The sequence below is a fragment of the Heterodontus francisci genome, chromosome 41 (genome assembly GCF_036365525.1).
Source record: "Heterodontus francisci isolate sHetFra1 chromosome 41, sHetFra1.hap1, whole genome shotgun sequence".
NCBI classification, from domain to species: domain Eukaryota; kingdom Metazoa; phylum Chordata; class Chondrichthyes; order Heterodontiformes; family Heterodontidae; genus Heterodontus; species Heterodontus francisci.
This window is the reverse complement of record NC_090411.1, coordinates 38,087,730-38,159,818: the sequence shown is the minus strand read 5'-3', so window position 1 is coordinate 38,159,818 and position 72,089 is coordinate 38,087,730. Positions and strand designations below refer to the sequence as shown.

Below are 72,089 nucleotides of genomic sequence, written 5' to 3'. Positions count from 1 at the left end.
AGATTGAAATTTCACCTCATTGGTTTGAACACTTCTGAAAATATCATGTTCTGCAGCTTTGGGTAATTTGCTTCACCAGCAGAACTGCATGCTTCCAGTAAAACTTCACCAGCAGAACTGTGAGGTCCATTGAAATCTTACCAGCAGAACAGACAGTTAACAGTTGAACTGCATTAGTGGCAACAAGAGCTGAGAGCAAAATTACTCCACCAGAACCTTGTGATGCTATTAGAATCCCATCAGCAATCTCACCATGAACCCTCACCAGTAGAAGAATTAAGGAGATGCTGGTAATCCGCAGCCTCACAGCTCCAGGGACCCGGGTTCAATTCTGGGTACTGCCTGTGCAGAGTTTGCAAGTTCTCCCCGTGACCGCGTGGGTTTTCGCCGGGTGCTCCGGTTTCCTCCCACAGCCAAAGACTTGCAGGTTGATAGGTAAATTGGCCGTTGTAAATTGCCCCTAGTGTAGGTAGGTGGTAGGAAATATGGGATTACTGTAGGGTTAGTATAAATGGGTGGTTGATGGTCGGCACAGACTCGGTGGGCCAAAGGGCCTGTTTCAGTGCTGTATCACTAAATAAAATAAATAAATAAATAAATAAAATAAAGCAGAGAAGTTTAAGGGAGCACCTAATAGAGATTTACAAAATAATCAGATTAAGTAGGGAGAAAGTTTTTTCCCCCTAGCAAGTAGATTGGTAACTAAAGGTCATAGATATAAAATAGTTGGCAAAAGAACTAGAGGGGAAATGAGGAGAAATTTCTTCGCACAGAGGAGGCCGTATTTTATGCTCTCCCCCGTGTCAAGTTTGTTGGGAGAAGGAGGGCATTTAATTGGGTGGGATGGAGGCGGGTGGGGACCCCACTAGCTTCCCGACTTCACCCCGATTCAGCCTGTGATGGGAAGGCCCATGGACGGCCTTCCCACCACCATTCCCCCACCCCCCCCCTCCGGCCCCCACTAATTCAGACCCTTAAGGGACAATTAATGCCCAATTAAGGGCCTCTTCCCAAAGCCACTGATATAAACCCAGCAGCAGGCAGGCCTGTCACCACACAGGGAGCACAACATACAAATCTGTGCAGGGTTGTTTGTGGTCTTCCAGGGGTGGGGTGGGGGCTGGGGGTTGTGGGGGGAGGCCCTCATTCAAAGGCACTGAGTGCCTGATTGAGGGACCCGACATTGGGAAGGGAGGGGTCACGTTGAGAGCCACACCCCTGCCGTGCGACCCCCCCCACCCCACCCCATGAGATCCCTCCCACCATCACTTACCTCTGGCCTGGGTTGCTCAGTGATCCTGGGCCTCCAGCTGCCAAGCAAAAGAACTGCTGGACTCTGATTGGTTTCTGATTGACTGGCAGCTCTTGGCAGGCGGGACTTCATGTCCCCCAGGTCCTGATCCCAGGAAAGGCCCGCCGGTGGCCTCTCAAGTGCCTGCGTGCTTCATCATATAGCGGACCTTCTCCAAAGGAGGCGGGTCTCTCTCTGGCTCTCCAGCCGGTGGCCAAATCCCCTGTCACCATCATAAAGTTCCCCCCCCCCACCCACCGGCTGTTAAATTCTGGAACTTACTACATGAAAGGGCAGTGGAAGCAGATTTCATAGGAACTTTCAAAAAGCAATTGGACATGTACTTGGAGTGGACTAATTTGCAGGTTTATGGGGGGAAAAGCTGGGGTGTGGAATTAAATTGGACACAAAAGGCCAGATTTTTAGGTCCCTCCAGTGGTGGAATTGGAAGCGAGCCGGGTGATGAAAATACTGGCGCTGGCCGACTTGCTGGTTTCCTGTCACCACAGATGCCATCAAATCAGCAAAGGTTGCAGGCGGAGTAGTCAGTATGCACTCAGGTAGTGCAGGGGACATCGTGGGGGCATAGAAGGAGGGGGGGACAAGGCTTTCAGCATAACTGGGAGGCCACCTGAGTGCGAGAAAGGCAGCAGCTGGCAGTAGGAGCATGACTCAGATTTCAGGTCCAATGGCGAAGAGGAACCAGATCCTCCACAGGAAGTACAGAGCCCTGGGCAGAGGAGAGGGACAAAGGGCAGGAAGGCAATAGAGCCATACCTTCAGCATTGGCTGTACTGTCAAAGTCTTAAGATGACCAAGAACCAGTGCCAGAGGAGACTGCGACTCTCCAGGCAGATGGTCACAGAGATTTGTGCATTCTTGGCAGAAAACCTCACACCTCTTAGCACTGCTTGCTGTGCCCTGCTGGTAGCCATCAAAGTCACTGTGGTCTTGAACCTTTTCACCTCTGGCTCCTTCCAAGGATCAGCTGCGGACCTTAGTGCATCTTGCTGCACACCACTGCATCTCTAATGCCCTATTTGCGAATTCTGGAAAGTACATTCAAGTGTAGACAGATGGTACCTCACAAGCATTGGGTTTCGCCTCCATCGCTGGATTTCCCCCAGGTGCAGGGCATCATCGATTACACCCATGTGGCCATCAAGGCACCACCTGACCGGCCAGTGAGATTCATCAACAGGGAAGGGCTTCCACTCCCTCAACGTTCTACTGGTCTACGACCACAACAAGAGCTTCCTGCATCCTCTGTCCAGGGTGCCGCAGCTCTTCATTCCACCCCATCCCACCTCCGCCCCCCCCCCCCCCCACCAACTACATGGATGGATTTTAGGGGACAAGGGATATCCCTTGAAGAGATGGTTACTCATCCCTCTACAAGGACCCAAGTCAGAGGCACAGAGGTACTGAAGCCATCTGCTCACTAGGGCCACCATAGAGCAAGCCAGAGGGCTTCTGAAGATATCGTTCCATTGCCTGGACCGGTTGGGTGACACCCTGCAGTATAGTCCTGCAAGGGTATTGTGCATTGTGGTGGTTCGCTGTGCTTTGCATTACATGGCCCTCCAGAGAGGTGTGGACCATGAAGAGGGGAAGATGCTGGATGGACACAGCTGATCAGAAAAAGAGGAGGTGCAGGATGTGGAAGAGGAGGAGGACGATGCAGAACACAAAGGTCCCCTGGCTGCACAGGGAGGTGGCTGGGTCTGGCACAGGGCTTGAGGGTCTTGACAGGCTGACATCAATATCGGGGATCATCTGATTCAGGCTCATTTCAGCTGAACCCCTCTAACCCAGGAGCAATGGCATGGTATTGAACTCACTTTGATCTACCTGTGAGAACACTTTCATTGAAGACGCACCCCAGAGCAGATCACACTTAACGCCACTGAACACCTGCCCAGAGGTTTCACTGTTACTGTTCACAGACCCTTGCTCCCCTTCACCACTTCATCCATCATTTCTCATTCCACCATTAATAGAATGAAGCTCACCCATCTGGCTTCATGTGTCAATATATATGGTGCTCAGACGAACAAAAAAGTGCAGTTACAGTTGAAAGAAACAGCAATGGCCCACTCAGTGCTCTGCCCAACACGGTGTCCTCTACTCTCAGCTACTTCTATGTGGTGCTTTCCTCGTAGCTCTGGATGAAGTGGAAGCAGCCTAACAGGAGCGACCTCTGTCACTGGACCCTGCTGCACAGATGGTCCCATGGCCAGAGGGGCCGAGGAGCCACTGATGATGGCGCCTGGAGCACCATGAAAGGTGGCATCCTCATTCGCCTCATCGACTGCCTGAGCCCTTGGATGGCTCTCCAGATGGCTGGAGGGGACCACCAGTTGGGGTGCAACTAGTATCTGGTCCAAACATCTCTTGCACCACCAGCACCACTGCATAGTGTGGCATGTATTCTGTCAACGTCTGTGTGCAGCTCCTGCATGCACTTCGAGTGCTGCTGCATATGGCTCTCCATGAAGTTGGCCACTCTATCAATGAAGCAGCTTATGTGTTCAAAGCCCTGAGCCATAGTGGCCCATATGAACTGACTCCTCCAATCTCAGCCCTTGACCTCACACTGCCTCAGGGAACTCTGACATGTGGGAGCACATCTCTTGCTGCTGGTCTAGGTAGAGCCTCCTTTCCTGTGACTCCTGAGACCCTACATCTGTGCCCAGCTGACAAGGCTATGTCTGTCCTCCATCCTCCAATGGGGACTTCCCACAGCTGCCTTTGCCTCTGTCACCTCCTCCTGCACAGTCATGAAATGCTCATCACCCAGTGTTCTGATGAAACATAGGTATAATAGGCTTAATTAGATAGAATTTAGATATAATTAATACATTATATCTTTTAGAATTAAAGATTGAATAAATGGTCAGTTTTTAAGACTCACTGAAATTCCCTTTTAAAGGCAGAGTTAAAAATCCATAAACATCCCTGTTACAATAGAATGTGAACCAGAACCACTTTTTAAGTTTAAAAAATACATCCAAGGTCTCTATTACAATGGAATTAGAAGATGAAACACACTGAGACATGCTATACGAGGTCTATTCTGATAACTATAAACTTAATTAGTTGATAATGTTAGTGATATAGACAGACTGACTTAAGAGGATGGTACAAGGTACCATAAAAGGACAATCACAGATGATAAATCACAAAATGGAATGGTACTTACAAAAACAGATGTCAAGTAAACCCAATTACAACCATTTTGACCAGATAAAAGCTCACAACTTCAAGAAAAGGGAATTCTCAGCAAATAAATTAAGTGGGAATGGTAGTACCATATATGGATAACAAAGGTGGGAAAAACACACACAGAAAGGTAACGCCTACATTCCAAAAGCTGATATGATAGATTAGAAACAGTACAAATGTGAGAGTTTTGAATCGAAAAACGAGAAGTATTGAATTCCTCATCAATGCTTCTCAACCTATTGTAAGAACAGGCTGACTCCATGACATGAGAATTCTGCTCTTAACCGAGAGTGTTTTGTCTTGTTAAGCAGGAGGCTTACTCGGGGAATTTAAGGTAACAATTTACTTTGAATTTTGATGGATATTCTAAGGTATTTTGCTGTAGCATTGTCAAGGTTGAACTTTTGGATTCTATTTTGGAAATTAGATTATGTTTTACATCTCTTAGTAATCTTTGATATTGTAGTATACTTAGCCACTTAAAGTGTATTGCATGTTCAATTCTTTATTAAATATATAAAAATGAATAAATCGTCTCATGTAGCATTCTGTATACAACTACAAGAACCCCCTCTCTATGTCTCCTTAAGTGGGAGATACTTATTGAAGAAAGTATCCCAGACCCTTATAATATTTGGGATATTTAAGACTTAGTTATAATTATTAAAAATATGCTATCTGAAAGATAGTAATATTCTCTGTTAGTTTTCTTTCTTTGGGGGAAGACTAGTTTTGTTCTTCAGACCAAAACAAGTGTCTGTAGGAATCTGTCTAGTTTGAACTTAATTAAAGAAGACTCATAGGGATGTGTGCTTGATTTGGTTTAGTCCCTATATGGGGTTAAAGTCATAAATCACTTCAGTTGGTACCCAAAACGTGTCTTGTTAACAGAATCCTGTAATTATCTATTTGTCTTTAATGTTAATTTTAGATTTGTAAGTACAGAAGGAGTGTTTTACTGCCAGTGGTACTAAGACCCAGTTTTAAGTTTCTAGAGATGTCAAACTCTTGATCGCGGTTTGTGGATCTTAAATCAGAACTCCCTCATTCTACTTTTGAGGTTTGGAAATTTCCTTTAAAGTTCATTTTAAATCCTGACACATTTTAATTCCTAGTTCAGGTTCCGTTCAGACATAATGGCTAATGTTGAAGGGATTGGCTTAATTTTCCTGTTGGGTGATCCATCAATTTGTTTCAGTAGATTACAGAATCCTATTCCACTGCCTCAGGTAGATCAGGTAGTTGTCTTTGAGATGATTTTGATGCCAATAGTTCAGTTAGAGCTCATGGTACTATTGTGGCTGACCCCCCAGGTGGAAGGGATAGAACATATCCAGTGGGATAATCAGACTGATACCCAGACCCACAACATTCCTTAAGGATAAAGTGCACGCCTGCACAATTGGGTGGCCTAATGACTGGTGCATGACAGGGCGGGGGTATCCATGGTAGAATTATAGGTCCTGGGTCTCTCTACGTGCATGGTGGCCGTGGGTTTCAGATCAGATGGCTTCCTCACATGAGGTTCGTGATCAGAATTTGCAAGTGGAAATAGATTTCTTAGGCCTCTGTATAACTGGGAATGGTAGGGGATTAACTCAGTCCTATAAAGAGAAACTAGACACAATTCAATATCCTCGAACTTTGAAAAATCTGCAGGCAAGTTTAGGACTCCTGAACTTTGCTATATCTTTTATACCGACCTTTGTTGAGCTCTCAGCACCTCTGTATGCTAGAGTAGGCGAGACAGTAAAAGGCCCATTCATTTTTTCCCCGGATGATTACTTGAAATTGCAGCAACTGTGCCGTGGTGTACAAAAGGCTATAGATTTGGAGCAAAGGGACTTGCAGGTCCCATTTCATCTTCATGTTAAAACATCTCCTAAAGTAGCAGTTGCAGTGTTTTACAATGAAAATCGAATTGTGCCGATTCAGTTTCATTCTTATAATTTTTCCAATGTTGAAAGACGGAAGAACAAAAAGGAAAGAGTTATGACAATGATAGTTCAGTGCCTCATTAAAGTATGACCCCTTCAAGGGATACACCCCATTACAATTTATACTGAAATACCAGGCTTGAGAACAGTTTTGTGAATGGCCTCTGCTGAGAGAAGAGCCATTCAAATCCGATATGGCAAATGGGCCTCCTTTTTGAATGATCCTACACTCATTTTTAAATTTCTAACCTCAGACATTGACTTTGAACACCTCCCTGTATGGAAGATGATGATACCGAGGAGACGTATCACCAACTCAGGCCGAATTAAACCTGACCATTTCAAAGAGTTTTCAAATCGCATTTCATTCCCCTGGGTGTGGAGGAGTCATGCTAGACCCCATCTGCCGAGAATGAGGCATATTAATTTTGTGATATGAACATTGATTTGAAAACTGTTGCTGAAGTGAAGAAAGGATTTGTTTAAAAAATTACCAGGCCCTTGGCTGGAAAGACATTTGTTTATTAACAGACAGTGCTTGTGGAGACAAAGGGGTTACTTCCCTTATCCAATTTAACCCACAATGGACTTTGAGCACCAGGTATTGTGTGTAAGAAGGGACATTCCAGAGTTGGCTAAGACCAGGGAATCCACAAACAGACGTGGTCAGACCAGCTGGTCACGTGACTAGCCTGCTTGGCAACCTGGTTTTTCTGAATTGAACAAACAGTTTGAACTGAGGGACTGCAGAATGCTCCTGGACAGAAGAAAACCTCTCCTGTCTGTTCCCATCTCTTTCTCACGGAACTATGGAGGACTCGAGCAGTGAGGCAATATGGACAGAACTCAGAAATAGGAAGGGTGCGGTAACAATGTTGGGGCTGTACTACAGGCCTCCCAACAGCGAGCGTGAGATAGAGGTACAAATATGTAAACAGATTATGGAAAGATGTAGGAGCAACAGGGTGGTGGTGATAGGAGATTTTAATTTTCCCAACATTGACTGGGATTCGCTTAGTGTTAGAGGTCCAGATGGAGCAGAATTTGTAAGGAGCATCCAGGAGGGTTTTCTAGAGCAGTATGTAAATAGTCCAACTCGGGAAGGGGCCATACTGGACCTGGTGTTGGGGAATGAGCCCGGCCAGGTTGTTGAAGTTTCAGTAGGGGACTACTTTGGGAATAGTGATCACAATTCCGTAAGCTTTAAAATACTCATGGACAAAGACGAGAGTGGTCCAAAAGGGAGAGTGCTAAATTGGGGGAAGGCCAACTACACCAAAATTCGGCAGGAGCTGGGAAATGTAGATTGGGAGCAGCTGTTTGAAGGTAAATCCACATGTGATATGTGGGAGGCTTTTAAAGAGAGGTTGATTAGCGTGCAGGAGAGACATGTTCCTGTGAAAATGAGGGATAGAAATGGCAAGATTAGGGAACCATGGATGACAGGTGAAATTGTGAGACTAGCTAAGAGGAAAAAGGAAGCATACATAAGGTCTAGGCGGCTGATGAAAGACGAAGCTTTGAAAGAATATCGGGAATGTAGGACCAATCTGAAACGAGGAATTAAGAGGGCTAAAAGGGGTCATGAAATATCTTTAGCAAACAGGGTTAAGGAAAATCCCAAAGCCTTTTATTCATATATAAGGAGAAAGAGGGTAACTAGAGAAAGGATTGGCCCACTAAAGGACAAAGGAGGAATGTTATGCTTGGACTCAGAGAAAATGGGTGAGATTCTAAACGAGTACTTTGCATCGGTATTCACCGAGGAGAGGGACATGACTGATGTTGAGGTTAGGAACAGATGTTTGATTACTCTAGGTCAAGTCGGCATAAGGAGGGAGGAAGTGTTGGATATTCTAAAGGGCATTAAGGTGGACAAGTCCCCAGGTCCGGATGGGATCTATCCCAGGTTACTGAGGGAAGCGAGAGAGGAAATAGCTGGGGCCTTAACAGATATCTTTGCAGCATCCTTAAACACGGGTGAGGTCCCGGAGGACTGGAGAATTGCTAATGTTGTCCCCTTGTTTAAGAAGGGTAGCAGGGATAATCCAGGTAATTATAGACCGGTGAGCCTGACGTCAGTGGTAGGGAAGCTGCTGGAGAAGATACTGAGGGATAGGATCTATTCCCATTTGGAAGAAAATGGGCTCATCAGTGATAGGCAACATGGTTTTGTGCAGGGAAGGTCATGTCTTACCAACTTAATAGAATTCTTTGAGGAAGTGACAAAGTTGATTGATGAGGGAAGGGCTGTCGATGTCATATACATGGACTTCAGTAAGGCGTTTGATAAGGTTCCCCATGGCAGGCTGATGGAGAAAGTGAAGGTGCTTGGGGTCCAAGGTGTACTAGCTAGATGGATAAAGAACTGGCTGGGCAACAGGAGACAGAGAGTAGCAGTAGAAGGGAGTTTCTCAAAATGGAGACATGTGACCAGTGGTGTTCCACAGGGATCCGTGCTGGGACCACTGTTGTTTGTGATATACATTAATGATTTGGAGGAAAGTATAGGTGGACTGATTAGCAAATTTGCAGACGACACTAAGATTGGTGGAGTAGCAGATAGTGAAGGGGACTGTCAGAGAATACAGCAGAATATAGATAGATTGGAGAGTTGGGCAGAGAAATGGCAGATGGAGTTCAATCAGGGCAAATGCGAGGTGATGCATTTTGGAAGATCCAATTCAAGAGTGAACTATACAGTAAATGGAAAAGTCCTGGGGAAAATTGATGTCCAGAGAGATTTGGGTGTTCAGGTCCACTGTTCCCTGAAGGTGGCAACGCAGGTAAATAGAGTGGTCAAGAAGGCATACGGCATGCTTTCCTTCATCGGACGGGGCATTGAGTACAAGAGTTGGCAGGTCATGTTACAGTTGTATAGGACTTTGGTTCGGCCACATTTGGAATACTGCGTACAGTTCTGGTCGCCACATTATCAAAAGGATGTGGATGCTTTGGAGAGGGTGCAGAGGAGGTTCACCAGGATGTTGCCTGGTATGGAGGGCGCTAGCTATGAAGAGAGGTTGAGCAGATTAGGATTATTTTCATTAGAAAGACGGAGGTTGAGGGGGGACCTGATTGAGGTGTACAAAATCATGAGAGGTATAGACAGGGTGGATAGCAAGAGGCTTTTTCCCAGAGTGGGGGTTTCAATTACTAGAGGACACGAGTTCAAAGTGAAAGGGGAAAAGTTTAGGGGGGATATGCGTGGAAAGTTCTTTACGCAGAGGGTGGTGGGCACCTGGAACGCATTGCCAGCGGAGGTGGTAGATGCGGGCACGATGGAGTCTTTTAAGATGTATCTAGACAGATACATGAATGGGAGGAAGAAAAGAGATACAGAACCTTAGAAAATAGGCGACATGTTTAGAGAGAGGATCTGGATCGGCGCAGGCTTGGAGGGCCGAAGGGCCTGTTCCTGTGCTGTAATTATCTTTGTTCTTTGTTCTTTGTTCTTTAACTCCAAATCCACTGAAGACACATGAACCCCAAGAGAGAAAAGTCTCCTACAGTAAACAAGGTTTAACAAGAATACTAGGCCCTAAGAAAAGCAAGAGTTACCCATAATCAAGGACTCTGCAGTGAGCTTGAAGGTCCATAACAAAAACCCTCTTTAGAGATTGCCTCAAACTTTTCCACTTTATTTCTTCTGCTCTGTTCTGTCTCTATCTGCATGTGTGTATCGCGTCTGCATGCTCGCATGGCCGTGTCATGTATCTGTTGCATTAACTGAATTAGAGTTTAAGTTCAATAATTTTCAACCTTTCTTCTTTAAACCTTAGAAAACCTGTTTGTGTTGGTTTCTGTGTCTTATAATTGGAAAACAGTGAACAAGAATTCATCAAGGGAGAGCTAAAAACACGTATTTAAAATAAAACCCTGTTACAGTAAGACCAAGTGCAGGCTGAGAGGGAACCTTAGACCCCTTTCTCACCTGATCATAGCATAAGAAAAAAATTCTTCTTTTATACAGCACTGTTCACATCCTCAGAATGTTCAAAAGCACTTTACAGCTAATTAAGTACTTTTCAAGTTCAGTCACTGTTTTTACGTTGTCATACTCAAGCAACCATGATGTGCACAATATATATCAATGATTTGGATGTGGGGACCAATTGTCGTATTTCCAAGTTCGCGGATGACACAAAACTAGATGAGAATGTGTGTTATGAGGAAGATGCAAAACGGCTTCCGGGGGATTTAGACTTAGTGAGTGGGCAAAAACATGGCAGACGGAACATAATGTGGAAAAATGTGAGGTTATCCACTTTGGTAGGAGCAATAGATGTGCAGAGGTTTTCTCAAATGCTAAGTGATTAGAAAGTGTAGATGTACAAAGGGACCTGGGTAACCTTGTCAATAAATCACTGAAAGGTATGTGAAGAGAATAAGATTGGTGAAGACAAATGTAGGTCCCTTACAGTCAGAAACAGGGGAATTTATTATGGGGAATAAAGAAATGGCTGACCAACTAAATGCATACTTTGGTTCTGTCTTCACAAAGGAGGACACAAATATCTTACCAGAAATGTTGGGGAACACAGGGTTTAGTGAGAGAGAGGAACTGAAAGAAATCAGTATAAGTAGAGAAATGGTGTTGGGGAAATTGATGGGATTGAAGGCCAATAAATCCCCAGGGCCTGATGGTATGCATCCCAGAGTACTTAAGGAAGTGGCCATAGAAATAGTGGATGCATTTGTGGTCATCTTCCAAGATTCTATAGACTCTGGAACAGTTCCTACACATTGGAGGGTAGCTAATGTAACCCCACTATTTAAAAAGGGAGGTAGAGAGAAAGCTGGGAATCATAGACCAGTCAGCCTGACGTCGGTAATGGGGAATATTCTAGAGTCCATAGTACCTTGCTCTATGGCAGCAAGGCCTGGACAATGCATGTCAGCCAAGAGCGACGTCTCAATTCATTCCATCTTCGCTGCCTCCGGAGAATACTTGGCATCAGGTGGCAGGACCGTATCTCCAACACAGAAGTCCTTGAGGCAGCCAACATCCCCAGCTTATACACACTACTGAGTCAGCGGCGCTTGAGATGGCTTGGCCATGTGAGCCGCATGGAAGATGGCAGGATCCCCAAAGACACATTGTACAGCGAGCTCGCCACTGGTATTAGACCCACCGGCCGTCCATGTCTCCGCTTTAAAGACGTCTGCAAACGCGACATGAAGTCCTGTGACATTGATCACAAGTCGTGGGAGTCAGTTGCCAGTGATGGCCAGAGCTGGCGGGCAGCCATAAAGGCGGGGCTAAAGTGTGGCGAGTCGAAGAGACTTAGCAGTTGGCAGGAAAAAAGACAGAAGCGCAAGGGGAGAGCCAACTGTGAAACAGCCCCGACAAACAAATTTTTCTGCAGCACCTGTCACTCTAGAATTGGCCTTTATAGCCACTCCAGGCGCTGCTCCACACACCACTGACCACCTCCAGGCGCTTACCCATTGACTCTCGAGATAAGGAGGCCAAAGAGATTATCAAAGATTTTATAGCAGAACACTTGGAGAACAGTGGTAGAATCGGACAGAGTCAGCATGGATTTACGAAAGGGAAATCATGCTTGAAAAATCTACTAGAATTCTTCGAGGATGTAACCAGTAGAGTTGATGAGGGGGAGCCAGTGGATTTTTTTTTAAGAGATACAGCACTGAAACAGGCCCTTCGGCCCACCGAGTCTGTGCCAACCATCAAGCACCCATTTTGTTCTAATCCTACACTAATTCCATATTCCTGCCACATCCCCACCCTGTCCCTATATTTCCCTACCACCTACCTATACTAGGGGCAATTTATAATGGCCAATTAACCTATCAACCTGCAAGTCTTTGGCATGTGGGAGGAAACCGGAGCACCCGGGGGAAACCCACGCAGACACAGGGAGAACTTGCAAACTCCACACAGGCAGCACCCAGAATTGAACCCGGGTTGCTGGAGCTGTGAGGCTGCAGTGCTAACCACTGCGGCACTGTGTTTATTTGGATTTTCAGAAGGCTTTCGACAAAGTCCCACATAAGAGATTAGCGTGTAAAATTAAAGCGCATGGGATTGGGGGTAGTGTATTGCGATGGATAGAAAATTGGTTGGCGGACAGGAAACAAAGAGTAGGGATAAATAGGTCTTTTTCTGAAAGGCAGGCAGTGACTAGTGGGGTACCGCAGGGATCGGTGCTAGGACCCCAGCTAGTCACAATATATATTAATGATTTAGATGAGGGAACTAAATGTAATATCTCCAAATCTGCAGATGAGACAAAACTGGTTGGGAGGGTGAGTTGTGAGGAGGATGCAGAGAGGCTTTAGGGTGATTTGGACAAGTTGAGTGAATGGGCTAATGCATGGCAGATGCAGTATAATGTGGATAAATGTGAGGTTATCCAATTTGGTAGCAAAACAGGAAGGCAGATTATTATCTGAATGGCTATAAACTGAGAGAGGGGAATATGCAGTGATACCTGGGTGTTCTCGTACACCACCAGTCGCTGAAGGTAAGCATGCAGGTGCAACAGGCGGTAAAAAAGGCAAATGGTATGTTGGCCTTCATAATGAAAGAATTTGAATACAGGAGCAGGGATGTCTTGCTGCAATTATACAGGACCTTGGTGAGGCCACACCTGGAATATTGTCTGTAGTTTTGGTCTCCTTATCTGAGGAAGGATGTTCTTTCTATAGGAGGGAGTGCAGCGAAGCTTTAACAGACTGATTCCTGGGATGGCGGGACTGACATATGAGGAGAGATTGAGTTGGTTAGGATTATATTCGCTGGAGTTCAGAAGAGTGAGGGGGAATCTCATAGAAACCTATAAAATTCTAACAGGACTTGACAGGGTAGATGCAGGAAGGATGTTCCCGATGGTGGGGGAGTCCAAAACCAGGAGTCATAGTCTAAGGATACGGGGTAAACCTTTCAGGACTGAGATGAGGAGAAATTTCTTCACCCAGAGAGTAGTGAGTCTGTGGAATTCGCTACCACAGAAAGCAGTTGAGGCCAAAACATTGTATGTTTTCAAGAAGGAGTTAGATATAGCTCTTGGGTCTAAAGGGATCAAAGGGTATGGGGCGAAAGCTGGAACAGGCTACTGAGTTGGATGATCAGCCATGATCATAATGAATGGCCGAGCAGGCTCGAAGGGTCAAATGGCCTACTCCTGCTCCTATTTCTATGTTTCTATGAAAGCTATCATGCAGGTGCAGCAAGCAATTAAGAAGGCTAATGGTATGTTAGCTTTTATCGCAAAAGGATTTGAGTACAGGAGTAGTGAAGTCTTGCTTCAATTGTATGGAACCTTGGTTAGACTGCACCTGGAGTACTGTGTGCAGTTTTGGTCTCCTTACCTTAGGAAGGATATTATTTCCATAGAGGGAGTGCAATGGAAGATTCACCAGACTTGTTCCCGGGATGGTGGGACTGTCCTATGAAGAGAGATTGGGGAAACTGGGCTTGTATTCTCCAGAGTTTCGAAGAATGAGAGGTGATCTCATTGAAACCTACAAAATACTGAATGGGATGAACAGGGTAGATGCAGGTAAGATGTTTCCCCTGGTTGGGGAGTCTAGAACCAGGGACACAATTTCAAAATAAGGGGGAAGCCACTTAGGACCGAGATGAGGAGAAATTTCTTTACTCAGAGGGTTGTGAATCTTTGGAATTCTCTACCTCAGAGGGCTGTGGAAGCTCAGTCATTGACTATGTTTAAAGCAGAGATTGACAGATGTCTAAATACCAATGACAGAAAGGGATATGACGATAATGTGGGAAAAAGACATTGAAGTGGATGATCAGCCATGATCGTATTGAATTGCGGAGCAGGCTCGATGGGCTGAATGGCCTGCTCCTATTCCTATGTTCCTAGGAAACAAACAATGAACTGAAGAAATTATGAAATTTAAAAGAAAAATTAACTGTTGAACTGAACTACAAGAAAATGTGCACATTTGTACCACAGAGAAATGGAGGAAAGGTCAGGTGACCCTCTCCTGTACTGTCAACAAACAAGTCTGTCTACGAAGATGGAAAACCCATTGAAATTGAAAGGGTCCCATTACATGTTGATGACTCCTATCTCCTGGAATGAACGAACAAAGATTCTATAGACAGACTGACTCCACAGCCCAAACCAAGATGAATAGGTATTGTAACAGAATGGTCCCCAGACAGATGCCAACAGATAGCAATGGTTTCCATATCCTGGGCTATTATGTGGTCACACCAGGGAAGAGGCCCCTGTGTCACCTGACAGAGGCTCAATGTGATGGATTTTTACCTTAAATAGCCCTCTGGAGACAGAGGAGAGATCAAGCTAAGACCACAGGAAGCCAGTTCCAGCATAAGGAAGAAGACCTGCTGCTGATACTATACTTCAACTTGCTGCAGCAGTGAATTTAAAAGGTGACCACCGCCTCCGGACTGAAGTATTAACCACAGAAATCTACAATACCTCAGCAAGTTCACAACTGCAAACATTCAGACCTGTACCTTTGAAAAGACCTTCCTCTCAAGAAGATTCAACAGGTTTTTGTGAAACACAAACTCTTACATCAATTGGGACTTTAACTGCATCTTACCCTTTCCCTTCTATCTATCTATCTTTATGTGTGCATGGCTGGGAGTTAACCCTGGGCAGATGGGAGCCGGGCCACCAACTAAAAAGCCGGTGGTGAACCTGCTTCCACCTCGCCTGGGAATCTGACCCGTATTTTGTGGGTCGCCGGGCTTTAATTGATATGAGGCGGGCTTTCCACCCACTTGAGGGAGGAAGTCCCGCCTAATAGAGCTGCCGGCCAATCAGCAGGCTGGCAGCTAACTGTCCCAGCAGCACCACTGGGAGCAGTGGCAACTGCTGGGACTACACCCCAGCTTGAAAAAGAAGATGTTGGGGAGCCCAGAACAAAGCTAAGTTTTGGTTGCTTTGCTGGGGGTGACCAAGCAGGCCCCAGCAAAGCAAGGGTGGTCGACTGGGGGGACAGGAGTGTGTTGGGGGTGGTTGGGGCAGCGGGGGCAGCCCTCCATCAGGCCCAGTGAGTCAGATCATGAAGGCCACCCCCGGCTGTCAGAGAGCCGCCTGCTTTTGTCAGGTGGCTTCTCTTGGGCCTTAGCCGCACGACTAGCCACGGGTAAATCCCCGTGGGAGCGGGCAAAGGCCCTTAAGTGGCTGTTAAGTGGCCACTTAAGGGCCTTGATTGGCCTGGGGTGGGCGGGCCGTTTTTCGTCGCCGCAGCCCTGCGTAAAGTGGCAGCAGAGGCGGGAGCGGGTCGGGAAGGGCTCCCGGAGATCCCACTCCATTTTACGCCACCCCCTCACCACCATCCTGCTCTTTGATGGGCGTAAAATTCATCCCCATGTGTGTGAATGCGTGGGTGGGTGAAAGTTGGGAATAATTTGGGTTCTGCTGTTTAAATAAAAATGTAACCTTTTTTTTAAACCTGCTATTTGCTGTTTATTTGACCCAAAAAAACATTCAGGGACTGACAAACGATTTTTAACAAAACACCATCTGCAGTCAGTTGGGAGGGCGGCACAGTGGCGCAGTGGTTGGCACCGCAGCCTCACAGCTCCAGGGACCTGGGTTTGATTCCGGGTACTGTCTGTGTGGAGTTTGCAAGTTCTCCCTGTGACTGCGTGGGTTTTCTCCGGGTGCTCCGGTTTCCTCCCACAAGCCAAAAGACTTGCAGGTTGATAGGTAAATTGGCCTTTGTAAATTGCCCCTAGTGTAGGTAGGTGGTAGGGAAATATAGGGACAGGTGGGGATGTTTGGTAGAAATATGGGATTAGTGTAGGATTAGTATAAATGGGTGGTTGATGTTCGGCACAGACTCGGTGGGCCGAAGGGCCTGTTTCAGTGCTGTATCTCTAAAAAAAAAAGGTGTAAAGTGGAAGCCACCCACACCACTTACCACAATCCTTAATAATATAGTTAAATGTGGCAGCCAATTTTGTGCATAGAAAGGTTCCACGAACCGCAAAGAAAACAAATGACCAGTTCATCTACTTTGGTAGCACTCCCTCAGTACTGCCCCTTCAACAGTGCAGTACTCCCTCAGTACTGTCCCCTCATCAGTACAGCACTCAGTACTGCCCCTTCGTCAGTGCAGCACTCCCTCAGTACTGCCCCTTCAACAGTGCAGTACTCCCTCAGTACTGTCCCCTCATCAGTACAGCACTCAGTACTGCCCCTTCATCAGTGCAGCACTCCCTCAGTACTGCCCCTTCGACAGTGCAGTACTCCCTCAGTACTGTCCCCTCATCAGTACAGCACTCAGTACTGCCCCTTCGTCAGTGCAGCACTCCCTCAGTATTGCCCCTTCAACAGTGCAGTACTCCCTCAGTACTGTCCCCTCATCAGTACAGCACTCAGTACTGCCCCTTCGTCAGTGCAGCACTCCCTCAGTATTGCCCCTTCAACAGTGCAGCGCCCCCTCAGTACTGACCCTCCGACAGTGCAGTGCTCCCTCAGTATTGCCCCTTCAACAGTGCAGCGGTCCCTCAGTACTGACCCTCCGACAGTGCAGTTCTCCCTCAGTACTGCCCCTCTGACAGTGCAGCACTGCCTCAGTACTGCCCCTTCAACAGTGCAGCGGTCCCTCAGTACTGACCCTCTGACAGTGCAGTGCTCCCTCAGTACAGCCCCTTCAACAGTGCAGCGGTCCCTCAGTACTGACCCTCCGACAGTGCAGTGCTCCCTCAGTACAGCCCCTTCAACAGTGCAGCGCTCCCTCAGTACTGCCCCTCTGACAGTGCAGCACTGCCTCAGTACTGCCCCTTCGTCAGTGCAGCACTCAGTACTGTCCCTCCGACAGTGCAGATCTCCCTCTGTGCAGCCCCTCTGACAGTGCAGCGTTCCCTGAATACTGACCCTCTGACAGTGCAGCACTCCCTCACTACTGACCCTCCAACAGTGCAGTGCTCCCTCAGTGCTGACCCTGGAGTGTCAACTTAGATTGTGAGGCTCAGTTCCTAGAGCAGAGATTGAAAACACAACCCTCTCAGAGGCGAGAGTGCTACCACTGATAGAGTCATAGAGTTATACAGCACAGAAACAGGCCCTTCGGCCCATCGTGTCTGTGCCGCCATCAAGCACCTAACTATTCTAATCCCATTTTCCAGCACTTGGCCCGTAGCCTTGTATGCTATGGTGTTTCAAATGCTCATCTAAATACTTCTTAAATGTTGTGTGAGTCCCTGCCTCTACCACCCCTTCAGGCAGTGTGTTCCAGATTACAACCACCATCTGGGTGATAAACAATTTCCTCAAATCTCCTGCCCCTTACCTTAAATCTATGCCCCCTGGTTATTGACACCTACGCTAAGGGAAAAATTTTCTTCCTATCTACCCATTCTATGCCCCTCATAACTTTGTATACCTCAATCAGGTCCCCCCTCAGCCTTCTCTGCTCTAAGGAAAACAACCCTAGCCTTTCCAGTCTCTCTTCATAGCTGAAATGCTCCAGCCCAGGCAACATACTGGTGAATCTCCTCTGCACCCTCTTCAGGACAATCACATCCTTCCAAAAGAGTGGTGCCCAGAACTATACACAGTACTCCAGCTGTGGTCTAACTATACAGCTCCATCATAACCTCCCTGCTCTTATATCCTATGCCTCGGCTAATAAAGGCAGTATCCTATATGCCTTCCTAACCACCTTATCTACCAGTGCTGCTGCCTTCAGTGATCTATGGACAAGTACACCAAGGTTATTCTGACCCTCTGAACTTGCCACGGTCCTACCACCCATTGTATATTCCCTTGCCTTGTTAGTCCTCCCAAAATGAATTACCTCACACTTCTCAGCATTAAATTTCATTTGCCACTGTTCTGCCCAACTTACCAGCCCATCTATATTGTCCTGTAATCTAAGGCTTTCCTCCTCACTATTTACAACACCACCAATTTTCGTGTCATCTGCGAACTTACTGATCATACCTCCTATATTCATTTCTAAATCATTAATGTACACTTTGGAAGGTCGAATTTGAATGCGGAATACAGGCTTAAAGACAGGATTCTTGGTAGTGTGGAGGAACAGAGGGATCTTGGGGTCCATGTCCATGGATCGCTCAAAGTTGCCACCCAAGTTGATAGGGTTGTTAAGAAGGCGTATGGTGTGTTGGCTTTCATTAACAGGGGGATTGAGTTTAAGAGCCTCGAGGTTATGCTGCAGCTCTATAAGGCCCTGGTTCGACCACACTTGGAATATTGTGTTCAGTTCTGGTCGCCTCATTACAGGAAGGATGTGGAAGCTTTAGAGAGGGTGCAGAGGAGATTTACGAGGATGCAGCCTGGACTGGAGGGCATGTCCTCCGAAGAAAGATTGAGGGAGCTAGGGCTTTTCTCATTGGAGTAAAGAAGGATGAGAGGTGACTTGATAGAGGGGTACAAGATGATGAGAGGCATAGATAGAGTGGATAGTCAGAGACTTTTTCCCAGGGTGGAAAGGGCTATCACCAGGGGGCATAATTTTAAGGTGATTGGAGGAAGGTTTTGGGGAGATGTCAGAGGTAGGTTCTTTACACAGAGTGGTGGGTGCGTGGAATGCGCTGCCAGCGGTGGTAGTAGAAGCAGATACATTAGGGGCATTTAAGCGACTCTTGGATAGGTACATGGATGATAGTAGAATGAAGGGTAGGTAGTTAGTTTGATCTTAGAGTAGGTTAAAGGTTTGTCACAACATCGTGGGCCGAAGGGCCTGTACTGTGCTGTACTGTTCTATGTTCTATGTTCTAAATCGCAAGGGTCCCAGCACTGATCCCTGTGGTACACCACTGGTCACAGGCTTCCTATCGCAAAAACAATCCTCGACCATCACCCTCTGCCTTCTGCCACTAAGCCAATTTTGGATCCAAATTGCCAAATTGACCTGGATCCCATGGGCTCTTACATTCTTAACCAATCTCCCATGCAAGACCTTATCAAAAGCCTTACTGAAGTCCATGTAGACTACATCAACTGCTTTACCCTCATCTACACATCTCGTCACCTCCTCAAAAGGTCAATAAAGTTTGTTAGACACGATCTCCCCCTGACAAAGCCATGCTGACTATCCCTGATTAATCCCTGTCTCTCCAGTTAGAGATTAATCCTGTCCCTCAGAATTTTTTCTAATAGTTTCACTACTACTGATGTTAGACTCACTAGCCTGTAATTATCTGGTTTATCCCTACTACCTTTCTTGAATAATGGTACCACATTCACTGTCCTCCAGTCCTCTGGCAGCTCTCCTGTGGCCAGAGAGGATTTGAAAAATTGTGTCAGAGCCCCTGCTATCTCCTCCTTTGCCTCACATAACAGCCTGGGATACATCTCATCTGGGTCTGGGGATTTATCCACTTTTAAGCCCTCTAAAACCACTAATACCTCCTCCCTTTCAATGCTAATTTGTTCGAGTATAACACAATCCCCCTCCCTGATCTCTACACCTACATGGTCCTTCTCCATAGTGAATACATTGATGCATTTTATTGAATTGATAATCTGTTCTATATTGAATAATTCCATTGACCATTGCAGATTTTGCACGGTTTCTACTGTCAGGTTAATCTATTCAACCTTCACCAGTTCTACTTGGTTACCATCAGTGACAACAGCAACTGCTTGCAATTATACAGCATCTTTAATGTTGGAAAATTTCCAAAAGCGCTCAAAGAGGTGGAATGAAATGATGGACACTGAGCCAAAGACGATTATGTTAGAACTGATGACCAAAACCTTTGCCAAAGATGTTTTAAAGGAGAAAGGGGAGGTGAAGAGGTTGAGGGATTGAATTCCAGATCAGGGCCTAGGCAGCTGAAGAGAAAGCTGCCAATGGTTGGGCAGATGGTGGCACAATGCACTGGAAGGGTGGAGCTGGAGGAATGGGAGTAAAAGCAAAACACTGTAGATGCTGGAAATCTGAAATTAGAACAGAAGGTGCTGGAAATACTCTTTTGGTCTGGCAGCATCTATGGAGAGAGAAACAACTCCATAGATGCTACCAGACCTAAAAAGTATTTCCAGCACTTTCTGTTTTTATCCCAATAACTTCATGGTCACTTTTACCAAGTCTAGATTTTTATTTGCAGATTTTTAAAACCTGAATTCACATTCTTAAAGTTTACAAGCAATCAAATGGCGAAATGTCTCTCTTGCTTGGGTCCTTATTTTTATCTGTCGATGTGCCTGCATTTCCTGTTATCTTGTCTAGCAGCAGAATAACTATATTTGGTAGCAATTGATTCAATTAATCAAAAATAAATATGAAAGCATTTTTTAATATCCACGTTCCGTAAACATTTCTCAGGCAATACTGAAGACAGACCGTAAGGATCCTTCAAACGTTCCCCGGCAAAATCCCACCTACAGTGAAAGCTGATTGGTCAGATGCTGCAGAGTGCCGTGGTTCTATTGGTCTTCCAGGTTGTCAATCATTGGCCGGGCAGGTACTTCCTGTGCAGATTGTTACATTGTGGCTGGGCAGGGAAACTGGTTACAATGTAACTCAGCAGTGACTTTATTTGAGTTTGAAACAGACAGGCAGGTTCGTGTAAATAGATTTATTTTTAGCATCTATATATATCTTTGGGATTAAGAAATAGGGAAGGGACCAGGACTTTTTCCTTGTGTTTGAATGGTAAGTTTTACACACCCTGATCCTAGGATATCATTTCTGTTTTGCTGCAATTTCTCTGTTTTAGGTTTTTATTTTATATTTATAGCTTGCTTATCTCCGCAATTATCCTGTCGTCAAGTTGCAGCATCGTGTGAGTAGAGAACGATTTTAGGTGTGGTGCTATCTGTCACTCATAGCTATAGCTAGTGAAAGAAAATAACTTCTTGTTCCATTGTTGGCTCTGTCCAATTGTCTCGTATTTATAAGCTTTGTATAATTCGGGGAAACAAACTTGAATTTACAGTAATTTACTTGTAATTCTTCATATCTTGCACTCGCTGTTCATGATGTAATCTCTCCATTGGGGAGATCAAATGCAGATTGGGTGATTGCTTTGCTCAAACCAGCTTGTATTTGTATAGTAAATTTTAATGTTATCAAGTATCCTAAGATGCTTCAGAGAAACATGATAAAACAGAATTGACATTGAGTCACATAAGGAGATATTGTGACAGATGATGAAAAGCTTGGTCAAAAAGAGTTTAGATTTAGGGAACATCTGAAAGGAGGAGAGAGGTGTTGGGAGGGAATTCCAGAGCTTAGGGCCCAGGCAGCTAAAGGCATGGTCACTGTTAAAAATCGGGGATGTGGAAGAAGCCAGCATTGGAGGAGTGCAGAGATCTTGTAGGTCTGGAGGAGATTAGATAGGGAGGACTGAGGCCATAGAGGGATTTGAAAACTAGGATGAGAATGTTAAAATTGAGGTGTTGCTGGACCAGGAGCTAATGTAGGTTAGCGAGTATAGGAGCGATGGGTGAAAGGGACTTGATGTGAGTTAGAATGTGGGCGGCTGAGTTTTGGATGTGTTCAGGTTTATGGAGGATAGAAGATGGGAGGTTGGCCTGTAGAGTATTGCAATAGCCAAGTCCCGTGCAGCTTAGCAGGAACATTGATCATTGACCTGAAATGGTAACTTTTATTTTCTCCACAGTTGTTGCCTGACCTGCTGAATGTTTGTTTTTATTAAATTTGCAGCGCACTGTCTGACACTTCAACATCTGAGTAGTTTTGAATCCTGGTTGCATGCACTTTAAGCAGTTTTTAAAATTTTTTTGTGAGATGTGAGTGTCACCAGCTAGGCTGGCATTTGTTGTCCGTACCTAATTGCCCTTGAACTGAGTGGCTTGTTAGGTCATTTTAGAGGGCAGTTAAAAGTTAACCACGTTGCTGTGGGTCTGGAGTCTCGTGTCGGCCAGACCAGGTAAAGACGGCAGATCTCCTTCCCTAAAGGACATTAGTGAACCAGATGGGTTTTTACAAGTCAACAATGGTTTTGTGGTCAGCATTAGACTAACTTTTAATTCCAGAATTTTATTAATTGAATTCAAATTTCACTATCTACCACGGTAGGATTCGAACCCATGTCCCCAGTGCATTGGCCTAGGCCTCTGGATTACTCTCCCAGTGACAATACCCTCTGCCACCGCCTCCGCACGAGGTGTGGTGCAGGAGCTATGTTGGTTGACTGGAAAGGTTTTGTGCCATATTTTTGTGCGGTTTGATGCTTGTGAAATATATAGATTTAGTGACAGACTTACAACTGACTTGCACCATGCTAATATATTGATAACTTGGATGTGAATGTAAGGGGCATGATTAGTAAGTTTGCAGATGATGCCAAAATTGGTGGTATAGTGGACAGTGAAGAAGGTTGTCTAAGGTTACAACAGGATATAGATAAACTGGGAAAGTGGGCAAGGGAGTGGCAAATGGAATTTAATGCAGACAAGTGTGAAGTGATGCATTTTGGGAAGTTAAACCAGGGCAGGACATATACAGTGAATGGCAGGGCCCTGGGGAGTGTTGTTGAGCAGAGACCTTGGGTGCAAGTACATAGTTCCCTGAAAGTCGCAACACAGGTAGACAGGGTGGTGAAGAAGGCGTATGGCATGCTTGCCTTCATCGGCTGAGGCATTGAGTACAAGAGTTGGGACGTCATGTTGCATAACATGATATGTACATAACAGTTGTTGGTTAGGCCGCATTTGGAATACTGTGTGCAGTTCTGGTCGCCGCACTACAGAAAAGATGTGATTTAAACTAGAGAGGGTGCAGAAAAGAGTCACAAGGATGTTGCCTGGTTTGGAGGGCTTGGGTTATAAAGAGAGATTGGATAGGCTGGGTCTGTTTTCCCTGGAGCGAAGGAGGCTGAGAGGGGACATGATGGAGGTATATAAAATTGAGAGGCATAGACAGGGTAGATAGCCAGAGTCTGTTTCCCATGGTAGGGGTGACTAAAAGTAGAGGGCATAGATTTAAGGTGAGAGGGAGGAGGTTTAAAGGGGATCAAAGGGGTAAATTTTTCACACAATGAATAGTGGGTATCTGGAATGAGCTGCCAGAGGAGGTGGTGGAGGCAGGAACAGGAGCAACATTTACGAGGCATCTGGACAGGTACTTGAATGAGCAAGGCATAGAGGGATATGGAATTAATGCAGGCAGGTGGGATTAGTATAGATAGGCTTTATGGACGCGGTGGGCCGAAGCGCCTGTTTCTATGCTGTACAACTCTATGACTCTAATATAACTAGGAGCTACTGTTCCTTTTTAATAAGATGGTGTCATCATAGAATAGGAATCTGCAACATTTTGGACAAAAGGTGTTCAACTCTTGGGCTGTGCTGAGTTAGCCAGACTAGAGGTTGGGAAGCTACAATTAGCTTCCAGCTTGTAGAGGAGATAAGCCAGACTTTCTGCTCCAGTCACTATCTCACAGACTCTTGGACAAAGTGCTTGTCTGGGGACATTGGATGGAGATAAGATTGGGTCCTTCGGCTGCCGGAGCGATACTGTAACATTGGATCTGGAGGAGGCCATTCAATTAGATCATGGCTGATCTGCACCTTCACTCCATCTACCTGCCTTGCTTCCATTATCCCTTAATACCCTTACCCAACAAAAAATCTAGCAATCTCAGTTTTGCAATGTTCACTTGATCCCCAGCCTGAACAGCTTTCTGAGGAAGAGTGTTTGTGTGAAGATGTGCTTCCTGACATCAGCCTTGAATTGCCTAGGTCTAATACACAAGCAAGATACTACAATGCTGGAAATACTCAGTAGGTTTGGCAGCAAAGTGGAGAGAGAAAAAGTTAACATTTCAGGTTCGCTGGCCTTGATGTACCTGTCCCTAGGTGATGGCCTGAACAGATGAACAGCCTGCTCTGAGTCTGTATGACTCCGTACTGCTTCTGGTGCATTTTTAAAAAAAATTCATTCATGGAATGTGGACATTGCTGGCACTATTTATTGTCCATCCCTAATCCTTGAACTGGCTAGGCCATTTCAGAGGGTAACATGTCACATGTAGGCCAGACCAGCTAAGGACAGCAGATTTCAGGACATGAGTGAACCAGATGGGTCATTAGACTAATTCCAGATTTATTAATTGAATTCCAATTTCACTATCTGCCGTGGTGGGATACAAATCCATCTCCCAGAGCACTAGCCTGGGCCTCTACATTACTAGTCCAGTAACATCATCACTGCACCACCGCCTCCCTGCAGCTGTACCTGGTGAAATTTTTATCCTTATCAAGAGCCTTGGTCTTTAAGTGGGTTCTTAACCTGTATTACAGAAAAATGCTCTGTATTTATATAAGGGGTTCACTAGATAACATGGTTTTGTTCAAATTTAGGTAGAAAATATGGTTTACAAAATAAAACTTGAGATTGGAGTACTGCAATATTTTTATTATTGTAAAACCTTGGTGTTGAGCCAGGGCCCTTAGTGCAGAAAAAGAATAAAGGGTGATTCAGGAAGTCATAATTCTGGGAAAGAGTGAGTTGAAATAGGAGAGAGTACAATGACGTTCTGATTTCAACACTGGGAGGAAGGGTGACAGGAGCAGTGGCAAAATCTCCCAAGTCCAGTGCAAGGAAAGTGAGAATACAGTCATTATAATCTTCCAACTTTTACTGGATCTGGCGACAGTAACGGAGGTAATATTGACAAAATGAGGGGTAGCAAAATTATTGTAAACAGCACAGAATTGTTGCAACACAGAATTAGGCCATTTGGCCCATCTTGTCTGTGCCAGCTCTTCTAAAGGGCAATTCACCTGGTGCCATTCCCCTGTCTTCTCCCCATAACCCTGCATATTCTTCCTTTTCAGATAACAGTCTAATTCCCTTTTGAATTTCTCGCTTGAACCTGCCTCCACCATGTGGTCAGGCAGTGCATTCCAGATCCTAATCACTCTCTGTGTGAAAAAGGTTTTCCTCATGTCACTTTTTGCTTCTTTTGCCAATAGGTGTGAGTTTGTCTAATCTGCAGTCCTGTCCAGGACTGCAGAAGTGCTTGACGAGCCCTTCCATTATTGGAGCAGACTTGGATGAAATTGACCTTGAGAGATTTAAGAGTTGTTGAGAGGAAGAAATGTATTTCTCATGAAAGGGGAACCAGGTTTCTTGGAAGCAATTTTATCAACAGAAATCTGACACTTCCACTTGGGTCACAGGAGATAACAGTGATGTATAAAAAATCTACACTACTAAAAATTCCTAGCTTCAATTCATTTAAAATCTTTAATTCTTTTCCCTATCATGAGCAAATTTTGCCTTTAGATTTACACTGACAGCCAAGAGGAAATGTTAATCAAAACCAGAGATGTGGGCTCTTGGGTTAAGAAGGGGAAACATCTTCAGAGTTCCGTTTTTCCTGGTCAAATTTAGTAATTCCTGATGGAAAGGGCACATTTGTTGGATGAGGACACAATCAAACTTGGCAGTGATGCTCCACCTGGACTAATCAGAGTTTATCCTCTTAGTCATGTGGAGAAAGACCACTAGAGATACCTCAGGGGGACTTGGACCTATGTGCTAGCAAAAGTAAGCACCTCGAGGAAAAGAGAGAAAATCAGGTAGTGAGTGGTGAAGGGAAGATTGTCAAGTGGTGCTGGCCAGTATTGGGACAACACAAGTAGGCATTCACATATTGTTATGGGCTGCAATTCTAAGGAAAGAGGTGATGTGTGAAAGAGAATTTCCTTTATGAGGACTCAATGAATGCAGTTCAGCTGGGATATGCTCAGTTATCGAGCACAGGTGTCTACTGGAACTATCCCAATTAATTTAGAATCTGCCATTTGATTCCCTGATGCATGTGAATGGAGGAAAAACAGCTGTTGCAAGCATCTGACACGTAGTGCATATTTAAAATCTATCAGAAACAGAAGCAGTTCTATGCAACTGCTTCCTGCTGGATCTTATCTCGTGTTGAACAATGCCACCATGGTCCTTTTTTTTGGAACATAGCTACAAAGCTATATTTCATCACAAACATCTTGTATTACAGATTGTGAAAATGAAGTTTGAACAGTTTGTATTTTTATATAAAGCCTTAAGATTGAATTGCAGCCTTGTGTGCACTGCCAGCTATTGTATTTGAACATTTTATTCAAGTAACCCCCCAAACCTCTGGAATATGCATTTGAATATTTAGTTCCCATTCATAGAAAATATGATGTGGTGCCAGGGAATGAAGAGACTCTGGTTCTGTGCTGATTGAAGACTGTTATTCCATAAGAACAGTATTACTGGCAAGTTGACCAGCAGTTTTGAGGGAGGTTAGGAACAGAGTATTCACTGGTATAAGGAACTAGCAGGTTCAGAAAATAAAGTCTAGACATGTCCCATGTATACATTTCTTTCTCAAAAACAAATTAGTTAACCCTCAAAATGACATTACATGTGATTTAAAAACAAAAAAAATTTCCCCCCTTGGAGTAATGGTGATACCAGAAAGTGGGGTGACAACAAAGAGCAAAGAACAGTACAACACAGGAACAGGCCATTCAGCCCTCCAAGCCTGCGCCGATCTTGATGCCTGTCTAAACTAAAACCTTCTGCACTTCCGGGGACCGTATCCCTCTATTCCCATCCTATTCATGTATTTGTCAAGATGCCTCTTAAACGTCTCTATGGTGCCTGCTTCCACCACCTCCCCCGGCAGCAAGTTCCAGGCACTCACCACCCTCTGTGTAAAGAACTTGCCTCGCACATCCCCTCTAAACTTTGCCCCTCTCACCTTAAACCCATGTCCCCTAGTAACTGACTCTTCCACCCTGGGGAAAAAGCTTCTGACGATCCACTCTGTTCATGCCGCTCATAACTTTGTAAACCTCTATCATGTCGCCCCTCCACCTCCGTCGTTCCAGTGAAAACAATCCGAACCTCTCATAGCTAATGCCCTCCAGACCAGGCAGTTTTTCAGGACAACAGTTTGAAAATCTCAAAAACCACCTAAGAGTTGTTTTAAAAGAATCAACGAGACTGATTTTTCTGAAAAATACAAATAGTTTTTCTTCTAACAGCCAGTTATGAACTGTTAGGTAAGCATTGTGGGGTGAGGGCTGCACTGTTTTATTAATGGTATTGTTTACTTTATGGTTCCAGTTGCTACATTAACAGGAAGATGACAGAATACAAGTTGGTGGTGGTAGGAGCTGGTGGTGTTGGGAAAAGTGCTCTGACTATTCAGCTGATACAGAACCATTTTGTGGATGAATATGATCCAACTATAGAGGTAAGTGAGTAAAGGGGTCAAGGAAAGGCAGGAAAATAAAAAGTTGCTTTAGAGACTAGAGGTGCAAATGAAATCTAGGCAATGAATAATTGAGAGTTATCTTATTAAACACTGCTGATTCACCATTATTTGGCTCAATTTTAATTTAGGGATTTATTCTTGTTGCTCCAGTTGATACCAACAGGGAAAACTATAGTGTTCAGACTCCAGGCTGGGCTTTTCCTTTTTTTTAAAAAAAAAACACCTTTTGGAGTGATGCATAACTCATAGCCAATCAGTAATTATTTAAGACTTGGTTTAAAGCTTGATTAAAATGGGAAATGAAGGAAGTATGTAAGATGCTTTATTAACACCTCTAGCGGCTGAAGTTATTATAAAGTTAAATGGGAGAAGCAAAGATGAGTAATGCTTTAAAGGTTTTTTTGTAGTGTGATGTTAATACTGAAGAAATGTAATTTCAGTACCATTTATTGCTGTTCTAATAGGATTTGTTTCAGCTAAGCATTATCGTGTATGAACTGGAGATTACATTTAAAATCCAGTCTGTAAATGCTGGTGGCCTCGGGTTAATACGGAGTACAAGGGGTGCACTTGTCATTGTAGCTTATTTACTTATAACTCTTAATGATCAAAAAGACAACTATAATATGCAACTTGCAAACCTTAACTAGTGAAGCTTAGAGAATTCATATCTCAATCCCATGACGGAAGCACCTGCAACTAGTGTGCCAAGTGAGCAAATTAGAAAATAATAATGAGAGTAATAGGTATTGCTGAGACTACTTTTCGGGCCCCTGCTGATGCCAGTATCTGTTTCTTACCAATGCTGCTGTCATCTGAATTACACCCAATTATCCTCGGCATATGGCACTGCTTGGGGAGGTGCTCTCTGGTTGAGCTGGTTAAGTCAAATGGACTAGGAATGTCTCACATTTGAACTCCAGCTTCTGCTTAGACACTTGAATTTGGGTAGAGCCTCAGTGCTCAGGTTTAGGGAAATAGAAAAGTAGACAGCAAGAAAGAAGAAAATAAGTGTTCAGTTCAATCACAATAACAATTTGCATTATATAGTGCCTTTAACATATAAAAATGTCTCATCATTTCCTCGGCATGTAAGGAAAACTGATCTTGAGTCAAGACAGGAATGATTAGGACAAGTGACCAAAAATCTTAGTCAGAGGTATATTTTAAGTAGACCTTGAAGTAGGAGAGGGAGCTCGAGAGGCCGAGGTGTTTTAGGGAAGGAACTCCAGAATGTGGGCCCTTGGTGGCTGTCAGTGTTGTGGTGAAATGGGGGTGTGGGTTCAGAAGAAATAATTGTAAGTCACAACACAAACTGGCCATTTGACCTAATAACCTATCCAATCTAATCTTGAATGTTGATGACGTAGTTTCTGCCTCAACCACAAACCCTGGAAGCTTGACTAATCATTGTGGAAAAGATGTTTCTCTTGCATTTAATCTTGTATCTATGGTGCCTTTTTCTAGACCTTTCAATTACTAGTATACTTCTGGAATCAGAGTGTTTGGGGAGAACATGGAGTTGGAGGAGGTTATGGAGATATTAAGGAGTGATGTCAAAGAGATTTAAACAGGATAAGAATTTTTAAAGTTAAGGCATACAATAACTGCAAGGTGGGGAAAGAACAACTGGCTCCTGCAAATCCCTAAAAATTACAATGCTAAGAACTTCTGGTGATGTAGTACTCAAGTTCTCTGTTCAGATGCTGGGAGTTTGGTCTTATCTGGGGGAAGAAGCTGCCCAAGAATTGGAGCAGGCAGCTTCTTAGCAGTGAGCCTGAGTGGCACTGGCACAAATCTGCTACGAAGACACCTGCACAAACATACAAACATACGAATTAGGAGTAGGCCACTCGGTCCAGCGAGCCTGCTCTGCCATTCACCAAGATCATGGCTGATCTGATTGTAACTTCAACTCGACATTCCCGCCTACCCCCGATAACCTTTCACCCTCTTGCTTATCAAGAATCTATCTACCTCTGCCTTAAAAATATTCAAAGATTCTGCTTCCACCGTCTTTTGAGGAAGAGAATTCCAAAGACTCACGACCCTCAGAGAAAAAATTTCTCCTCATCTCTGTCTTAAATGGGCGACCCCTTATTTTTAAACAGTGACCCCTAGTTCTAGATTGTCCCACAAGAGGAAGCATCCTTTCCACATCCACCCTGTCAAGACCCCTCAGGATCTTGTATGTTTTCAATCAAGTCACCTCTTACTCTTCTAAACTCCAGCGGATACAAGCCTAGCCTGTCCAACCTTTCCTCATAAGACAACCCGCCCATTCCAGGTATTAGTCTAGTAAACATTCTCTGAACTGCCTCCAATGCATTTACATTCTTCCTTAGAGAAGGAGACCAGTATCGTACACAGTACTCCAGATGTGGTCTCACCAATGCCCTGTAAAACTGAAGCATAACCTCCCTACTTTTGTATTCAATTCCCTTCACGATAAACAATAACATTAAGAGCATAAGAAAAGAACTAGGAGTAGGCAATTCAGCCCCTGGAGCCTGCTCTGCCTTTCAATACGATCATGGCTGATCTCATCTAGGCCTCAACTCCACTTCCCTGCCCGTTCTCCATAATCCTTCAACCCATTGCTAATTAAAAATCTGTCTATCTCCTCCTTTTAAATTTACTCAATGTCCCGGCATCCACCACACTCTGGGGTAGTGAATTCCACAGACTCACAACCCTTTGAGAGAAGTAATTTCTCCTCATCTCGGTTTTAAATCTGCTACCCCTTATCCTAAAACTATGACCTCTCGTTCTAGATTGCCCCACAAGAGGAAACATCCTCTCTACGTCTACTTTGTCAATCCCCTTAATCATCTTATATACCTCAATTAGATCTCCTCTCATTCTTCTAAACTCGAGAGAGTAAAGGCCTAAACTGCTCAATCTCTCTTCATAAGACAAACCCCCTCATCCCTGGAATCAATCTAGTGAACCTCCTCTGAACTGCCTCCAATGCAACTACATCCCTCCTCAAGTAAGGGGATCAAAACTGTACGCAATACTCCAGGTGCGGTCTCACCTAAGGCCTTGTATGGTTGCAGCAACACTTCCCTACTTTTATATTCTATTCCTTTTAGCAATAAATGCCAAAATTTCATTTGCCTTCCTTATTACCTGCTGCACCTACATACTAGTTTTAAGCGATTCATGCATGAGGACACCCAGATCCCTTTGCACCAAAGCACTCTGAAGTTTCTCTCCATTTAGATAATTTGCCTTTCTATTCTTCCAACCAAAATGGATAATCTCTCACTTATCCACGTTAAACTCCATCGGCCAAAATTTGGCCCATTTACCTAACCTACCCATATCCATTGGTAAATTTCTTTATTGCAACTTACTATCCCACCTATTTTAATGCCCTCTGCAAATCTGGCTATAGTACCTTCTATCCCTGCATCCAAGTCATTAATATATATTGTAAATAGTTGGGGCCCGAGGATCGAACCCTGTTCACCCCACGAGTTACATCTTGCCAACCAGAAAAGTACCTATTTATCCCAACTCTCTGTTTTCTGTTGGCTAGCCAATCCTCTATCCAAGCTAATAAATTATGATCATTGCCATACCTTTCTTACAAGCCCCCGGTATTTCCTGGTTTATACTGTGCCCCACTGCGGAACTACTGTTTGGGGACCTATAGATTACTCCCGCCAGGGACTTCTTTCCCTTGCTATTTCTTATTTCTAGCCAGACTGATTGTACGTCTTGATCTCCAGTGCCTATATCATTTCTCACTACAGCACTGATCTCTTCCTTTACTAACAAAGCTACACCACCTCCTTTTCCTTCCTGCCTATCCTTCCGAAATACTGAGTACTCTGAGATATGCAATTCCCAAACCTGGTTTCCCTGCAACCACGTCTCAATAATCGCCACTAAATCATGCCCATTCATCTCTGTTTGTGCTGTTAACTCATTTATTTTATTTCGAATGCTTTGTGCATTCAGATACAAAGCCTTTAAGTTTGTTCCATTATCAAATTTCCCTACTCTTGTATGATTCCTTGGTGTAATATGATGTTCACATGCTCTGTCCCTTCCTTTTATTTTCTGGGAATAATCAGCCTGATCACTAACTTGCACTCCTACCTTCTCCTTTAACTTTGACTTCCTAATTTTCCGTGCAACTGAACCCTCCCCCACCCCACTATTTAGTTTTTAAAGCCCTATCTACAGCCCTAGTTATGCGATTCGCCAGGACTCTGGTCCCAGCATGATTCAGGTGGAGCTCGTCCCATCGGAACAGCTCCCTCCTTCCCCAGTACTGGTTCCAGTGCCCCATGAATTTGAACATTCTATTCACTTTCCTAATTAGTTGCTGTACCTGTATTCTAACCTTTTGCGATTCAAGCACTCAGACTCCCAGATGCCTCTGCATCTCAGAGCTCTGCAATCTCTCACCATTTAGATAATATACTTTATTTTCCCACATTATACTCCATTTGCCAGATCTTTGCCTACTCGCATAACATCTATATCCCTTATGTCCTCTTCACAACTTGCTTTCCTACCTATCTTTGTGTTATCTTTATGTCTGGGACTGTATGTAGCATGAAAATAACTAAACTGGTGAAGAAATTACTGAGAAAATAGAAGGGAGCCTGGAAATGTTTGAAAATTCCAGCACGAGAGACTGGAAGTTGAGATGGTCTGGACTCTAGACTTCTTTTAAACCCTCCCACAATACTTATCTGTTTGAATTAACTTGTGCATTAGTAATTAGGCAAGATGAGAGTTAAACAATGGTGAGAAATATAATTATGACTTGATTACCAACTTTACTTTCACTCTTCCCTTGCATAGGATTCCTACAGGAAACAGGTGGTTATTGATGGGGAAACATGTTTATTAGATATTCTGGACACAGCAGGTCAAGAAGAGTACAGTGCTATGAGAGATCAATACATGCGAACGGGCGAGGGCTTCCTCTGCGTCTTTGCTATCAATAACACCAAATCCTTCGAGGATGTCCATCTGTATAGGTTAGTATTATATAGGGTTCAGAACTATTCAACCCAAACACAACCAAGAAAGATTTTGTTTTTGTTGTAAATGGCACAGTAGAAAGTTGGGGAATATGGAAGTGTAAACTCGAGGATCTGTTGTAGTTTTAAAATAAGTATTTTCCAATCATAAGTTTAATTTTAGTATTACTTGTTGGTAAAAGCATACTTTGAACATCAAGTGAGATTTGAGTCAAAATTCCAGTCATCCATACTTCTAATGAGGAAAAAAAAATAGACTTTTATTCGAAGTTCACCAAGACAAGCATTTTGCAAAGAAATTTGATCTTGGGAAAGAAGAGAATGAACAGAATGACTGAGTAAACTTATCAGGAGTAGGCAAAATGGAATTGAACTTGTTCTAATTAGAGAAATGTGAAAAACATGGCCTAGGAATATAGAAACAGGAAATGGCCATTTAGCCTTTCAAGCTAGTTCTGCCATTCAATGAGATCATGTCTTATCTGCAACCTACCTCCATATACCCATCTTTGTCCCATATCCCTTAATACCAGTGGTTAACAAAAATCTGTCAATCTCCGATTTAAAATTTACAATTTATCTAGCATCAATTTCCCCCAATTAAATATTGGGAAGACTGAAGCCATTGTTTTCTGTCCTCGCTGCAAACTCTGTTCCCTAGCTACCAACTCCATCCCTCTCTCTGGCAACAGCCTGAGATTAACCCAGTCTGTTTGCAACCTTGGTGTCACATTTGATCCCGAGATGAGCTATTGACATCGTATTCGTGCCATCACTAAGATTGCCTATTTCCACCTCTGTAACATTGCCCGACTTTGCCCCTGTCTCAGTTCATAGAACCATAGAAAAGTTACGGAACAGAAAAAGGCCATTCAGCCCATCATGTCTGTGCTGGCCGAAAAAAAACAGCTGCCAAATCTAATCCCACCTTCCAGCACCTGGTCTGTAGCCTTGCAGGTAACAGCACTTCAGGTACAAGTCCAGGTAACTTTTTAATCCACTGCTAAAACCCTCATTCATGCCTTTGATACCTCGAGACTTGACCATTCCAATGCATTCCTGACTGGTCTCCCACATTCTGCTCTCCGTAAACTTGAGGTCATCCAAAACTCTGCTGCCCATGTCTTAACTCTCATCAAGTCCCATTCTCCAATCACCCCTGTGCTTGCTGACCTACATTGGCTCCTGGTCGAACAATATCTCTTGATTTTAAAATTCTCATCCTTGTTTTTAATCCCTCCATGGCCTCGCTCCTCCATATCTCTGTAATCCCTCCCCAAAACCCTGCAAGATGTCTGTGCTGCTCTAATTATGGCCTCTTGTGCATCCCTAATTTTAATCGCTCAATGGCTATGCCTTCAGTTGCCTAGGCACCAAGCTCTGGAGTACCCCACGTCATTTTTTCCTCCTTGAAGACACTACTTGAAACCTACCTCTTTGACCAAACATTTGGTCATAGAGTTGTACAGCATAGAAACAGGCCCTTCGGCCCACCGCGTCCATGCCGACCATAATGCCTATCTATACTAATCCCACCTGCCTGCATTAATTCCATATCGCTCTATGCCTTGCTCATTCAAGTACCTGTCCAGATGCCTCGTAAATGTCGCTACTGTTCCTGCCTCCACCACCTCCTCAGGCAGCTCATTCCAGATACCCACTATTCTTTGTGTGAAAAATTTACCCCTTTGATCCCCTTTAAACCTCCTCCCTCTCACCTTAAATCTATGCCCTCTACTTTTAGTCACCCCTACCATGGGAAACAGACTCTGGCTATCTACTCTATCTATGCCTCTCATAATTTTATATACCTCTATCATGTCCCCTCTCAGCCTCCTTCGCTCCAGGGAAAATAGACCCAGCCTATCCAATCTCTCTTTATAACCCAAGCCCTCCAAACCAGGCAACATCCTTGTGAATCTTTTCTGCACCCTCTCTAGCTTAATCACATCTTTCCTGTAGTGCAGCGACCAGAACTGCACACAGTACTCCAAATGCGGCCGAACCAACGTTATGTACAATGGTAACATGACGTCCCAACTCTTGTACTCAATGCCTCGGCTGATGAAGGAAAGCATGCCATATGCCTTCTTCACCACCCTGTCTACCTGTGTTGCCACTTTCAGGGAACTATGTACTTGCACCCCAAGGTCTCTCTGCTCAACAACACTCCCCAGGGCCCTGCCATTCACTGTATATGTCCTTACCTGGTTTAACTTCCCAAAATGCATCACTTCACACTTGTCTGCGTTAAATTCCATTTGCCACTCCCTTGCCCACTTTCCCAGTTGATCTATATCCTGTTGTAACCTTAGACAACCTTCTTCACTGTCCACTATACCACCAATTTTGGTGTCATCTGCAAACTTACTAATCATGCCCCTTACATTCACATCCAAGTCATTAATATATATGACAAACAACAGAGGGCCCAGCACAGATCCCTGTGGCACACCACTGGTCACCGGCCTCCGATCTGAAAAACAACCCTCCACTACCACCCTCTGCCTCCTATCACCAAGCCAATTTTGTATCCAATTTGCTAGCTCACCCTGGATCCCATATGTTCGAACCTTCTGGACCAGCCTATCATGCAGGACCTTGTCAAAGGCCTTGCTAAAGTCCATGTAGACAACGTCCATCGCCCTGCCCTCGTCAATCCTCTTGGTCACCTCCTCGAAAAACTCAATCAAATTCGTGAGACATGATTTCCCACGCACAAAGCCATGCTGACTATCCCTAATCAGACCATGCTTTTCCAGTTGCATATAAATCCTGTCTCTCAGAATCCCTTCCAATAACTTTCCCACCACTGATGTAAGGCTTACCGGCCTGTAGTTCCATAGCTTATTCCTGCTGCCCTTCTTAAATAAAGGCACAACATTAGCTATCCTCCAGTCTTGCGGTACCTCACCCGTGGCTGACGATGATAAAAAACAAAATCTCTGCCAGGGCCCCGGCAATCTCCTCCCTTGCTTCCCAGAGCATCCTAGGATACACCTGGTCAGGCCCTGGGGATTTATCCACCTTAATGTGCTTCAAAACCTCCAACACCTCCTCCTTTTATATTGTTGATGTGCTCCAGGATATCTGTGTTCCCTCCCTTGAACTCACTAGCTTCCATGACCTTCTCCACGGTAAATACGGACGAGAAATATTCATTTAAGACCTCGTCCATTTCCTGTGGCTCCACATAGATTGCCACACTGATCCTTAAGGGGATCTACTCTCTCCCTAGCTACCCTTTTACTCTTAATATACTTATAGAATCTTTTAGGATTCTCCTTTATCTTATCTGCCAGGGAAATTTCATGGCCCCTTTTCGCCCTCCTAATTTCCTTCTTAAGTGTAGTCCTACATCCTCTATACTCCTCAAGGTACTAGCTCGATCCCAGCTGCCTATACCTGACATATGCCTCATTCTTTGTCCTGACCAGTCCCTCAATATCCCTCGTCAACCAAGGTTCCCTAAACTTGCCAGCCTTGCCCTTCCATCTAACAGGAACATGCTGGCCCGAACGCTTCCTATCTCACTTTTAAAAGCCTCCCACTTGCCAGATGTCCCTTTACCTGTAAATAGCCTCTCCCATTCAACTTTTGAGAGTTCCTGTCTGATGCCATCGAAATTAGCCTTCCCCCAATTTAGGACTTCAACCTGAGGACCAGTCTTCTCCTTTTCCATAACTATCTTGAAGCTAATAGAGTTATGATCACTGGTTCCAAAGTGCTTCCCCACTGACACATCAACCACCTGCCCATCCTCATTTCCTAAGAGGAGGTAGAGTGTAGCCCCTTCTCTAGTAGGGCCATCCACATACTGCTTCAGAAAACTATCCTGGACACACTTAACAAATTCTTCCCCATCTGATCCCTTAGCACTAAGGCAGTCCCAGTCAATATTCGGGAAGTTAAAATCACCTACTATTACAACCCTATAATTCCTACACCTATCTGTGATTTCCCTACATATATGCTCCTCCACTTCCCTCTGATTATTGGGGGGCCTAAAGTATAATCCCATCAAAGTGATCACCCCTTTCTTATTTCTAAGTTCTACCCATATGGCCTCACTGGACATTCCCCCCGGGATATCCTCTCTAAGTACTGCCGTGATGTCCTCCCTAATCAATAGTGCAACTCCCCCTCCTCTCTTACCTCCACCTCTGTCACGCCGGAAGGATCGGTACCCCGGAACATTGAGCTGCCAGTCCTGCCCATCCCTCAACCACGTTTCTGTAATCGCTATAATATCGCAATCCCATGTACGGATCCATGCTCTGAGTTCATCTACCTTACCTGTAAGGCTTCTTGCATTAAAGTAAATGCAGTTTCGCCTACCAGACCTTCCACGCTCCCTGTCCTGCCCCTGCCCAGCCTGCCTACTGGACTTGCTTTAACCTCTACATTTGTCTCACCTATCTCTGTGGAGAGACTACTACTGTGGGTCCCACCCCCTGCAAGACTCGTTTAAACCCTCCCGAGTAGTACTAGCAAACCTCCCCGCAAGGATATTGGTCCCCCTCCAGTTTAGATACAACCCATCCTTCTTGTACAGGTCACCTCTGCACCAGAAGAAATCCCCATGATCCAAGTATCTGAAGCCCTCCCACTTACACCAGCTCTTCAGCCACGCATTCATTTGCCTAATCCTCCTATTCCTACCTTCACTAGTATGTGGCACAGGAAGTAATCCTGAGATTACAACCCTAAAAGTCCTGCTTCTTAACCTTCTGCCTAACTCCCTATATTCACTCATCTCTTTTCCTGCCTATGTCATTAGTACCAATATGGACCATGACCTCTGGCTGCTCACCCTCCCCTTTCAGAATGTCCTGCAGCCGCTCCGAGACATCCTTGACCCCAGCACCAGGGAGGCAACATACCATCCTGGAGTCTCGTTTGTGGCCACAGAAATGCCTATCTGCACCCCTTACGATAGAATCCCCTATCACTATAGCTGTTCGAACCCTTTTCCTCCCCTGCTGTGCAGCAGAGCCCTCCGTGGTTGCTGCTTTCCCCTGGGAGGTCATTTTCCACCCCCCCCAAACAGTATCCAAAGCGGTATATCTGTTTGAGAGGGGGATGGCCACAGGGGACTCCTGCACTACCTGCCTGCGCCTACTACTCCGTCTGGTGGTCATCCATCTCTTTTCTGCCTGTGCAGCCATTACCTGCGGTGTGACCACCTCACTAAATGTGCTATCCACGACTTCCTCAGGATTGCGGATGCTCCACAGTGAATTCACCTGCAACTCCAGCTCCGTAATGCAGGTAGCCAGTAGCTGCAGCTGGATACACTTCCTGCACACATGGTTGTCAGGGACACTGGATTTCCCACATAATGCAGGAGGAGCATATCCCAGGGCTGAGCTCTCCTGCCATGACTTACCCTTAGGTTAATTAGTTACTCCCTTAATTTAAAAAAATACTAATTATACTAGGGGCCATGTTCCACCCACTTCAATCTAAAGTCCTTTTTAAAAAAAACTTTAGTAGTACTCACCTTAACACCTGGTCATCTGACCTAATATCATTTGTGGCTCTGAGAAGTTGGGACTGTTTTGCTTGGGGAAGAGCAGGCTGAGAGGAGATTTGATAGAAATATTCAAAATCTTTAGGGTACTAGACAGAGTAGACGGGGAAAAGCTGTTCCTACTCGTGAAAGTATCAAGGACGCGAGGGCACAGATTTAAGATAATTGGCAAAAGAAGCAATGCCGACATGAGAACTTTTTCCTGCAGCGAGTGGTTAGGATCGGGAATGCACTGCCAGAGAATGTGGTGGAGGCAGGTTCAATTGAGGCTTTCAAAAGGAATTAGTTAACTTAAAAGGAAGAATGTGCAGGGTTATGGGGAGAAGGCAGGGGAATGGCACTGTGAATTGCTCATTCGGAAAGCCGGTACAGACACGATGGGCTGAATGGCTGCCTTTTGTGCTGTAACAATTCTGATTCTGTGTCACAGTTTGTTTTATTACTACTACTTCTTCTTTGGCCTCCTTATCTCGAGAGACAATGGATAAGCGCCTGGAGGTGGTCAGTGGTTTGTGAAGCAGCGCCTGGAGTGGCTATAAAGGCCAATTCTAGAGTGACCGGCTCTTCCGCAGGTGCTGCAGAGAAATTTGTTTGTCGGGGCTGTTACACAGTTGGCTCTCCCCTTGCGCCTCTGTCTTTTTTCCTGCCAACTACTAAGTTTCTTCGACTCGCCACACTTTAGCCCTGTCTTTATGGCTGCCCGCCAGCTCTGGCGAACGCTGGCAACTGACTCCCACGACTTGTGATCAATGTCACAGTTTGTTTTCTAATGCTCCTGAAAAGGGCCCTGGGATGTTTTATTACATTAAAGATGCTATATACATTTAAATTGTTTGTGAAAAGAGTTCCAAACTTCTACCACCCTTTTGCATGCAGCAGTGTTTCCAAATTTCACTCCTGGAAAGGTCTGGCTCAATTTTTAAGACTACATCCCCTAGTCCTAGCCTCCCCAACCAGCAAAAATAGTTTTTCTCTCTACCTTATCTGTTCCCCTTTTAATATCTTGAAAACTTCGATCAAATCATCCCTTAACGTTCTAAATTCTAAGCAATACAACCCTAGTTTGTTAATCTCTCCTCGTAATTTAACCCTTGGAATCCAGGTATAATTCTAGTAAATTTTACACTCCACTCTCTAAGGGCAGTATATTCTCCCTTGGGTGTGGCGCCCAAAACTGCTCACAGTACTCCAGCTATGGTCTACCCAGGGCTTTGTATAACTGAAACATTACTTCTACAACGCTGCCCTCACCACCGCCCCCCCTGCCCCCCTCTCACCCCCTATAGTACTATAGTCTTCTAAATATAGAGGCCAGTATTCAATTAGCCTTTTTGATTATTTTCTGTAGCCTGTTCATGACATTTTGATGACCTTTATACCTGGACTGCAGATCCTCTTTGGACCTCCACTGTTTGTACCTTTTGTACCCTGTTCTATCCTTTTTCAGGTCCAAACTGGATCAACCTCACATGCCACAGTTTTGCCCATTCACTTAATCTATCATTATCTGTTTGTAATTTTATGCTTTCCATCTACACTGCTTAAGTTGCCATTCTTTGTTATCAGTAAATTCGGATCTGTGGCTTTATATTCCACCATCTAAGTCGTTAATAAATACGGTGAATAGTTGAGGCCCCAGTGCAGATCCTTGTGGATCACTACTTGTCACACCCTGCCAATTAGAGTACCTGCCTGTTATCCTGACTCCATTTTCAGCCACTCAGCCAATTTTGGGAAATTATAGTTGAGACGTCTGCAATGTTCTCACCTACTTCCTTTAAAACCCTGGGATGGAATCCATCTAGTCCTGGACGTTTATCACTCTTTTTACTGCCATTATTTTATTCCTTTTACGGCTATTTTACTTGAGCATTAAGTGGCCTAGATGTTCAAAATGCTGAAAAGCACATAAATGGAACTAGCTTTACTTTTAAAGTTAAATTGTAATTGCAGTACCAGAACACACAGCATAAAAAGACTATAGATCAAAAGAAACATTTTTTCTAGGAGTAAGTTGTGTGCAACAGATGCCCATCAAACTATCTTGCTATTATTTATCCACCACTCTAGTTTGGGTATCTGGCATACAATATCCAAAAGCCTTTTTATCCACCACCAAAATAAATTGTTCCCTTTTTGTTTAAACCCCCTTTCTGAAAAGGTGCAGATTGTTGTTGGAGTGTGCTTCCACAGATGTCCTTCCCGCCCTGTAGTACCTCGCCTAATTGAACATTCTTGTGTGAGCACAGACAGTGAGCGTGCTCAGACTATTCAATTATGGGGAATGTCATGGACAATTCCAATCCTCGCCTCACTCACTGTCCATCCACACAAACAAACAATGTACTTTCTGTGTTGCAGTCAGGAGAAATTCCCTCAACTTCCGGCTTGTGGTGCCAAGGCCGATTGTAACACCCCAATTATTTTCCATCACAATAGACCTTCTGGTCTCTGGACAGCACTGAGGTTACCAACTGAGCTATTGTGGGATCTAGTCTTTGTTGCTTCTTTAAATTAGAGGAAGATTGTGGTATATATGGTTTATAATGTGGTACTGCTACATCTATATTTTGGACATGGTGTATTTACTTCAAATACATTTGGAAAGGGAAATAATCCAGAGATTGTTTTTAACAGCTGTTGGCTTATCAAAACAAAATGCAAAAAAAAATTATTTTATCTTTTGTATCCTCTAGGGAACAAATTAATCGAGTGAAAGACTCCGATGATGTTCCCATGGTATTAGTTGGAAACAAGTGTGACCTTCCATCACGGACTGTAGACACAAAGCAAGTACAGGAGCTAGCAAAGAGTTATGGAATCCCATTCATAGAAACATCAGCCAAAACTCGACAGGTACAAAGCCACTTGAAAATGGCTTGTGTTGGGGAGGGAGGTGGTGGGGGGGGGGGGGGGGGTGCGGTGGTGGTGGTGGTAGGGTGGGAGGAAAAGTGGTTGGGAAGGAAATGTACAGGAAAAACACATCAATTACAATGTCTGTAGGTGAATAATAAATCTCTTCATTCCCTTCTCCTGTGCTTGAGACCCTGATGCCACCGCATAATGTGCTGATGCTCCTGTGTATTGACAATTAGTGAGTATCCTGTACCCACTCTTGCGTTTCAGTTCTAATATCTGGTCCACATCAAGCAATTGCTTTAAAAATGACTGGTTCAGTTTTCAAAGTACCAAGTACTTTTTATATTATGTGTGACCATTTTGTGCAAGTAGAGCAGACTCCAATGAAAACAAAGCAATTGGTTGATGTGGACCAGATATAGAACTGGAATGCATACTCAACTGTTTACTGCAGCAAAGCCTTCCATACTCCAGAAATCATCTAAACATTTTCCTCACTATTAGCTAGTTTTGATTTAATAATCACTTTGTCATTGACTCCCCAACCAGAAGAAATAGCTGAAAAAGGTGAAATACTGTTTAAAGGGAGCAAATTGCAGGAGAAAAGGTTGCTGATTGGTGCATTCTCCACGGCAACTCCTCGACCAAGGAACTATTGCCCCTCACACTTTTGTTTACTTAAAAAAATGCACAAAGCCTGGACATGTTCCTTTTTGCCTGCAGAGGATAGGTCCCTACAAATTGTTATGACTGAGGTGGGAGGAATTCTTTCTAGTTCCACTTCTCCACAAGTCATAACATATATTTAAATGTTTACCCAGTTACCGATACAGCCAATTATACACTTGAATTTTATTCTGAAATAGAAATAACCAACCAGGTTTTGTTAATAAACAGCAATATTATCAATTTATTATAAAACAAGACTTATTCAATAAAAATGCAAAGCATTAACACAGATTGAAATATAAAAGTTCCCTTCTCATTTAGCCACACACACTCACCACAGGTTAAAGAAAAAAAGAGGTTTTCTCTGCAGAGATCGCTTTACAAAAAAACAAAACTATGGCCAAATATTTAATTCTTGAAGGAAAAGGATGAGATATTTGTTGTCCTTTTCCTGGCATCTCAAATACTCTTAGACGGCAGGAACTTTTTGGAGCAGTTCTCTTCAGGCGAAGTCGAGGATTAGTCTGGCAGGCTTTCCAAGAGAAATGCAGCATCAGGGGTTTCAGCTATTGCACATTGGATTGTCAGGGTTTCTCAAAGAGGTGGAGAAAGGATGAGCTGGGTGCTTCTCTCAGCAGGCTGCAAACCCAACTGATTCAAAACAATATTCAAAACTGAATCAATTCTTGACCACCATAAATCTTGACGTCACTTTTCTGTAAACAACTCCCCTAGTCACCAAGGCTCTTGTTGTTTGTTTAGCTTAAGGCATGTGACATCCAGGAATTTTTTTTTTTAAAGTCACTGGGACTTTAACTTTGTTTAAAAAAGCAAACCCAGTCCAGCATCTATGGAATCACTTCAGTCCTCCAAAGGAATCCATTTCCACAATTTTAAAACACGAGTCATCAAAAAATATTTTAAAAATAGAAACACTTTTATAACAACATGAATATAGCTTCTAGCAAGCATAAGAGGGCCACATTGTGAACCCGACTGATGCTCTGTTATCTCCATAACGTTAAGATTATCATTTTCTGGATGTAAAAGCAGCGGAAGAAATGGGTTGTCCCATGTGCTTCTAGGCACAGAAAAAATTATACCAAAGTGTAATTGCATACATCCCAATGATTGGCGGATCATATTAAACACATCCCTTCGGCTGTTCACAATAGACAGAGTATTGACTGTAACTCAACCAGCCCGTGCTTGCAAAGCTCACAACATAATGTCCAATGTTGGAGGTGATTCTGCGATTGGACAGCACTTGCTGAACAATTCTGAGTATGCTAAGAATTACACTAACAACCACTTTAAGATAATCAGTTGGGCTTGCAACGTGGCTCTTTTGCTAGTAGCTATTTCCAGGGAGAAGACTCGGAGGGCGGAGTTCCGGAGCGGTAAGTATGTAGAGTAAGTTACCTTGGGTGGAAAAAAAAACTGAGAAAGTGACGTCACAGGAAAGCTGTGACCTGTTTGGCTGGTAGGGAATCTGCACGGAATTTGAAAGTAAAACATTGATTAAACTAATTAACCAACTAACAATTAGAGGAGTGACTAAATCAGAGGGAGGAGATTACTGTATTTAGCATTTAATATTTATAGTAGAAATCTAGCGCTAGGGACCATATAGTGCATTTGTAACTGAACTTAGTAAGGATTTAATAAGTATTTTAACTTAATTTATTAATTAATGCTAGAAATGTCAGTTCAAGGGGTAAGATGTTTCACCTGTGAGATGTGGGAGGTCCGTGACGCTTCCAGCGTTCCGGACAACTATATCTGCAGGAAATGTATCCAATTGCAGCTCCTCACAGACCGCATGGATCGGTTGGAGCAGCAATTGGATGCACTTAAGACCATGCAGATGGCGGAAAGCATCGTAGACAGGAGTTTTAGGGACGTGGTTACACCCAAGGTGCAGGCAAATAGATGGGTGACCGCTGGAAGGGCAGTCAGTGCAGGAATCCTCTGTAGCTGTCCCCCCTCTTTAACAAGTATACTGTTGTGGGGGGGGGTGGGGGGATGGCCTATCAGGGGAAAACAACAACAGCGACAGCCAGAGCAGTGGCACTACGGCTGGCTCTGTTGTTCAGGGAGGGCCAAAGCGCAGAAGAACAATAGTTATAGGGGACACTATAGTCAGGGGCGCTGATAGGCGCTTCTGTGGACGTGAAAGAGACTCCAGGATGGTATGTTGCCTCCCTGGTGCCAGGGTCAAGGATGTCTCTGAACGGGCAGGGGGCATTCTGAAAGGGGAGGGTGAACAGCCAGAGGTTGTGGTTCACATTGGTACTAACGACATAAGCAGGAAGAGTGATGAGGTCCTGCAGGGGGAGTTCAGGAGTTAGCTAGGAAGTTTAAAAAAACAGGACCTCTAGGGTTGTAATCTCAGGATTACTCCCTGTGCCGCGTGCCAGTGAGGCTAGAAATAGGAAGATAGTGCAGCTAAACAGCTGGTGTAGGAGGGAGGGTTTCAGATATCTGGATCATTGGGATCTCTTCTGGGACAGGTGGGGCCTCTACAAGGATGGGTTGCATCGAAACTGGAGGGGCACAGATATCCTGGCTGCGAGGTTTGCTAGCGTCACTCTGGAGGGTTTAAACTAGTGTGGCAGGGAGGTGGGAACCAGAGCAGTAGGTCAGCAGGTGAAATAACTGAGGGGGAACTAGTGAATAAGGCCAGTAAGACTGAGGAAGAGCAGGCAGGGAGATGTTGCTGAGCACAGCGGGACTGGTGGTCTGAAGTGCATTTGTTTCAATGCGAGAAGTATAACAGGTAAGGCAGATGAACTTAGAGCTTGGAATAGTACTTGGAACTGTGATATTATGGAGACTTGGTTGAGGAAAGGACAGGATTTGCAGCTAAACGTTCCAGGATTTAGATGCTTCAGGCAGGATAGAGGGGGATGTCAAAGGGGTGGGGGAGTTGCATTACTGGTTAAGGAGAATATCACAGCTGTACTGCGGGAGGACACCTCAGAGGGATCATGCAGCGAGGCATTATGGGTAGAGCTTAGGAACAGGAAGGGTGCAGTCACAGTGTTGGGGGGTTTTCTACAGGCCTCCCAACAGCCAGCGGGAGATAGAGGAGCAGATATGTAGACAGATTTTGGAAAGATGTAAAAGCAACAGGGTTGTTGTGGTAGGTGATTTTAACTGACTGGGACTCAGTGCTCGGGGCTTGGATGGGACAGGATTTGTAAGGAGCATCCAGAAGGGCGGCTTGAAACAATATGTAGATAGTCCAACTAGGGAAGGGGCCGTACTGGACCTGGTATTGGGGAATGAGCCCGGCCAGGTGGTCGAGGTTTCAGTAGGGGAGCATTTTGGGAACAGTGACCATAATTCCGTAAGTTTGAAGGTACTTGTGGATCAGGATAAGAGTAGTCCTTGGGTGAAGGTGCTAAATTGGGGGAAGGCTAATTATAACCATATTCAGCAGGAACTGAAGAATTTAGATTGGGGGCGGCTGTTTGAGGGTAAATCAACATCTGACATGTGGGGGTCTTTCAAACGTCAGTTGATTAGAATCCAGGACCAGCATGTCCCTGTGAGGATGAAGGATAAGTTTGGGAACCTTGGATAACGCGGAATATTGTGAGCCTAGTCAAAAAGAAAAAGGAAGCCTTCGGAAGGGCTGGAAGGCTGGGAACAGAGGAATCCCTTGAGGAATATAAAGAAACTAGGAAGGAACTTGAACAAGGAGCCAGAAGGGCTAAAAGCGGTCATGAAAAGTCATTGGCAAACAGGATTAAGGAGAATCCCAAGGCTTTTTATATGTATATAAAGAGCAAGAGGGTAGCCAGCGCAAGGGTTGGCCCACTCGAGGACAGAGGAGGGAATCTATGTGTGGAGCCAGAGGAAATGGGCGAGGTACTAAATGAGTACTTTGCATCAGTATTCACCAAAGAGAAGGACTTGGTGGATGATGAGTCTAGGGAAGGGAGTGTAGATAGTCTGGGTCATGTCGATATCAAAAAGGAGGAGGTGTTGGGCGTCTTGAAAAACATTAAGGTAGATAAGTCCCCAGGGCCTGATGCGATCTACCCCAGACTACTGCGGGAGGCAGGTAGGAAATTGCTGGGGCCTTGACAGAAATCTTTGTATCCTCATTGGCTACAGGTGAGGTCCCAGAGGACTGGAGAATAGCCAATGTTGTTCCTTTGTTTAAGAAGGGTAGCAAGGATAATCCAGGAAATTATAGGCCGGTGAGCCTTACGTCAGTGGTAGGGAAATTATTAGAGAGGATTCTTCAGGTCAGGATTTACTCCCATTTGGAAACAAACGAACTTATTAGCGAGAGGCAGCATGGTTTTGTGAAGGGGAGGTCATGTCTCACTAACGTGATTGAGTTTTTTCGAGGAAGTGACGAAGATGATTGATGAAGGAAGGGCAGTGGATGTTGTCCATATGGACTTCAGTAAAGCCTTTGACAAGGTCCCTCATGGCAGACTGGTACAAAAGTTGAAGTCACACGGGATCAGAGGTGAGCTGGCAAGATGGATACAGAATTGGCTCTGTCATAGAAGACTGAGGGTAGCAGTGGAAGGGTGCTTTTCTGAATGGAGGGCTGTGACTAGTGGTGTTCCGCAGGGATCAGTGCTGGGACCTTTGCTGTTTGTAGTAGATATAAATGATTTGGAGGAAAATGTAGCTGGTCTGATTTGCGGACGACACAAAGGTTGGTGGAGTTGCGGATAATGATGAGGATTGTCCGAGGATATAGCAGGATATAGATCGGTTGGAGACTTGGGCAGAGAAATGGCAGATGGAGTTTAATCCGGACAAATGTGAGGTAATGCATTTTGGAAGGTTGAATGCAGGTGGGAAGTATACAGTAAATGGCAGAACCCTTAGGGGTATTGACCGGCAGAGAGATCTGGGCGTACAGGTCCACAGATCACTGAAAGTGGCAATGCATGTGTTCTTTCTTTTGGGCCTCCTTATCTCGAGAGACAATGGATATGCGCCTGGAGGTGGTCAGTGGTTTGTGGAGCAGCGCCTGGAGTGGCTATAAAGGCCAATTCTGGAGTGACAGGCTCTTCCACAGGTGCTGCAGAGAAATTTGTTTGTCGGGGTTGTTGCACAGTTGGCTCTCCCCTTGCGCCTCTGTCTTTTTTCCTGCCAACTAAGTCTCTTCGACTCGCCACAATTTAGCCCTGTCTTTATGGCTGCCCGCCAGCTCTGGCAAATGCTGGCAACTGACTCCCACGACTTGTGATCAATGTCACACGATTTCATGTCGCGTTTGCAGACGTCTTTAAAGCGGAGACATGGACGGCCGGTGGGTCTGATACCAGTGGCGAGCTCGCTGTACAATGTGTCTTTGGGGATCCTGCCATCTTCCATGCGGCTCACATGGCCAAGCCATCTCAAGCGCCGCTGACTCAGTAGTGTGTATAAGCTGGGGGTGTTGGCCGCTTCAAGGACTTCTGTGTTGGAGATATAGTCCTGCCACCTGATGCCAAGTATTCTCCGAAGGCAGCGAAGATGGAATGAATTGAGACGTCGCTTTTGGCTGGCATACGTTGTCCAGGCCTCGCTGCTGTAGAGCAAGGTACTGAGGACACAGGCCTGATACACTCGGACTTTTGTGTTCCGTGTCAGTGCGCCATTTTCCCACACTCTCTTGGCCAGTCTGGACATAGCAGTGGAAGCCTTACCCATGCGCTTGTTGATTTCTGCATCTAGAGACAGGTTACTGGTGATAGTTGAGCCTAGGTAGGTGAACTCTTGAACCACTTCCAGATCGTGGTCGCCAATATTGATGGATGGAGCATTTCTGACGTCCTGTCCCATGATGTTCGTTTTCTTGAGGCTGATGGTTAGGCCAAATTCATTGCAGGCAGACGCAAACCTGTCGATGAGACTCTGCAGGCACTCTTCAGTGTGAGATGTTAAAGCAGCATCGTCAGCAAAGAGGAGTTCTCTGATGAGGACTTTCCGCACTTTGGACTTCGCTCTTAGACGGGCAAGGTTGAACAACCTGCCCCCTGATCTTGTGTGGAGGAAAATTCCTTCTTCAGAGGATTTGAATGCATGTGAAAGCAGCAGGGAGAAGAAAATCCCAAAAAGTGTGGGTGCGAGAACACAGCCCTGTTTCACACCACTCAGGATAGGAAAGGGCTCTGATGAGGAGCCACCATGTTGAATTGTGCCTTTCATATTGTCATGGAATGAGGTGATGATATTTAGTAGCTTTGGTGGACATCCGATCTTTTCTAGTCATCTGAAGAGACCACGTCTGCTGACGAGGTCAAAGGCTTTGGTGAGATCAATGAAAGCAACGTAGAGGGGCATCTGTTGTTCACGGCATTTCTCCTGTATCTGACGAAGGGAGAACAGCATGTCAATGGTCGATCTCTCTGCACGAAAGCCACACTGTGCCTCAGGGTCGACGCGCTCGGCCAGCTTCTGGAGCCTGTTCAGAGCGACTCGAGCAAAGACTTTCCCCACTATGCTGAGCAGGGAGATTCCACGGTCGTTGTTGCAGTCACCGCGGTCACCTTTGTTTTTATAGAGGGTGATGATGTTGGCATCGCGCATGTCCTGGGGTACTGCTCCCTCGTCCCAGCACAGGCATAGCAGTTCATGTAGTGCTGAGAGTATAGCAGGCTTGGCACTCTTGATTATTTCAGGGGTAATGCTGTCCTTCCCAGGGGCTTTTCCACTGGCTAGAGAATCAATGGCATCACTGAGTTCCGATTTGGTTGGCTGTATGTCCAGCTCATCCATGACTGGTAGAGGCTGGGCTGCATCGAGGGCAGTCTCAGTGACAGCATTCTCCCTGGAGTACAGTTCTAGGTAGTGCTCAACCCAGTGGTCCATCTGTTTGCGTTGGTCAGTGATTATGTCCCCCGATTTAGATTTGAGGGGGGGTGTTCTTCTTGGTGGTTGGCCCAAGAGCTCTCTTCATGCCATCATACATTCCTCTGATGTTTCCGGTGTCTGAGGCCAGCTGAATATGACTGCATAGGTGTTGCCAGTAGTCGTTTGCGCAACGCCTCGCTGTTCTTTGTGCAGTACTTCTGGCTGCTTTAAGTGCTGCGGATGTTAAATCGCTGGGGGCTTTCTTGTAGTTCAACAGTGCAATGCGCTTAGCGGCTATGACAGGTTCCAGCTCTTCATTATGAGATTGAAACCAGTCTGCATTTCTCTTCGCATTTTTGCCGTAGGTGGTCAAAGCTGTCTCATAGATGGCGTCTCTGATGTGGGCCCACTTGGTCTCAGCATCCCCTGTGGGAGTGTTTTGAAGGGCTGTTACAAGTGAATTTAGAAATTTTTGTAACAGCTGTGGGTGAGAAATTCTGCTCGTGTTGATGCGCGGGTGGCCCTTCTGCTTGGAATGATGCAACTTCTTTGGTCTGAGTCTAACCTTGCTGCACACCAGGGAGTGGTCGGTGTCGCAGTCCGCACTGTGGAAGCTGCGTGTGATTTGAACACTGTTTAAGGCGGCTCGCCTTGTGACAATGAAGTCTAGCTGGTGCCAACGACGTGATCTTGGGTGCCTCCATGAAACCTGGTGACAGGGTTTAGTGTGAAAGAACGAGTTGGTGATGCAGAGGTTATGATAGGTACACAACTCAAGCAGTCTCTGCCCGTTCTCATTCATCCTTCCAACGCCATAGCGCCCAAGGCAGGAGGGCCATGAGTCATGGTCGGCCCCAACCCTGGCATTAAAGTCCCCCAGCAGGAATAGGTGTTCGGTGTTGGGGATGCTGCTAATGATGTTATGGAGTTGTTCATAGAACTGGTCTTTAGCTTCAGGTGGGGAGCAGAGTGTTGGAGCATAGATGCTGAGTAGGTGTACTGGATCAGAGGTGGTGAGCAGTCGGATGGACAGTATGCGTTCCGAGCCATTTGAGGGAGGCTGTATCATGCTGAGCAAGGAGTTTCTGATGGCGAAGCCCACTCCATGCTGTCTTGGTTCTTCAGGATCCCTGCCCTGCCAGAAGAAGGTGTAGTCTTGCTCTGCTGGAGAGCCACTCGCAGGGAGGCGAGTCTCCTGAAGTGCTGCAATGTCCACATTGAATCTACTGAGCTCGTTGTTAATGATGGCGGTCTTCCGAGAATCGTTGATTTGTGTAAGGTCTTCCGACAGGCCAGGACACATAGTTCTGACGTTTCAGCTTGCAAAGCGAAGGGCTGGTACCTTCTTTCCTTTTTTCGTGTTGTTTGGTGTGGTGTATCAGTCCACCTTTCGGGCAATGACCCTGAGCTCCAAGCACCCATTGAAGCAGGCAGACTGTGGCGGGACAGAACCTTATTGACCGGGGGCTGCCCGGTTTGAGGCGGGCGGTAGCTGTCCAGTGAGGTTCAATGACCTCTCCCACTGACAAAGGCAACCCGTGGCGCCCAGTCTCTACGCCAATTTATCTGGACTTATAACCCGTAACTGCTGCCTTCCGTGTTGTTTTAGTCGCTGTGAGGCAACTATGGAGTGACCTCTCCATGGCGCATGCCTGGGCAAATTTATGGAGGTTGAGAGTTGCCCAGTCGTCAAAACCCCCCTCTCGGCCTTTCTGGTGGGGTCCAAAGGAGTGCAGGACACGACGTTTGGCACCAGTATGGCTGCAGGAACTGCTGGAAACATGCCAAAGGTGACACATGACCGCCTACGGGGTTCCGCTCCGGATTTTCTGTTAGGGTTTACACCCTTAACCTTGGTCTCTCCCGAGACGCCCACAAGGCAGTGGGGTTGTTGGGGCCCCTACACAGGTGTAGGATGGTGCCGGTGGGAGGAGGGGATGCAAGGGGGAGGGGTAGAAGGTGGGGGGGGGGTGCAGGGGAAGGGGGTGCGGGGTGAAGATGGTGCGAGGGGGGGGCGGGCTGGGATGGGGTTGTTGGGTGGTGAGCTGAGAGGGTGGAGCAGGGAAGGGGACGAGGGTGCGGGGGGAAGCTGGTGCAGGTAATAAGCCATTTCCTCAGTGCCCACCATCGACGTCCGGAAAGCTCATCCACGTCCTTCGGGAGGTGAAGCATCATTTGGCAGACTTCGAGATGATTACATTTGCTAAGGGGTTTTTTTTTTGCAGTGGTTTAAATGAAGGCATGCAGCATTGCCGACAGTGCGCTGCAGATGCTCTCCGAGCCATCTCCCGCGGGCGCTTTGAAGTTGCGGCCGGGGGGGCCGTTCATGGATTTTTTGGGTGTTCGGGGAACCTTTTCTCAGGACTTCTCTCGGGTCCCGCAGCTCCTTCTTCACCTCAATGGACTTACCGCATGCCGTGGCTGCAGACACTCTGGGCGGTGAAGACAGCAGGATCAGAGATTAAAGAATCGGCAGCTGTGCTCGTCAGTTTCATCCGGATCAATTTCATTGAGAAAACAAAGAGCAGGTGTGGCTGGGGGAGGGCAGTGGGCCCAGGTAACATAGACTAAACTGTTAGCTTTTAGATAGGGCTAAAATGCAGGTGTATAAGGTAGTCAAGAAGGCATACTGCATGCTTGCCTTCATCGGTCGGGGCATAGAGTATAAAAATTGGCAAGTCATGCTGCAGCTGTATAGAAGCTTAGTTAGGCCACACTTGGAATATTACGTACAATTCTGGTTGCCACGCTACCAGAAGGATGGGGAGGCTTTGGCGAGGGTACAGAAGAGGTTTAGAATTCAGCAAAGGAAGATCAAGGGATTGATTTAAGAAGGGGAAAATAGAGTACAAGAGTAAGCTTGCAGGGAACATGAAAACTGGCTCAAAATTTCAATAGGTATGTGAAGAGCAAAAGATTGGTGAAGACAAATGTAGGTCCCTTCCAGTCAGAAATAGGGGAATTTATTATGGGGAACAAAGAAATGGCTGACTAACTAAATACATACTTTGGTTCTGTCTTCACAAAGGAGGACACCAATATCATAGCAGAAATGTTGGGGAACATGGGGTTAGTGAGACGGAGGAACTGAAGGAAATCCGTATTAGTAGAGAAATGGTGTTGGGGAATTGATGGGATTGAAGGCCAATAAATCCCCAGAGCCTGATAATCTACATCCCAGAGTACTTAAGGAAGTGGATGCATTGTTGCTCATCTTCCAAGATTCTGTAGACTCTGGAACAGTTCCTACAGATTGGAGGGTAGCTAATGTAACCCCACTATTTAAAAAGGGAGGTAGAAGAGAAAGCAGGGAATTATAGATCAGTCAGCCTGACGTCGGTCGTGGGGAAAATTCTAGAGTCCATTATCAAAGATTTTATAGCAGAGCACTTGGAGAACAGTGTTAGAATCGGACAGAGTCAGCATGGATTTACGAAAGGGAAATCATGCTTGACAAATCTACTAGAATTCTTCGAGGATGTAACTAGTAGAGTTGATGAGGGGGAGCCGGTAGATGTGGTTTGTTTGGATTTTCAGAAGGCTTTTGACAAAGTCCCACATAAGAGATTAGAGTGTAAAATTAAAGCGCATGGGATTGGGGGTAATGTATTGTGATGGATAGAAAATTGGTTGGCACAGGAAACAAAGAGTAGGAATAAATGGGTCTTTTTCCGAAAGGCAGGCAGTGACTAGTGGGGTACCGCAGGGATCGGTGCTGGGACCCCAGCTATTCACAATATATATTAATGATTTAGATGAGAGAACTAAATGTAATACCTCCAAATTTGCAGATGACCCAAAACTGGGTGGGAGAGTGAGTTGTGAGGAGGACGCAGAGAGGCTTCAGGGTGATTTGGACAAATTGAGTGAGCGGGCAAATGCATGGTAGATGCAGTATAATGTGGATAAGTGTGAGGTTATCCACTTTGGCAGCAAAAACAGGAAGGCAGATTATTATCTGAACGGCTATAAACTGAGAGAGGGGAATATGCAGTGAGACCTGGGTGTTCTCGTACACCAGTCGCTGAAGCTGAAGCATGCAGGTCCAACAGGCGGTAAAAAAGGCAATTGTATGTTGGTCTTCATAGCGAGAGGATTTGAATACAGGAGCAGGGATGTCTTGCTGCAATTCTACAGGGCCTTGGTGAGGCCACAGCTGGAATATTGTGTGCAGTTTTGGGCTCCTTATCTGAGGAAGGATGTTCTTGCTATACAGGGAGTGCAGCGAAGGTTTACCAGACTGATTCCTGGGATGGCGGGACTGATGTACGAGGAGAGATTGAGTCGGTTAGAATTCTATTCGCTGGAGTTCAGAAGAGTGAGGGGGGATCTCATAGAAACCTATAAAATTCTAACAGGACTTGACAGGGTAGATGCAGGAAGGATGTTCCGGATAGTGGGGGAGTCCAGAACCAGGGGTCATAGTCTAAGGATGTAGGGTAAACCATTCAGGACTGAGAGGAGGAGAAATTTCCTCACCCAGAGAATGGTGAGCCTGTAGAATTCGCTACCACAGAAAGCAGTTGAGGCCAAAACATTGTATGTTTTCAAGGAGTTGTTTGATATAGCTCTTGGGGTGAAAGGGATCAAAGGATATGGGGAGAAAGCATGAACAGGTTACTGAGTTGGATGATCAGCCATGATCATAATGAATGGCGGAGCAGGCTCAAAGGGCAGAATGGCCTACTCCTGCTCCTAGTTTCTATGTTTCTGTAGTAGCCGTGTGAAACAGCTAGCTTCACCTGTTCAAATTTTTGGGACACATTACCCTTCCAGGGTAATCTGAGATAGACTGGGCACTTTTCAGGGCCAAAACTGACTGCCTCCGTCGACCCTGATCAGATCATCTCTCGCTGTGTATCGTGCAAACTTTATGAAGGGTCTAAGATCCTGTTCTTTACAGACAGAAAGAACATGTACACACACTACACCTGTTTCAGCAGAACAAAATAAGTAACAGCCATTTGCTGGTTCATTCCAGGTCAATGCCACTTACTTTGTTTAGCTGAAAAAGGCACAATGTGTGTACAAAAACAAGAAATGCTGGATTCACTCAGCAGGTCTGGCAGCATCTGTGGAAAGAGAAGCAGAGTTAACGTTTCGGGTCAGTGACCCTTCTTCGGAACCTTCCGAAGAAGGGTCACTGACCCGAAACGTTAACTCTGCTTCTCTTTCCACAGATGCTGCCAGACCTGCTGAGTGAATCCAGCATTTCTTGTTTTTGTTTCAGATTTCCAGCATCCGCAGTATTTTGCTTTTATTACAATGTGTGTACATGTTCTTTCTATCTGCAAAGAACAGGGCCCTATGTATTAATATATGTAGCTTCCAGTAGACACAAGTGTGCCACAGACACGAATCCGGGATGGTGTGTTGCCTCCCTGGTACCAGGGTCAAGAGTGTCACTGGGGGCTGCAGAGCATCCTGAAGGGGGAGGGTGAACAGCCAGCAGTCGTGGTTCACATCAGAACCAACGACACCGGTAGAAAGAGGGATGTGGTTCTGCAGTCAGAATTTAGGGAGCTAGGTAAGAAATTAGCAAGCAGGGCCTCAAAAGTAGTCATCTCTGGAATACTGCCAGAGCCACGTACAAGTGAGTATAGAATTAGAAAGATAAGACAGATGAATGTGTGGCCGGAAAGATTGTGCAGGAGGGAAGGCTTTAGATTCCTGGGACATTGGGACCAGCTCTGGGGGAGATGGGACCTGTACAGACCAGACAGGTTGCACCTGACAGAGCCGGGACTGAGTTCCTTGCGGGACGTTTTGCTAGTGCTGTTGGGGAGGATTTAAACTAGTTTGGCAGGGGTGTGGGGAACCTGTGGGTAGACTCAGTTGGGACAAAATCAGAAATGAAAATGGAAGGCAGCAAATCAATGGATGAGTCTGGAAAACAGGGAACAAAGGTTAGAAAATTTAAAAAAAAGTTTGGCAGTGCTCAAGGGTATCTATTTTAATGCAAGGAGTATAGCAAATAAAGCAGATGAGCTGAGGGCACAGATAAACACCTGGCAGTATGATATCATAGCTATTAGAGAAACATGGCTTAAGGAGGGACAGGAATGACTGCTCAATGTTCCTGGTTACAGGGTTTTCAGACACGATAAGGAGGGGGAGTGGCAATTCTGGTCAACGAAACTATTCCAGCTGTGAGGAGGGATGATATGTTGGCAGGTTCATCAAATGAGGCTGTATGGATTGAGTGAAGGAACAAAAAAAGGGGCAATCATACCGCTGGGAGTGTAATATAGACCCACAAACAATCAGAGGGAGATAGAAATGCAGATATGTAGGCAAATCTCTGAAGTGCAAGAACAATAGGGTAGTAATAAGGAATTGTAACTACCCCCAATATTAACTGGGATTGTTTTTATTGTGAAAGGAATTGAGGGAGCAGAATTCCTGAGGTGCATTCAGAACGTTTTTGCCCAGTATGTAGCAAGTCCAACAAGAGAGGGCACAGTTTTAGACTTAGTTTTAGGAAATGGAGATGGGCAGGTGGAAGGAGTGGCAGTGGGAGAGCATTTTTGTGGGAGTGATCTTAATTCTGTCAGTTTTAACATAATTATGGGAAAGGACAGAGTTAGAACAGGAGTTAGAGTTCTCAATTGGGGCAAGGACAATTTTACTAAACTGAGGAGTGATTTAGCGAAAGTGGACTGGAAACAGCTACTTGAAGGTAAATCCGTGTCAGGGCAATGAGAGGCATTCAAAGGGGAGATTCAGGGGGTTCAGAGTAAACCTCTTCCAAAAAAGAAAAAGGGTGAGATGGCCAAATCTAGAACCCCATGGATGTCAAGGAGTTTAAAGGGTAAGGTAAGGCAAAAAAGGAAAGCTTATGTTCGATACTGAGAACTGAATACTACAGAAAGCTGAGAGGAGTATAGAAAGTGGAGGGGTGAAATCAAAAAGGAAGTTAGGAAAGCAAAGAGGGCATGAAAGAATATTGGCAAGAAAAATCAAGGTGAACCCAAAGATGTTTTATCAAAACATTAAGAATAAGCGGATAACTCAACTAAGGAGAGAGTAGGGTCCATAAAAGACCAAAAAGGTAACCTATGTGTAGGGGCGAAAGATGTTGGTATGGTTCTTGATGAATTCTTTGCGTCTGTCTTCACACAATAGGGGGACGATGCAGATATTGTAGTTGAGGAGGAGGGTGAAGTATTGGATGTGATAAACCTAGGGAGAGAGCAAGTATTAATGGGATTAGCATCCTTGAAAGTTGATAAATCATGGGGGCTGAATGAAATGTATCCCAGGCTGTTAAAAGAAATGAGAGGGAATAGCAGAAGGTCTGACCACCATTTTCCAGTCCTCACTGAATACAGGTGTGGTGCTGGAGGATTGGAGAACTACTAACGCTGTACCTCTATTTGAAAAGGGAGCGAAGGATAGACCGAATAATTATAGGCCAGTCAGTCTAATGTCCATATGGGCAAATTATTGTATCTATTCTGAGAGACAGGATAAACTGTCACTTGGAAAGGCACAGGTTAATCAAGGATAGTCAGCATGGATTTGTTTAGGGAAGATCTTGTCTGACCAACTTGATCGAATTTTTTGAAGAAGTAACAAGGAAGATAGATGAGGATAGTGCAGTTGATGTGGTCTACATGGATTTTAGCAAGGCTTTTTGATGAGGTCCCACATGGCAGACTAGTTAATAAAAATAAAATCCCATGGGATCCAGGGAAATGCAGCAAGGTGGGTACAAAATTGGCTCAGTGGCAGGAAACAAAGGGTAATTGTTGGCGGGTGTTTTTGCAACTGGAGGGCTGTTCCCTGTGCCATTCTGCAGGGCTCAGTACTGGGTCCCCTGCTTTTTGTAATATACAGTAAAGATTTGGATGTAAATGTAGGGGACATGATCAAGATGTTTGCAGACAACGCAAAGATTGGCCGTGTGGTGGATAGCGAGGAGGATAGCTGTAGGATGCAGGAAGATATTGATGGTCTGCTTAAATGGGCAGAAAAGTGGCAAATAGAATTCAACCTGGATAAGTGTGAGGTGATTCATTTGGGGCGGTCTAACAAGGCAACGGAATACACGATTAATGGAAAAATACTAAGAAATGTAGAGGAAGTGAGGGACCTTGGAGTGACTGTCCACAAATCCCTGAAGGTAGCAGGGCAGGTTGATGAGGTGGTTAAAAAAGCACATGGAATCTTTTCCTTTATTAGCCAAGGTATAGAATATAAGAGCAGGGAGGTTATGCTGGAACTATAGAACTCATTGGTTAGGCCACAACTTGAGTACTGTTTGCATTTCTGGTCGCCTGATTACAGAAAGGATGTAATTGCACTAGAGAGGGTACAGAGATTTACAAGGATGTTGCCAGGACTGGAAAAATGCAGCTATGAGGAAAGATTGAATAGGCTGGAGTTGTTCTCCTTGGAACAGAGAAGGCTGAGGGGAGATCTGATTGAAATGCACAAAATTTTGAGGGGTCTGGATAGAATGAAGGTGAAGGGCCTATTCACCTTGGAGAGGTCAGTGACTAGGGGGCAGATTTAAAGTGATTGGTAGAAAAATTAGAGGGGAGATGAGGGAAAAACTTCTTCACCCAGAGGGTAGTGGGTGTCTGAAATTCACTGCCTGAAAGGGTAGTTGAGGCAGAAACACTCAACTCATTCAAAAGGAGTTGGGATATGCACCTCAAGTGCCGTAATCTCCAGGGCTACGGACCAAATGCCAGAAGGTGGGATCAAAATGGGTGGATCATTTTTCGGCTGGCACAGACAGGATGGGCCAAGTGGCCTCTTTCTGTATCTTGAACCTTCTATTATTCTATGAATGCCTTGACCATTCAGAGTCAAGCTGCCTGATTTTAAGTTTCAAACAGAGCTTGGCAGTTAACTCAGTCACCATAAACAAGTGCATTCTCCGTGGCAATGTCACTACCAATCAATCAACACTCTCTTCTCCATGTAGTATGAATTTGTTGCTTCCCTTACATTGGTATTCTTGCGAATTATCCTGATGAGTGCAAGACAAAAAGCTTTGACAAAATGTATGTTTTCAGCAATATTCAACTTTCTATATGCTGCTATATTGCCTCATACTGGACCAAATATTTCTCACTAGCCTCCATTGAGACATCTTTATTGAATGCTCTCTGAAAATCCACATAAACTACATTTACTGGATTCTACTCCTTTTCTGAACTCATTTTTTAAAATAACTACTTAAACCTGTTGTGCATAATTTGGCTTTAACAAAAGCATACTGGTTGTCCTTAATTAACCTTTGCATTTCTAAATACTCACTAGTTTTATCTCTAATTTGGATCCCAGAAGTTGCCCAAAACTGACATTAGACTAACTGGTCTAATTAGCTAGTGTATCCAACTCTTTTCTTGAACAAAAGTATTACGTTGGCTAGTCTCTAGTACATTTGGTCAGTGGAAATTTCCACCCATTACCACATTATATTTCTATATTAATAATTATAAACTAAGCTATATGTGTCCAGCTTTGGGAGAACATAACTGAAATTAACATTTAACTGTGCCTTCCCAATGATGCAATTAATTAAAGCAGCATGTAGCCAAGCCACATAGATCAAAGTCCTAAGTTTGATTTTCTGAATTTTATTTATTCGTTCGTGGGATGTAGGTGTCTCTGACAAGGCCAGCATTTATTGCACATCCCTAATTGCCTTTGAAGGTGGCAGTGAATCACATTCTTGAACTGCTGCAGTCTGTGTGGCTGCAGCATCCACAATGCTGTTACAAAAAAAAGTCTAACAGTTTGATGCAACTGAGTGGCATGCTAGGCTATTTCAAGGGGCAGTTAGGCATCAATGACGTTGATGTGGGTGTGGCGTTACACGAAGGACAGTCTGGATAAGGATGGCAGGTTTTCTTCCTTTTAAAGGACATTTGTGAACCGAAATGGGTTTTTACAACAATCCTTTACTATTACTGATGCTAGCTTTTTATTTCAGATTTATTTAATTAATTTAAATTCCCCAGCTGCTGTGGTGGTGAACTCATAGGCATTAGTTCAAGCCTCTGGATCACTAGTCCAGTAGTACTCTCTGGATTACTCCTGGTGCTAGTGAGTATGGGAATAGGAGGATAGAGCAGATGAAAGCATGGCTGAAGACATGGTGCAGGAGGGAGGGCTTTATTTTCCTGGATCACTGGGTCTGTTTCTGGTGAAGGTGGGACCTGTACAAGTCGGACGGGTTGCACCTGAACGGGACCAACGTCCTTGCAGTGAGGTTTGTTAGTGCTGTTGGTGGGGGCGGGGGGGTTAAACTAATTTGGCAGGGGGATGGGATACAGAGTGGAGGTACAGTAGGGGGTGATGCACAGCCAAATATAGAAGAGAAACTGAGTCAGTCTGGAAGGCAGAGCAAATACAGACCTGTTAAGGCACAAGCGAATAATGCAAAGCTGGATTGCATCTATTTTAACGCAAGGAGCCTTACAAGTAAGGCAGATGAATTGAGGGCGTTGATTATCACATGGGAATATGATCTTATTGCTATCACAGAGACATGGTTGATGGAAGGGCAGGACTGGCAGCTCAATATTCCAGGATATAGAATCTTCAGGTGTGACTGGGGTGGGGGGGAATGTGTAAAAGAGGTGTTGGCATTGCACTGTTGGTCAAGGAGTCAATTACTGCAATAAGGAGGGATGATATCTTGGGTTCCTCAAATGAGGCCACATGGGTAGAACTTAAAAACAAAAAGGGGGCAATCACTTGGCTGGGAATGTACTACAGGCCTCCAAACAGTCAAGGAGAGATTGAGGAGCAGATATGTAGGCAAATCTCAGAGGTGTAAAAGTAATAGGGGATTTCAACTTCCCCAATGTAAACTGGGATAGTCTTAGTGCAAAAGGCTTAAAGGGGGTGGAATTCTTAAAGTGCATCCAGGAGAGCTTTTTGAGCCAGCACGTAGAAAGTCCTAAAAGAGAGGGAGCAGTACTGGACCTAATCTTAGGGAATGAAGCCAGATTGGCAAATGGAATTTAATGCAGACAAGTGTGAAGTGATGCATTTTGGGACGTTAAACCAGGGCAGGACATATGCAGTGAATGGCAGGGCCCTGGGGAGTGTTGTTGAGCAGAGAGACCTTGGGGTGCAAGTTCATAGTTCCCTGAAAGTGGCAACACAGGTAGACAGGGTGGTGAAGAAAGCGTATGGCATGCTTGCCATCATCGGCCGAGGCATTGAGTACAAGAGTTGGGACGTCATGTTGCAGTTGTACGTGACGTTGGTTAGGCCGCATTTGGAATACTGTGTGCAGTTCTGGTCGCTGCACTACAGGAAAGATGTGATTAAGCTACAGAGGGTGCAGAAAAGATTCACAAGCATGTTGCCTGGTTTGGAGGGCTTGGGTTATAAAGAGAGATTGGATAGGCTGGGTCTGTTTTCCCTGGAGTCAAGGAGGCTGAGAGGGGACATGATGGAGGTATATAAAATTATGAGAGGCATAGATAAGGTAGATAGCCAGTCTGTTTCCCATGGTAGGGGTGACTAAAACTAGAGGGCATAGATTTAAGGTGAGAAGGAGGAAGTTTAAAAGGGATCAAGGGGGTAAATTTTTCAAACAAAGAATAGTGGTTATCTGGAATGAGCTGCCAGAGGAGGTGGTGGAGGCAGGAACAGTAGTAACATTTAAGAGGCATCTGGACAGGTACTTGAATGAGCAAGGCATAGAAGGATATGGAATTAATGCAGGCAGGTGGGACTAGTATAGATAGGCATTATGGTCGGCATGGACGCGGTGGGCCGAAGGGCCTGTTCCTATGCTGCATGACTCTGACGAGTGGTAGAAGTGTCAGTGGGGAACATTTCGGGGATAGTGACCATAACTCTGTAAGATTTAAGGTAGTTATTGAAAAGGACAAAGATGGACCAGAAATAAAGGTACTGAATTGGGGGAAGGCCAATTTCAATATGATAAAACAGGATCTGCCCAAAGTGGACTGGGAGCAGCTACTTGTAGGAAAGTCTACATCAGACCAGCGGGAGTCATTCAAAAAGAAAATAGTGACAGTTCAGGGCCAACATATTCCCATAAAGGTGAAGGGTAAACAGAGAAACATAGAAAATAGGAGCAGGAGTAGGCCATTTGGCCCTTCGAGCCTGCTCCGCCATTCATTATGATCATGGCTGATCATCCAACTCCGTAGCCTATTCCCGCTTTAGCCTCATATCCTTTGATACCTTTTGCCCCGAGAGCTATATCTAACTCCTTTTTGAAAACATACAATGTTTTGGCCTCAACTGTTTTCTGTGGTAGCGAATTCCACAGGCTCACCACTCTGGGTGAAGAAATTTCTCCTCATCCCAGTCCTGAAAAGTTTACCCTGTATCCTTAGACTATGACCCCTGGTTCTTGACTCCCCCACCAACGGGAACATCCTTCCTTCATCTACCCTGTCAAGTCCTGTTAGAATTTTATAAGTTTCTATGAGATCCCCCCTCACTCTTCTGAACTCCAGCGAATATAATCCTAACCGACTCAATCTCTCCTCATACGTCAGTCCTGCCATCCCAGGAATCGGTCTGGTAAACCTTCGCTGCACTCCCTCCTATAGCAAGAACATCCTTCCTCAGATAAGGAGACCAAAACTGCATACAATATTCCAGGTGTGGTCTCACCAAGGCCATAATTGCAGCAAGACATCCCTGTTTCTGTACTCTAATTCTCTCGCTATGAAGGCCAACATACCATTTGCCTTTTTTACCGCCTGTTGCACCTGCATGCTTACCTTCAGCGACTGGTATACGAGAACACTCGGGTCTCGCTGCATATTCCCCTCTCTGTTTATAGCCGTTCAGATAATCTGCCTTCCTGTTTTTGCTACCAAAGTGGATAACCTCACATTTATCCACATTATATTGCATCTACCATGCATTAGCCCGCTCATCCAACTTGTCCAAATCACCCTGAAGCCTCTCTGCATCCTCCTCACAACTCACCCTCCCACCCAGTTTTGTGTCATCTGCAAGTTTGGAGATATTGCATTTAGTTCCCTCATCTAAATCGTTAATATATATTGTGAATAGCTGGGGTCCTAGCACCGATCCCTGCGGTACCCCACTAGTCACTGCCTGCCATTCGGAAAAAGACCCATATATCCCTACTCTTTGTTTCCTGTCCAACCGATTTTCTGTCCATCGCAACACACTACCCCCAATCCCATGCGCTTTAATTTTGCACGCTAACCTCTTATGTGGGACTTTGTCGAAAGCCTTCTGAAAGTCCAAATAAACCACAACCACTGACTTCCCCCCTCATCAACTCTACTAGTTACATCCTCGAAGAATTCTATTAGATTTGTCCAGCATGATTTCCCTTTCGTAAATCCATGCTGACTCTGTCCGATTCTAACACTGTTCTCCAAGTGCTCTGCTATAAAATCTTTGATAATGGACTCTAGAATTTTCCCCACTACCGACGTCAGGCCGACTGGTCTATAATTCCCTGCTTTCTCTCGTCCTCCCTTTTTAAATAGTGGGGTTACATTAGCTACCCTCCAATCTTAGGAACTGTTCCAGAGTCTATAGAATCTTGGAAGATGACCACCAATGCATCCATATTTCTAGGGCCACTTCCTTAAGTACTCTGGGATGCATGCCATCAGGCTCTGGGGATTTACTGGCCTTCAATCCTACCAATTTCCCCAACACCATTTCTCTACTAATACTGATTTTTTTCCGTTCTTCTCTCTCACTAAGCCCTGTGTTCCCCAACATTTCTGATATGATATTTGTGTCCTCCTTTGTGAAGACAGAACCAAACTATGTATTTAATTGGTCAGCCAATTCTTTGCTCCCCATAATAAATTCCCCTGTTTCTGACTGTAAGGGACCTACATTTGTCTTCACCAATCTTTTTCTCTTCACATACCTATAGAAACTTTTAGTCAGTTTTTATGTTCCCTGCAAGCTTGCTCTCATACTCCATTTTCCCCTTCTTAAATCAATCCCTTGGTTCTCCTTTGCTGAATTCTAAACTGCTCCCAATCCTCAAGTCTGTTTTTCCTTGCAAATTTATGTGCCTCTGGGTAGGACTAACAAGTCCAGGGAAACCTGGATGTCAAGAGATATAGAGGATTGGATAAAGGGGGGAAAAAAAGGCTTATGGCAGATTCAGAGGGCTGAAACTGCATAGGCTTCGGAGTATAGAAAGTGTAGGGGGGTACTTAAAAAAAAAAAGTAATTAGGAGAGTTAAGAGTGGGCATGAAAAAACACTGGTGGGCAAGATAAAGGAAAATCTCAAGGCGTTTTATAGGTATATTAAGGGCAAGAGGATAACCAGGGAACGAGTAGGGCCCATTTGGGACCAAAGTGGCAATCTGTGTGTGGAGACGGAGGTGAGGTTTTAAATTATTACTTTTCATCTGTGTTCACTATGGAGAAGGACGATGTAGGTGTCGCGATCAGGGAGGGGGATTGTGATATACTTGAACATATTGGCATTGAAAGGGAGGAGGTTTTAGGGGGCTTAAAAGTGGATAAATCCCCAGGCCCAGATGAGATGTATCCCAGGCTGCTATGTGAGGCAAGGGATGAGATTGCAGGGGTTCTGACACAAATTTTCAAATCCTCTCTGGCTACAGGAGAGAGGGGCTTGAAGACTGGAGGACAGTGAATGGGGTACCATTATTCAAGAAGGGTAGTAGGGATAAACCAGGTAGTTGCAGGCCAGTGGGTCTAACATCAGTAGTCGGGAAACTATTGGAAAAAATTCTGAGGGACAGGATTAATCTCCACTTGGAGAGGCAGGGATTAATCAAGGATAGTTAGCATAGCTTTGTCAGGGGGTGATCATGTCTAACAAATTTGATTGAATTTTTCGAGGAGGTGACTAGGTGTGTAGATGAGGGTAAAGCAGTTGATGTAGTCAACTTTTGATAAGGTCCTGCATGAGAGATTGGTCAAGATGGTAAGAGCCCATGGGATCCAGGGCAATTTAACAAATTAGATCCAAAATTGGCATAGTGGCAGGAGGCAGAGGGTGATGGTTGAGGGTTGTACTTGCGATCGGAAGCCTGTGGCCAGTGATGTACCGCAGGGATCGGTGTTGGGACCCTTGCTGTTTGTAGTGTACATTAATGATTTAGACGTGAATATAGCAGGTATGATCAGTAATTTCACAGTAAGATGAGACGAAAATCGGTGGTGTCCGAAATAGTGAGGAGGAAAACCTTCGATTACAGGACGATATAGATGGGCTGGTAAGATGGGCAGAGCAATGGCAAATGGAATTTAATCCTGAGAAGTGTGAGGTGATTCATTTTGGGAGGACTAACAAGGCAAGGGAATATACAATGTGTGATAGAAACTGCAGAGGGTCAGAGGCACCTTGGTGTACTTGTCCATAGATCACTGAAGGCAGCAGCACAGGTAGATAAGGTGGTTAGGAAGGCATATTGGCTACTTGCCTTTATTAGCCAAGGCATAGAATACAAGAGCAGGGAGGTTATGATGGAGCTGTATAAAACACTAGTTAGGCCACAGCTAGAGTACCATGTATAATTCTGGGCACCACACTATAGGAAGGATGTGATTGCACTGGAGAGGGTGCAGAGGAGATTCACCAGGATGTTGCCTGGGCTGGAGCGTTTCAGCTATGAAGAGAGACTGGATAGGCTAAGGATATTTTCCTTATAGCAGAGAAGGCTGAGGGGCGACCTGATTGAGGTATACAAAATTATGAGGGGCATAGAATGGGTCGATAGGAAGAAACTTTTTTCCTTAGCGGAGGTGCTAATAACCAGGCGGCATAGATTTAAGGTAAGGTGCAGGAGGTTTAGAGGGTATTTGAGGAAAAGAATTTTCACCCAGAGGGTGGTTGTAATCTGGACACACTGCCTGAAGGGGTGGTAGAGGCAGGAATCCTCAACATTTAAGAAATATTTAGATGAGCACTTGAAACGCCATAGCATACAAGTCTACGGGCCAAAATGGGATTAGAATATATAGTGCTTGATGGCCAGCATGGACACGATGGGCTGAAAGGCCTGTTTCTGTGTGCTGTATAACTCTATGACTCTATAATATGACCACTGTTCCCCATGATCTAGCTGATGGTGCCCCTACAACCAGACTACAATTATTGACCTCTGCATCCTTGGGTTGGTGTGGAGAAATTCAGGCAAGTTCCTCCTCTTGATGGCTATTCAATATCCTCTGCTAGAAAGTGTGTGCACAGAGGGTGAAGGCAAGATCTGGATGGACTGTGATGCCCTGCATAGTTGAACAGTCTGCTGATGGTCTGTCAGCATATATGAAACTCTCCTAGTAAGAATTAGCATCTTCAGAAAAGGGGAAAACAAGTAATGTCTTCTTTGGCCTCCTTGTCTCGAGAGACAATGGGTAAGCGCCTTTGGATGGTCAGTGGTTTGTGGAGCAGTGCCTGGAGTGGTTATAAAGGACAATTTTAGAGTGACAGACTCTTCCACAGGCGCTGCAGATAAAATTGGTTGTCGGGGCTGTTGCACAGTTGGTTCTCTCCTTGCACTTCTGTCTTTTTTTCCTGACAACTGCTAAGTCTCTTCGACTTGCCACTCTTCAGCCCCGCCTTTATGACTGTTGGCCAACTCTGGCGATCACTGGCAACTGACTCCCACGACTTGTGGTCAATGTCACAGGACTTCATGTCGCGTTTGCAGACTTCTTTAAAGCGGAGACGTGGATGGCCGGTGGGTCTGATACCAGTGGCGAGCTCGCTGTACAATGCGTCTTTGGGGATCCTGCCATCTTCAATGAGACTCACATGGCCAAGCCATCTCAAGCGCCGCTGGCTCAGTAGGATGTATATGCTGGGGATGTTGGCCTCGAGAATTTCCGCGTTGGAGATATGGTCCTGTCACCTGATACCAAGGATTCTCCGGAGGCAGCGAAGATGGAATGAGTTGAGATGTCCTTCTTGGCTGACGTACGTTGTCCAGGCCTCACTGCCGTAGAGCAAGGTACTGAGGAGACAGGCTTGAAACACTCGGACTTTTGTGTTCCATGTCAGTGTGCCATTTTCCCACACCCTCTTGGCCAGTCTGGACATAGCAGCGGACGCCTTTGCCATGTGCTTGCTGATTTTCTGCATCGAAAGACAGATTACTGGTGATAGTGGATGGAGCCTAGGTAGGTGAACTCTTGAACCACTTCCAGAGCGTGGTCACCGATATTGATGGATGGAGCATTTCTGACGTCCTGTCCCATGATGTTCGTTTTCTTGAGGCTGACGGTTAGGTCAAATTTGTTGCAGGCAGCCGCATTCCTGTTGATGAGTCTCTGCAGACACTCTTCAGTGTGGGATGTTAATGCAGCATCGTCAGCAAAGAAGAGTTCTCTGATGAGGACTTTCCGTACTTGGTCTTCACTCTAAGAAGGGCAAGGTTGAACGACCTGCCATCTGATCTTGTGTAGTGGAAAATTCCTTTTTCTGAAGACTTGAACGCATGTGAGAGCAGCAGTGAGAAGAAGATCCCAAGCAGTGTAGGTGCGAGAACACAGCCCTGTTTCACGCCACTCAGGATAGGAAAGGGGTCTGATGAGGCACGCTGAATTGTGCTTTTCATATTGTCATGAAATGAGGTGATGATACTTGGTAGCTTTGGACATCTGATCTTTGCTAGTAGTCTGAAGAGACCACGTCTGCTGACGAGGTCAAAGGCTTTGGTGAGATCATTGAAAGTAACGTAGAGGGGCATCTGTTGTACCCGGCATTTCTCCTGTAGCTGGTGAAGGGAGAACAGCATGTCAATGGTGGATCTCTCTGCTCAAAGGCCACACTGTGCCTCAGGGTAGACACGCTCAGCCAGCTTCTGGAGCCTGTTTAAAACGACTCGAGCGAAGATTTTCCCTACTATGCTGAGCAGGGAGATTCCACGGTAGTTGTTGCAGTCACCACGGTCATCCTTGTTCTTATGGAGGGTGATGATATTGGCATCGTGCATGTCCTGTGGTACCGTTCTCTCATCCCAGCACAGGCAAAGCAGTTCATGGAGTGCTGAGAGTATAGCAGGCTTGGCACTCTTGATTATTTCAGGGGTAATGCCGTCCTTTCCAGGGGCTTTTCCACTGGCTAGAGAATCAATGGCATCATGGAGTTCTGATTTTGTTGGCTGTTCTTTGTCCAGCTCATCCATGACTAGCAGAGACTGGGCTGCATTGAGGGTGATGTCAGTGACAACATTTTTCCCTGGAATACAGTTCGAGGTAGTGCTCCACCCAGCGGTCCATTTGCTTGCGTTGGTCAGTGATCGTGTTTGCTGATTTAGACTTGAGGGGGGCGATCTTCTTGATGGTTGGCCCAAAAGCTCTCTCAATGCCATCATACATTCTTCTGGTGTCAGAGGCCAGCTGAATACGACTGCATAGGTGTTGCCAGTAGTCATTTGCACAGCGCCTGGCTGTTCTTTGTGCAGTGCTTCTGGCTGCTTTTAAGTGCTATGGATGTTAACTCGCTGAGGGCTTTCTTGTTGTTCAACAGTGCAGTGCGCTTAGCAGCTATGACTGGTTCCAGCTCTTCAAAGTGAGATTGAAACCAGTCTGCATTCTGCTTCTCACGTTTGCCAAAGGTGGTCATTGCTGAGTCATAAATGGCGTCTCTGATGTGGGCCCACTTCGTCTCTGCATCCCCTGCAGGAGTGTTTTGAAGGGCTTTTTCAAGTGAATTTAGAAACTTATGTAACAGCTGTGGATAAGAAATTCTGTTAGTGTTGATGCATGGGTGGCCCTTCTGCTTGGAGTGATGTAGCTTCTTTGGTTTGAGTCTAACTTTGCTGCACACCAGGGAGTGGTCAGTGTCACAGTCCGCACTGTGGAAGCTGCGTGTGATTTGGACACTGTTTATAGAGGCTCGCCTTGTGACGATGAGGTCCATTTGGTGCCAACGATGTGATCTTGGGTGTCTCCATGAAATCTGGTGACAGGGTTTAGTGTGAAATAACGAGTTGGTGATGCAGAGGTTGTGATAGGTACACAACTCCAGCAGTCTCTGTCTATTCTCATTCATTCTTCCAATGTCATAGCCCCCAAGGCAGTTGGGCCATGAGTCATGGTCGGCCCCAACCCTGGCGTTAAAGTCCCCCAGCAGGAACAAATGTTCGGTATTAGGAATGCTACTAATGATATTATGGAGTTCCTCGTAGAACTGGTCTTTAACTTCAGGTCACTGTATAATGTAGATTTGAACTTGAGTAGGATTTTAAAATCAAAATGCCAGCCATAACTGGAGCGTGACTTAAACACTCAGCCTATGAATTTAATCTTACAGTAGTTTTTTTTTTTAAAGAGATACAGCACTGAAACAGGCCCTTCGGCCCACCGAGTCTGTGCTGACCATCAACCACCCATTTATACTAATCCTACACTAATCCCATATTCCTACCACATTCCCACCTGTCCCTATATTTCCCTACCACCTACCTATACTGGGGGCAATTTATAATGGCCAATTTACCTATCAACCTGCAAGTCTTTGGCAAGTAACTAAGAATGCAAGCCTCATTTATTTCTCATTCACATCCTTGTAATTCCAGGGCGTGGAAGATGCGTTCTACACACTGGTGCGAGAAATTCGCAAATACAAAGAGAAGATCAGCAAAAATGGTAAAAAGAAGAAAAAGCCCTCCAAAAAAAAGTGCATAATTCTTTAAAATAATGTGCAAGACTTATAATCCTTGGAGTTTAGGACCATGTATCAGAAGGAAGAAAACAAATTGAAGTACATCTCCTCCCCACTGAAAGTGAACAAATGCAGAGAAAACAAAACTAGAAATGTTGCAATTTTTGCTTTTTAAGCATCCAGATTCTCATTAAAATTGCAGTTTATTGACAGGGCAAAAAATAGCCTGTGTGGAATGGCAATGGCACATGGAGGCATATATCTCGATACTGCCAATATTAATTAGGATGCCAAACATTAAACAGCATCTGTGAGAAAATCAGTAGAACACTGAATTCCAAAGCTGATCTTTCTGGTTATACAGGAAATGTGTGCTCTGTCCCAATATCATTGCAAATTCCAAGCTTTTTACACCATACAGGTTGAGAGATGCTCAGACATTTTCTGTTTTGGTCTGATGGCCAAAATTAGGGAAAAAGACACAAGTCAGCCCACTGCACAGTGCAATGCATAATTTCTGCTTTTAGATGCTCTGGAAATCACTGGTAGACTGTGAGCACTGTATCATTTTAGTCTGCTGGCCTATTCTCTTCCCATCCCCTCATTATTTAAACACCTGCTACCCCAATGCAACAGATTCCACATAAACAAACCTTGCATGTTAGTTGTGTTGATGCTATTGAGGAATATTAAGTCACTGTCATATTTATTGCAAATATGAAAAGATCTCAAACACCGTTTTCATGGATACAATCTAGATTGCAAGTTCCTTTTTTTAAAAAAAAGTACTGGCTGTCTCATTTTAAGTGCAGCCAGGTAGTAGATGTGTAAGTATATGTGGCTGTTTTTATGTGTTTGTGCCAAATTTGTGAGCGGATTCAAAATGTCAACCATTCTGGAAGATGGCCGGCTAGCAGATAGCAATTGGACTCTGGTTCCAAAGGATCCGAGACATGCTTGATCTTCATTCCTGCTATCTGCCATTGAGCAAGATTCGCAGTTCCCCACTTGGACCAGTCAGTGGAACACTGTACCAAATCAAAGTCTCCAAATGCACAGGAGATGCAGTTCTATTTTGCAACATCCCATTCTATGGAAGCACAGCTTCTGTCAACAGTTACAAATGCTGTTAATGATAGCTATAAAGTCTGTGGCCTAAATCATTCATTCTTCACAAACAAAGAAGACAGTACTGTCGTGAGAAGCAGTAATAGGCAGTCCTCCTTCAACAATGAGAACATATAAATCTTCAAATAACTGGTGAATCGCTGCCACCTGCTGCATGTTTCACACACTTCTTTAACCTCCACAGATATATTAAAGCCACTTAGATCAAATTGAACAAGATCTTTGTTGTAAAAGCATTCTACAAATGTTCCATTTTATTATACTATTAATTTCACCCAAAAATAATCAATGGTTTATTTAGCAAAAATAAGTGATGCTCCACATCAAGAAACACCTAATTTTCATGACAAATTGCAGATCAAGTCTTTGATCTTTTTTTACCATGTATCTGTGTCAGGCAGTGAAGCCAAAGAAATGGGAACTCAGTTTTTTTTAAATTGTGCAGCGGGGGGGGGGGGGGGGGGGGGGCGGTGGTAGGGGGAAATCACTAACTTTCAAATTTACCAAATATATTCCTCCTTTGTATAAATGCATTATTAAAAATGCAACTATTCTTCATACTGAGTAAAAGTGTAGTTGTTGTGGCCAATGGGGCTCCTATACCCATTTTGCATTCCCTACAAACTCGGATTATAAAAGATGTGATGTTTGAAGAATGACTGTTGTATCTCCTCCATTTTGTGCATTGACTAACAAGTACTCTGCAACTCTGGTCATCCCCTCCATATCCAGTATAAGACTGTAAATTGTTACTTGGTGCATCAATCATATGATTTATTCCTCATTTAATCTACCAAAGGGCATGATACACATATGACAGTAGAGTAACCATTTATTCCACAGACAATGACCTGGTGACACAAGTGGCAAAAGACAGAGGGTGGAAGTTTGCCAGGCAAGGGGATGAAGGTTAGGGTGTGCGCGTGGAGTTAAATTCTCTAAAAGTGACGTCTGGTCAGGGTCCTAACATCATCCTACTCTCTTCTACGTTTCACTGGGGTCGTTTCAGAGGTGAGCGGGAACCTCCTTGGATCTCTTGGGGAAACCAATTAAGACACTTAAAAAACAGTACTTAATTAGCTTTTTAACCCTCAATTCTGGGTTTAACAGCAAGACATCTGTTTTTTGACCTGTCAACAACGCGCCAGGGTTGCCCAGCCAAGTGCTGAGCAGGGAGAACTTCTTCAGTAAAACTGACAAAGCTGGTAAGGCTTTGATTGATAAAACTGAAAGCTTCAGCCATGGCCTGGTGTGAGGCTGCTGACGATAGTACTTTCTCAGAGATGAAGTGCTATCAATGCTTGGTACGCGAGTCCAACTTCTCGGGAGGCACTTCACCTGTCTCGTACTTCGCTCACCTTAAGCTGCACTTCCCTGCTGCCTCCTTCACCACAGCATGGGAGTAGCTTATGCAGTTCCACCTTGCACCTCTGATAAGGGACAAGAGGGAAGCAAAACCAGCAAGACCAGCAGTGGCATCAGCTGCCTTCTCTTTAGCTGCACACTCTTCTACAGGGCAGAGGGGATAAATACTGAGATTCAGCTGAAAGGAGGGGGGACTCCCAACACAAGGTCTACAGATCAGCTCCCTCGACATTTAAGCACCAGTACCTCAGGCTCTTACAGCAGGTCACTGCTGATATCTTCAGCCTCCTGGAAGAAGAGCTCCTTCCTAGTGAAGCAGATGGGCACATATTGCCAGTGGCCGATTGAGGTGCAAGTAATTGGAGGCCACCCCCACGCCCCTCCACCCACTTCTGGATCACTGACTCTCATTAACGTTGTGTGCTCTCTTCTGCAAGGAGAAAAAGCAGAGCGATGAGAGTGTTCATAATGGCTTATGTGGAGAGGAAGGAAGGAAGGGCAACATTTGTGGAAGGTGACTGAGAGGGTAATAGGATTAGTGAGAGTCTCGCTTGCTCAGATGGGAATATGAGGTGCCTGCAGAAAATGAAATGAGTAGAGCTGCAAGGTCTGTTGTCCTGAGGAGTGCTGTGCAGGAGGTTGCTGGAAAAGTCAGAGTATAGGACCTAGCACCTGAAAGTGTTATGCTACTCACCTGTCATGCTCTCGAGATCCTGGATCTTCTTGGTGCACTGTCTCCAGGTTGGAGGGACCACCTCTACTGCTGACTTCCTCGATCACTTCCATCCTCGCCTGCTTGGTTGGAGAGACTGACTTCTTCCATTCTTGGGAGAGCTTTCCCCCCCACCCCCCGCAGCCCTCCAGATCCTGTAGCAGGACCTCCAGGTGATAAGAGTGGCCTTCCCAGGGCCCCCAGTCCTGTAGTTGCTGCAGTCTCAAAAATCCAAGTGCTAGCCAGCCATTCTAACCCGTGTCGTGGTTCTTTTTTAATTAGAAATCCTTCCTTTGACAGAATGGATGCATCATCCTGCCTGTCTTCCACAACTGGCAGGCGGGTTACTAATGCTGTGGCTCAATTAAAAAGCCTCGGCAAAGCCCACTCCAGCTGTCAACATTTGGCCAAGGACTAAATTGGAAAAATTCCACCTATTGAGTCAGTTAAGTCTTTCTTTCTAACTGTATGTCCCATTTTTAACAGTCTAAATTTAGATACAAATTTGTCTATACCCTAATTTAAAGTTACTTTTGTGTGTATCAGATCTAGTGAGACACTAAAAGCCAATAAGTTGCTTTATGACAGAGGGTGCTATGATAACAAGTTATTTTGGTAGCACGAAGTAACATTTTTATTGTGATATGTGGTTAAAAAGACAATGTTTAATTATTTGTCACAAATGGAAAACCTTACAATAATATATTTGGCAGTTTAATGGAGATTACCCAACCAAGTTAACGGAATCTCTTTCCATATT

General features: G+C 45.0%; 1 protein-coding gene across 2 annotated transcripts; it reads left to right on the top strand.

Annotated features, from left to right (window-relative positions):
* Nucleotides 1–20,867: 20,867 nt before the first annotated feature.
* On the top strand, nucleotides 20,868–69,699 carry LOC137353510 (GTPase KRas-like). Of its 2 annotated transcripts, none has more exons than XM_068019895.1 (5): nucleotides 20,868–20,967; nucleotides 27,493–27,622; nucleotides 32,468–32,646; nucleotides 40,879–41,038; nucleotides 68,039–69,699. In XM_068019895.1, the coding sequence occupies exons 2-5, from the start codon at nucleotides 27,512–27,514 to the stop codon at nucleotides 68,153–68,155; spliced, it is 567 nt and encodes a 188-aa protein (XP_067875996.1). In that variant the 5' UTR covers nucleotides 20,868–20,967; nucleotides 27,493–27,511; the 3' UTR covers nucleotides 68,156–69,699. The 2 variants fall into 2 exon arrangements, with proteins under 2 accessions (XP_067875996.1, XP_067875995.1); XM_068019894.1 differs by having other exon boundaries at nucleotides 20,868–21,060.
* Nucleotides 69,700–72,089: the final 2,390 nt, after the last annotated feature.

What these genes read in the sequence shown, in the direction of transcription:
- LOC137353510 (XM_068019895.1), top strand. Translation starts at nt 27,512, where the DNA reads ATGACAGAATACAAGTTGGTGGTGGTAGGAGCTGGTGGTGTTGGGAAA. An exon ending in AATATGATCCAACTATAGAG is followed by an intron (nt 27,623 to 32,467) that starts GTAAGTGAGTAA and finishes TCCCTTGCATAG; the next exon opens with GATTCCTACAGGAAACAGGT. An exon ending in GAGGATGTCCATCTGTATAG is followed by an intron (nt 32,647 to 40,878) that starts GTTAGTATTATA and finishes TGTATCCTCTAG; the next exon opens with GGAACAAATTAATCGAGTGA.